We start from the raw sequence: 59,656 nt of genomic DNA on the forward strand, positions 1-59,656 counted from the left end.
CATTATACCAAGTTTATTTTTATTATTTTTATTAGTCTATGTACATTACTGAGAAGTTAATGTATGCAAGTACTTTGAGGTTGTGCACACATGTACTATCACCACAACTCTTATAATAATCCACTGAGTGACATATGAAATCTATGTCCCGAATGACGTCATCTATGTCTCAAGAACCTGTCATAGGTCCCGAAGAACCTATGTAACCCTCGACTCTTGGCATGCCAACTATACCTCTAGCTTTCATGACACATAACATGGGCATTTCATTTATGTTTATCTCATATTACACATTCATATCACATATCTCTTATCACATGCCTTAACTCTTGTATCACATAGCTCATGTCATTTATTACAAAATCACTTATATCATGTAGTACATATAACTCATATACTTTCTTATATGTTCACATAAGTCATATCATATGGCTCATATCTTTTCATATGGTTTATGTTTTATTCTCTTATATTCACATGATTCACATACATTTATATATTAGGCATGTTAACACAAATCATGTGACATGTGAAATACATACAACACATACACTCATATCAAATATACGCTCATGTTCATGACTTCATGCATACTACTATAGGAAAGAGACTCATTGCAAGTCATATTTCCATTAAACACCATATGCTACTAGTATGCATTCACCTGACCCTACTAGTCAATACCGATCTATTATTTCTTCCTTGCTCAATCTTATCTCGTTGATTCATCTAATACTCGCTTCCGATCAATATCTACACAATCAAACATTTGATATGCATATCAAGATTCTAAGTATTATAATTCGATCCTTAATAACTCAAGCTAAACGAAATACTTAATACAACTTCCACTTTGAGTAGTATCGGTACCCCCGTGCATGGTACCGATACTTCCCTAACTATGGTATCGGTACCAAGCTTGGGTATCGATACCCTTTTTGCATTCGAAATCCTTGTTTCAAAAAATGGGTATCGATACTGACCTTATGATATCGATACTCTTGGTATCGAACCCCATGAATGTCTTTGTTAAATTCAAGCTTATAGTATCGATACTGTTCAACCAATATCGATACCCCTATACCAATTATCACTATTTTACTATTGAAGTATTGGTACTTGATGAAGCAATACCGATACTCATAGCCTAGAATTCATTTATTTAACCCGAAAATGTTTCCAAACTCGCTTAATTCTTCTACCATAACTTCCTTTTAGTCATTTAGGCTTAACTACACTTATTTTAACCAACTTATATCACTTTAACATCTTAATATTCAATATCTCACATACATACTTTAATTCAATAATCCAGCCAATAAATCAACTTATGACAAGTCCAATTCAACTTCCAATCCATTTACTCATTCTTTTCAATAATTCACTTAAAAACTCTATTTACTTAATCTCTCATAACATATTCATCTTTTAGTTTCCAAATACCCTTAAGCTTCACTTAACTTCCTAATGCTCCAAAAATCAAAACCAATCCTTAATTAAAAGAAAATCAGATGAAAAATCAAACTCACCTTATCTACAAAGCTCACGCTGGAGAAGAAGAAGAAGAAGAACTCTCTGGATAAATCTTTTCTTTTCCTACTCATTCCACGTGTTTTATATCCCATAAAAGAAAGAAAAAATATTTCTTGTGAAAAGACCAATTTACCCTTTACTTCATCTAATATTTACTAATATCTTTCACAAAATATCCAAATAAGTCTCTAAACTTTTCAATCTTTCAAAATCATACCTCAAAGTTTTAAAACGTTCATTTTAGTCACTAGCCCTGATTTTAAGATGTTACAATGAAATTAGTTTTCAATGATCAAATGGTATTTTATAAATTTATATGATTTAAAAAAAGTTTTTAAAGTTGAAAATGAAATTATTAAATGAAACAAAATTTTAAGCATTTAAGTTCAGCTTTGGTACATTAGGTACTAATATTCAACTTTAGTACATTAGTGTACTAATGTTCAACTTTGGTACATTCGTGTACCAATGTCACATCGCTGGTACTCATGTTATGATTGCACTGAAGTGCATCATATCGCAGTTTCATTTATGATTCGGCACCGTGTTATGCTTAGTACCTTATATTCTCTTACATATACATTGGGCTATAACAATAAGTGTGAAAGTTATGTCAATATATAAAAGAAAATAACATAGAATAGAAAAGGAAGTTAGGAAATATGTTCGAATTAAAAGAACAAAAGTTATTTGTGATATTTGATGATGACTCACGAGGTTTTTGATAAAATCATGAGATGATGATTTTTAAGTTTTCAGAAGGAAGAACGACTTGACTAACCCGGTTGGAAGTTTAATGTTTTTATTTAAATTACACTTTATTGCTTATATTTTATGAAATTTATGGTTTTATATCACTTTAGTTATATTCCTACCTCACTAAGTTTTACTTATCGCGTGATGATTTTCGTACGTAGGTTCAAATAAAATAGAGGTTGTGAAGTGAGGAACTTGCCAACATCTTATGCAAAAATCAAACTTACGAACAATATCAGTAAGACATCCTAACTTTGACTTATTAGTGGCAAGTACATTATATTTGTTGGGTTGCTTTATCAGATTCATTTGAAAAGGGTTTATAATAGTAATTATGGTTATTTTCTTTAGTTTTGTCTAATTTGAGTATTAATATTATTTATGAGTGAATAGTATAAATGTTATATTTTAAATGGTTTAAAATCAAACAGTATTGGGCAGTTGTATTTGGGTATGAAACAACATTGAACTGTCTAATTACTATCTGAAATCAAATTAGTTTTCAATGATCAAACAATATTTTATAAATTTATATGATTAAGGAAAAAATTTAAGTTCAAAAGGAAATTATTAAATGAAACAAAATTTATGAGTGATCGAATAGTTTTTATTTAAATTACAATTTATTTATTATATTTTATGAAATTTATGATTTTATATCACTTTAGTTATATTTTTACCTCACTAAATTTTACTTAGTTCATGATGATTTTCATGCGTAGATTTGAATAAAATAGAGGTCGTGGAGTGAGGAGCTTGCCAACATCTCATGTAAAAATCAAACCTACCGACAATATCAATAAGACATCCTAACTTTGAATTATTTGTTGCATGTACATTATATATGTTAGGTTGCTTTATCAGATTTATTTTAAAAGGGTTTGTAATAATAATTATGGTTATTTTCTTTAGTTTTGTCTAATTTTAGTATTAATCTTATTTATGAGTGAATAGTATAAATGTTATATTTTAAATGATTTAAAATCAAGCAGTATTAGGCAGTTGTATTTGGATATGAAACAACACTAACTGCCTAATTACTGACTGAAATCAAATTAGTTTTCAATGATCAAACATATTTTATAAATTTATATGATTAAGGAAATTATTAAATGAAACAAAAATTTTAAGCATTTAAGTTAAACAAATATTAGTTGAGTTGATGTGACATTTATGGCTCGTATTATGAGACATATATGGGTTATGGGTGTTACAATTTAATTATTCATATGCTCTAAAATCGTCATTTTCTATTTAAAAAATAAAGACTATTTGAGCTTGATGTTAACTTGTTAATTGAAATATGATAAGATCTAATATCATAATTGTTTGAGTTGTATTTTATGAATCAACTCTCTATTTACTTTATGTCATCGAGCTAGTGTTTGAAAGTAATAATGGTGCCAGTAAACGCCACTAAAATATTATTTTATCATATCTCAGTCGACATGTTAACGCCCAACTTAGACGATTATCATTTTTTAACGGAAAATGACGAGTTTGAAATATATTGAGATATATAAATAGTCATGTAACTATTTTATAACTTTTAATAGTTAAGGGATTCAACAAACCTTCACTGTATAATCATTAGACTATTTTGCAACTTTTTATAGTTGAGAGACTCGACAAAATAACACCTTATAGTTGAAGGAACATTTTTATGCTTTACCCTATTTTTAATTTGTTTTTTGTTTAAATTGGTACTTGAAGTTGATAAGTTTTCTAATTTGATATTTTCATACATCTGATATCTCATTCAGTAAATAGTTGAATCATCTTGATTAACCTAAAATTAAAGCTTTTGAATCATGGTCATATAGTCAATGGTGATTAGAGAAAAATTAAAAGAATTTTTAAATGATTTGATCTTTATTTTTTAAAAAATTCTAATTATATGTCAAATATATTTTTTATGAAATTAGATTGTATAAAAAAATAATTCTATATTTTGTATGCAAATATTTCAAGTTAATATTAAATATTTATGAAAAATAATTATGAAAAGTTTAAAGTAATATTTAAGCTAAATTATTACAACTTTACTGTAATTCATCAAAGAACAAAGAGCTTTAAAGAAGAATCCAAACTTGGTAATGCCAATTCAAGCAATGTAGGGGACAACTTCTTCATGGGACCAAATTAAAAGCTCCATAACAAATTTATTTATTTATTTTATCAGATTATTTTCTTTTAAATTATGTCATCAAATAATCGTTAAATCTTATTTCGAATATATTCTAAACTTTGTATAAATTTTATCAATAAAATTAATGATTTAAACTTATTATATTTAAAATTTACACGAAAGCACAAAATATAAAATATAATTTTATAAGAGAGATTCTTTTAGTTTTACATAAATTTATAACCATTAGATAAATAGAAATAAACGACTTATATTAACCCTTATTTTTTTAGTAAATATTTTATCATTTTCTATTGTTAATATTAATAGTTTATTTCTATTCCTCCAATGATCTTAAATATATATAACATAAAATAAGAAATAAAGTATTTAATTATATCATATCGCATTTTATAACGAATATCAATCATGAACTATATAAAACGAAAAAGAAAAAAGAAATAACGATTAGATGTACTTTCAAATTTCAATCTTCACCCCCTAAAATGTAAAAAAAAAAAAAAATAATAGAAGGGGTACAGGCTACAGAGGAGTAAATATGGGTGGACCCAACAATCACATGTAAAGCGTTTTGCATGAAGTCTTATACTAATTAAGTTCCCAATCACGTGCCCATTTAATGTCTGTTATTATTATATTTCTTTTGGATAGATCCATTAGGCATCATCCATACACCCACCTCTGTTTCATGATTTTACACAAAAAATAATAGTAATATTTTTTGTATTAATAAAACATTATTTTTTAAATAATTTTTTTTATCTTAATTCTCAAAAATTGGAAATTAGTATATCATTATAAAGTTTTAAAATTACAATTATTTATGAGAATTTGTTAATCCATATAAACATTTCAAATTGAAGCAAGTAAAGAATAATGTTTGGGAGTTGGGACATTAGAATATTTAATATGATTGGAGAGACATTGTTACCGCCTACTATAAATGTATTGTTTCAGAGGAGTGGTTCTGCTTGACAAAACAAAAGAATCTGATTTCCCTGAACTTCATTATTTTATTATTTAATTCTTCTGCAAATCCATATTTTTATTTGCTTTTTTTAATCCCAGAGAAAATCTTTGATCCATTTATCCAATATTTTAGTGATGATTCAATTCAATCCTTCTGGGATGACTTACTGTACAATCCCCTTGAAATGTGGGCCTAATTTGATTCCCTCTGCCTCACCTAGCTATCTGCAATGGAGGAGTATAGATTCTTGGAATGGGGGAGGTTAGGGTTGAGAGTGGGTGAGATATTTGAAATTTATGTACAAATGGAATATATTATAGCCTATATAAAAAACACGTTTTAATAAAATTTATAACAATTCATATATAGTAATAGATGATGAAGATGAATTTTTGTTTAATGCAGAACCACGTTCATGATAATAATTACTTTTCTGTAATTATATTATAGAGTCTAAACATAATCCTTAAGAATATAGACAGTAAAACGCATCAGTTTTTCAGGAAAAATAAAGGAAAAGCATTGAACAGCCGTCTGCTTGAGTCTATACTAAACTCTATACCAGGTAATGGATTTACTACCACACCTGGATTAACTGATCGAGAATTCTCAATTAGCTACTTACACGTTGATCGGTCAAAACGCACTGTCAGAAGCAGTTCACCAGAGAGATCCAGTAAACTGCACAACAGATTATCTGCATTCACAAATATACGTGCTTAAAAATAAGTCAAGACAAAGAAGTATAATACTTTAATCGAGACAGATAGATAAGCAGAAATTTCAATAATGTAAAAAAAGAAGAATATAAGAGAATTTATGACTTAAATTTCTAACCTTCAACCCTAGTATTTGATTACAAAAGAAATTTGCATAAAAAATTCATAAACATTTTAGACGGGAACAAACGAAACTCGGATTATACAACTCTAACAAGGACAAATGCCATCTATGATTGGATTAAATTTGATCATTTATGAGTTAAAGATATACCAGTACAGGATGTTTATAGGAATGTACTTTGTTAACTTGGACCGGCAGGCATTTGTGAAATTTTAGCAAGATCACTGCTCCTGCTCTTCTCTGACCCACGGAGCCGTAAAAGCAAGGAATTGGTTACAACAAATATAGAGCTCAGGGCCATTAAACCACCTATCAACCCCAATACAAAAGATTGAAGCAGGCTCAGTTATAGTCCATGGAGACCATATATAAAAGTACATTTTTCCTACAATTTTTCAATTTACATACCAGAAAATGAGGGTGTCATGGCAATATCGTAATGGGGGAGTAAAACACCGGCGGCAATGGGGATGGCGACAATATTATATGCTATTGCCCACGATAAATTTTGGTATACTTTTTCCATTGTTGCTTGTGCCAGATCCAGCGCATCTACTACCTGGGAGTGAAGGCTCAAGTCAGATTGTAGTTCTTCTGAGTGGACAAAACATAACTCTTTTATAAACATGGCTTACAAAAGCACAATTGGCTTGGCTAAAACGCTTATAGCATCAGTAAGTTCGTCATGTGAACTAGAGTTACGATATTAAACGGTGAATACCTGGGAGAGTCTGTTTCCAAGAAGTATAATAGAGGCTGCATCAGAGGCTGCAGTTTCTTGTGCTTCAATCTGCAGAGCAATCCCCACATCCGCAAGGGCCAATGATGGTGCATCGTTAATGCCATCCCCTACCTTTTCAGAAAAAGAAAAATATACGCTAAATATATTTTCTAACCACGCCACAGCATTACAATTGCATAGCCTTTGCTTTTGTTAAGGTATCATAAATCTTTCTTTTAAGATACTCGGAGGTGTTTGCTTTTGTTAGGGTCATCCATAAATCTTTAACTTCACTATAAATCTGATTGTATGACACCTAATTGTTGAAGGGAAAAGAAGGAAAACTAATATAGTTATTTTAGTTGCAACAGGAATCCGGCAAAAAACTGCACTTCTTCATCTCAGTCAGAGGACCAGTCGACCAGTTATGAAGGAGTCAAATAATTAACTGAACCAGGTGAATTTTAAGTATGTTTTATATTGTTAATCGAATTCTAAAGGACCAATTGTTCTGGTATAAATAGTTACCATTGCAATGTGATGTCCTGCAGTTTGAAGAGTAGATATAACCCTTGATTTCTGATGAGGTGTCACGGATGCATTAACATTCATCTATTCCAACCGTCTTCGCAACAGTTGCAACTGCCTCTTCCCTGTCTCCTGAAATAAGGATTGTTTTGATACCCTTCTGCTGAAGCCTTACAGGAACAATGCAACAAAACAACCACAAATGATTAAAGGTAAGAAAACAGGAATAACACAAGGAAAATTTTCATCAGCATTTTTTAAGTTGGGAATAGGATACTAATCAAGAAAAAACAAAAGGAAATGAAACATTTCAGTTGATATTCTAGAAGGAAACATAAAGAATAGAGCTTCATCTCCAATCATCAACGGAGAATATCAGTTGGGAATAGCACACTAATCAAGACTAAATATGCCTGCTAAGCCAGGCAACGGAAGAACTCATCAACATGGTTAAGAAAAATGAAATATTACCTACTCACAGCAGCCTTAGCATCAAACCGCAAACTATCAGATATTCCTATAGCACCAACAACACCTTCTCCTTCACACCCAACATAGACGGCTGTTTTTGAATAGTTCGGTGATGAAGATGACTGATGCATTATACCATGTTCTAAATCCATCAAATCAGATGGACTTGCTTTTATCTGGAAACGTTCATTAACCCATTCTAGTTTACCAACAGCAACTAAACGTCCATTACTTCAGCTAAGGTTCCGAAACCTGGTTCAAACTAGTTGTCTCTTGTTTCAGGGAGCGTCAAATGCAACAATTCTGCCCTATTTACAATAGCCTTAGCAATTGGATGTGTTGCTGTTCTCTCTACTGCTGCAGCAATTTGAAGAATTTCTGATTCATCATAAGTAAAGGAAGCCACCGAGGAGACAGTGGGTTTTCCTTCGGTTAGAGTCCCTGTCTGCACATTGTAAAAGAGAGTAATGTAGTGAACTTCTAACGTAGCACATTATATATATATTTAGAGAGAGAGCGCATTATTTTTTAAGGTAAAATTACTTTGTCAAAAGCTACATGGTCTACATTGGCCAAGCGCTCCAGAACATCTGCACCTCTTATAAGCAGTCCTTGTCTTGCTCCTTATGAGGTTCGTTGCCGCAACATATAATTTAGTACAACAGAGTTAGTTGTTGCTTGTAAAATGCAAAGAAGGAAAAATGTTATATAACCAGTATGCTATTACTCAAATTCAACAGAAAATGCATCAAAATCAATATTTTTTTACATGCTAGATAATTACCAAGGGAGATGCCAACGAGGATTGCTGTTGGTGTGGCAAGACCCAGAGCACAAGGGCAGGAAACAACCTGGAAAGCAAAAACCAGCATTACAAACTGGTAGTGCAAATAAAATTTGTTTTGCTGGAATCACTTTCAGTGACAATTCTCTTATAAAATTATTACATGTATTCAAGCAACCATCCTGAAATGCTACCAATTTAAGCAATTCTTACCATATTGAGATTACTGTCATAACAGAACTTTCTTGGCAATCAAATGGATAAAAAATGCAAACAACCAGGCAACTAATATTTAGGCAATAAGCTGGTGAAGAAACACATATAAACATAAGAAAACTCACTAACACATCCACCGCAAGTTTCAAACTCAAAAGCAAGGGATCTCCATCAGGGCCAGCAATATCATTGAGCAAAACATCTGGAAATATGTGCGACCCAGCATAATACCTGGACAGAGAAAGCAACAAAGAGAAAGACATAAGATTAGCCAGTACACAATATGCAGGATGTTAAGAGATAAAAAGAACATCTATAAGCAACTAAAACAAAATCCCACAGGACCAGCACAATCTGGTTTGAGTTGGAAAAAAAAGCATGGAGAAATGGTAACTGAAGAAATTGGTAAGTTAATGCAGAAATTATATTTCTAGAATGGAACGAAGTTTGGGGAAAAGGAATACAATTAACTTGGGGGGAATGATCAGGAGAGGAGAACAAGAAATGAATGCAGATAAACTTGTCAACTGTATCCATGGATAGGATTCCAACTATTTGAATTGCAGATTGAACACCAGTTACACATTTTAGTTTTGGGGAAGTATCTACGAGCTACATACATATATTGTAATAAATATATTAGAATCCGTCTTTTCCATCTATTTTAAGCATCTCATTATAATCACTCTATCTGAAGTTACATTTGAAGAAAAAAACACGTACCAAAAAGCAAAGGTTGCCGCTGATATAGTCATTATGCTGTATACAAATGGCCCAGCTATCGCATCTGCTAGCCTTTGTACAGGTGCTTCTCGTCCTTGAGCATCCTCAACCTGAAAAATTGCTGCACATTTCTTACTCGGGATAAAAGGAAGCAACATATTGTTATTTGATATTACAAACTCTATTGACTAATCCAATAAAAAAGGTTCAATGAGGCACTAACCATGCTTACGATCTTAGAAATAGTTGAGTTGGAGCCAGTGGAAGTTGCTTCTATCCTTAAAGGACCATCCTGAAAAAGAACATTCATAAACATAAATGATGATTGCATGGGTAGTGGGTTCAATATAATATTCTTAAGATATAATTTATAAAATATCCGACTAATACCAACATTTGATCTTTCTCTAAAAACACTCATTCAGCTCTAATCATCCCAAGCAATCCCATGCATTTACTACTAAAGTTATTGCTATCTCTGAAATAAGCAATGGTAAAGTATATCTCATCCTAAAGAAAACGCTAGTGGCATAAGTCAGAGCATTTCTAAATTGTATTCGTCAAATTATCTTACCCAATTTATTGTCCCAGCACAGACCATAAGACCTTTTTCCTTGAATACTGGAAGTGATTCTCCAGTCAGCATGGATTCATCAACCACACTTCTTCCTCCAAGAACTTTTCCCTGTGTAGGGAATTCTAGTTTCAGCATAAGTCCATATATATGTGGTAAATTTAATTATACAGAGATTACAAAGTTTCATCTTGGTCCCATATCATTATCAGTATGTTGTTGGCTTTAACTGAAAATACATAGGGAATGTCTGTATATGGACTAAGCTTATGGATCACATACGATGTACTAAATTTTATCTTATAACATATTCATCACAACTTACATCTACAGGAATTGTTTCTCCAGGCAAAACTAAAACCGAGTCTCCAACTCGAATATCATCTGAGGGGACCTCAATGCAAATAGCGTCAGAGCAAAGTGCAGAATCAGCAGAGCAATCGGTGTCTGATGAAGTAATCACCAGCCTCGACTGAGTGGATACCAATGACTGCAAAAACAATGATCTCATATGTGAAATCAACCAAATGATATTAAGATGAGTGATACAATAAAAGCATGTTATACAACTAATTCTTAGTTTTAAGGATCTATAGTCTGTAAGCCAGGAATCATTGACCACCAAGCATGACAATAAGTATAATAACACCAAAAGAAAGTAATTTGAGACTCACTAAAAGTTCATTCATGTCACTGGATGCCCTAATCCTTGCTCTTTCTTCTAAAGAACGTCCTAGGAGCACAAAACCAAGAAGCATGACCTGTAAGCAAAATACAAGAGCGCTTCAGAAGAAGAAATAATCAACCAAACCAGAACTATCAGACTTCCCATCCGAATGGCTTCAGCATAAAAGAAATAATGAAGAAAAGGAAGCTCATCATGATATTTGGCAGCTATAGGAGAGCCTTGATATAAAAGATAAATACAGGAAAAGAGTAAAAGTAGGGGAAATCACCGGTTCATCAAAGAATGAAGCATCCCATTCAAGTCCAGGGTCAACAAGTGAGACCTATAAGAAAAAGGCAAATATAAGAACCAACAGAACTTAGCCGATCGAGTAGATGATTCTATATTGAGAAAACCAAAGGAAAGTAAGAAAAAATCTCACTGCACTGATGATAAATGCAGCAATTGATCCAAATCCCACAAGAGAATTCATATTGGGCGACCCTTTCTTGAACGCCATTAATCCATCAACTAGCAAGTCTGCAAAACATTTTTTTGAGAACATCGATTGAAATCAACCTTTACTCACTAGTCACAACAGCAGTAAGACACGTTAGCAAGAGTTTTTCTAGTAACCGCCTTAAGACCAAGGAACATGATATTCCTTAAATATGGGTTGTGTTTGGAAACTTCGATTTCAAAAATAGTTTAAAATTGCATGATAAAACATATATAAACGTAACTTTAAGATTTTTTTTTGTGGTATGGATCCAAATGGGTGCCCTCTGCCTCTAAGAATTACTTTTTCAAATCCATGAAATTTTCCATGCCTATTTAGTATTGAATTTGTGAACTTGGCATTCAAGTTTCTAAACCTTTCAAATATATCATATTGAATTTATAGTATGAATTTCTTCATTCTTACAATTATATAGCAAACGAAATACAACTCCATATTTCCAAACATAGAAATTTCTTAAATACCAGCTAAAATGTTAGTTTAGGTGAAGATAATAAGGGATAAAAATAACAAACCTCTTCCAGGACCCAACAAAGCCGTTAAAGCCAGTCCACCTTTAATATAAGAATTATGGAGGACATCCAAAAACGATCCTGAATACATAATTAAATCAAAGGAGTCATTATCACATTTCAAATTTAAATAAGAAATTGCATGAATTGAATTAAATTACCATGGCCGATATGAATCCCCAGGGAATGCAAAATATGTGAAGCATGACCTCCACAACAGAGAGCAACCAAAGTCCAAGCAAACGCCACCCGATTCCTACTCTTCACCAACAATTCATCTTTCTTCTTCAACATTTCTTTCCACTTCCTCACGTTCTCCCCCATTCCGAGCCCCGAAACCCTCCTCTTAGCCGCGAACCCGCAGTCGCTCACGCGCTGAGCTATACTCTCCGCAACACTCTCCACGGTTTCGCTCTCCGTCACCTCCTTCTTCAACTTGATCGCCGCTGTCTCGGTCAATAAGTTGACCACTGCCGATTCGACTCGCTCGTCGGAGGAGATAATTGATTTAACTCGGGACACGCATCCGCCGCACATCATCCCACTGACATCGAGTAGAACTGACGAATCTTTAACCTTTAGCTCCTTCCGTTGGCTAGACGATTCCTCAGGCTGTAATCTGGTCTCCAATGAATTGAACAAGACGAATCCATGAGTTGACCGAGGCTGACAATAGCAAAAACGGCGACATCGTCGTTTGAGCAAATCAAAGCGGTCAACTTTGAGCTTCGCGCCGTTATTGAAAGAGAGCTTGGGCTGAGTTGACAGAGAGAGCCTTAACAGATCCCCCGCCATTGTCATTGCCATTGCGTGTTCGCATAAGGAAGAAGACAACAACAAAAAATGCTACCGGGACAGATTTGAAGTCGACGATGAAACGCCGAGGACCGTAGCTGAATTTTTAAGAAAATTGTATCAAATTGTTTTCCGCCACGTATGCTTGCAATTATATCCGCATGTGTATTTTTGTTGCAATTATTAAGTGAACCTCACATAACCTTTGTGGACGAAATTCTACGCGCCAGCCAGCCAGGTAAGCCCGTCTCCAATTACAATTGTTTAGATAAAATAACTTTTAGTCCCTTAACATTTTGTCTACTTTAACTAGGGGTGAGTATTTAATCTAGTGGAGTCAAAATATTTTGCGTTATTCGAATTGAAGGGTCTTATTTTATAATTCAAACTTTATTTAAAATTTCTTTTAATCGAATCAAATTCATGAAATTCGAGTAAAGTCGAATTGTTTGAATTTCTATTTAAGTTTAATTGTAAATATTTATAATGTTATGATACTAAATAATTATAATTTAAACGGCTTTCTATAACTATATACGAAATACATATATATTTTTATATAAGACATACATATGTCCTACAATATTAAAGAACTCAAACTTGAAAATAAATCTACTAATTATTAAAAAATTTAAGTTATTTAAGTCTTATTTAATTCCTCCAATTTTATTTGACCTTGTTTCGAATCAAATTCATAAAAGTACGTGTTGAGTCAAGACAAGATTTTTTAGCGACAAATTGAGTAAAAAATTCGATATTTCGGGTCAAGCTTTACTCACGCCTAACGTTAACCTCTTGATAACTTTTTTCGTTTAATTCTTGTATTGGTCGATGCACACCGTTCTAGCAATAAAACGAAATACCCAACTCTTAATTTCACACCAATTCAAGTATTTCACCAAAAGATAGACTTTACTTTGAGTATTGGCAGAAACAAGCAAAAAAAAAAAAGAGAGAAAAGAAGCCATAACGCCACTGCCATTGCCACTGTTGTATGTTTAAGTAGGGAGATTTGGGAAAGAAGAAATAAGAAGCAGTGGTCAGTTAAGTAGTTTATTAAATGATATGAAATGCTGGAGTCTCACACCATCTGTAACCATTACGTAGATAGTGGCCACATAATTCCTTCTGTCAATACAAAAACAATCAATAAGTCATATACATACATATGTATCCAAAAGAAACATGGGGCAATGATGGGTGACCATTTACATACAGAGGCAATCATGAGAACATATCAAGCTGTTGCTGCTGCCAATAGTTTGAGCACACGAATTCTCGATCGCATTCACATCATGCAGGTGACAAGCTACTATAAATACGCTTCAAACTGGGACAAGCTACACGAAACCTCCCCATGCTCATTGCGCAAATCTATCAGCCGCAGCATAGAAAACATTAATGAACTGTATTAGTTTTATTCATTTTTTTTCTAGTGTAGATCCTAGTGATTGAAGTACAAAGGATGTTAACCCGAGCTTTCTTGGACGTGTGCAAAAAATTACGGAAAACAAAAATAAAGCCTTCACCTTTGGACAAAAGCGAACATCCAAAGTCTCCAGCATGGCACACTGTGATATAGCACTTTCAACAGCTTCTTCCTCAATGTTGCAGGACTTAAAATGATCAATATGCAAAAGGAAACGTAAAATTAGCATCAAGTAAGAAACTCATGTACGTACATCCACAATCATATATGATTGCGTGACAAATGAAATCAAAACGACTTAGCATGAAGGAAACAGGAATCTGAAAGGGGATTCAGGGCCAGACTGCGTACTCTATGGAGAAGGCAACAACACATTCAGAGTCAGAAAAATTGACAACTTTTATATCAAACTAAAAAAGGAAAAGTTTCGCACTATATTACTTCAGATGAAACTAATGGAACTATTTATGCATGCAGCCTTTGACAAAAGGGATGGTCTCGCAAAAGCCTAGTTAAAACCAAGCATCTTTAAGAATACACTCTGAATAGAAAATCACCGGAACATAGGGGCAAAAAGTGGATCTAAAACATTAAGAACATGTGGTTTCAAAGACTCGGAAATGAGGGCGCATACCTGAAGAAAGAGACTAATCAGTCTAGGACAGCTGAGCTTCAAAACTTCCAAAGAGCAACAATTGCTGAATTCAGATACAGGCACAAAAAATTAAGTGTACTGGATAAAAAAAATAGAAAACATAAATAAGGAGGAACATATATACTCAGATTAAGAAAGGTCAAACTGAAACAAACAAGATCAACTTCCTTTAAGTTGGTTGACAAAGAAAGATTAAGGGATGACATATAGCAACAATGAGCTGCTGGCGGGATCAACACTTTCTTAATATTGGGACAGCCTACGCAGTTCAGGTTCTGCAGTAAACTGTTCCCCTGCTCGACTGGCACATTGATGTTCCAAAAGAAAACATGCTAGATCCTTATGTACACCAAGAAACTCAATCCGGCTAGCAGGAGAACCCAAATTCAGGTCATGCATATTTATACATCCATTCAAGCTCAAATGGGTAAGGCGTGTGCAGTAAGCAAGAAGCTCCTCTATGGCAGATTGGCACAGGGTAACATATGACAAGTCCAAATCCCGGAGTTCTCTTAAAGCACCTTCCTTGTAAAGAGGCTCCAATGATGAGTGAGATAGATATTTGCAAGCTTGTAATTTTAGCACCTAAAAGAAGGAAATGAAAAGTAAGCAAAAGAGCATGGCAGGAGATATGGAAAACATGGAGTATCCAAAACAATGAAAGCTTAAATCAGATAATTAGCAAGAATGCAAGAATTTTCTTAGACTTGCTTTAATGGTACGAGTGCAACAACAAAATGTATGTGATGAGTGAAAATTCTCCACAAAATTAACTAAAGTGGCATTAGCATTTTAGATCAAAACATAGAATCATTAAGAGTACAAACTGATACAAAATTAACGTATTCATCAGGTACTAGTAGTATGATTAACCCAACATGAACAACACTAATAGGCCATGTATGGTCCATCAATTCATGCATATATATCAAGGATTTACAAGTTACCTTCAGCTGCAAACAAGACTCAAAAACAGGCTGCAAATTTGTCAAAAAGGTATATGACAAATCAAGTGTTGTTAAATTCGGAAGCCAGTGCAAAGAGTAAAGACCGTCGGAACCAATAGATGGGCATGACATCAATATTAATGACTTGAACAGATGGCAGGAAGCAGTGGTTGCAAATAAGCAATCATCCTTAAGTTGGCTGCATGTAAAATCGAATACAAGCATCAGCCATGGAGCAGAATATGGGATCGCAAAAAAAGGTAGCAAAATAAACCTGCAAAAAGAAGCATCTAGAGATGTCAATAGAGGACAGTTTATGGAAGCTTCAGATAAGACACCACATCCTTTCAGCTCAAGTGACACCATAAGTGGAGCATCGATCCTGAGGGTGTTCAATTTGGGGCATATTCCGAGATTAATTGACCGAAGAGCCACCTAAAAGCAGGGAAATTCTTGGGCATTAATTTGCTATAAGAGTAAGAAAATGCATGTGTCAAATAGGAAAATTAATTTCAGATAAAAGACTAGAGCCACTCTAAACTTACAGGACAAAATGAAGCTCTTTCCAGATGATCACAACCATCTAAACATATTTTCTCAAGACAAGGACATGCCAGATCCAGGGTAGTAATAGCACGACAACCAACCAGAGATAGATTGACTAAAGATGTACTGGAGAACTGCAATGCTGTCAAGCTCTGGTAAAAATAGAAAAACAAAATTTGTCAGAACGCCAAAATGAAGACTCACGTAATGCAGGAACCAAGGTATCATATTTTATTTTATGGCACCAAAAACAATTAAAGAATATTGATAGGCGATGTTATATGCAGACCCGAACTCGGATAAATATAGTGCTATTTATAGTGACCAGAGAGCTGAGATGAAACCAATCTTACGGATCAATATCATCTCAAGCCTCTTTTACCACCCAGTCTTTGAAATGTATATAAATCATCTTATGTCTCATTTATCACTCAATTTTTTCAAGTTCCAGTAGTAAGCCACTAATCCATAGAGACGCATGAGAACTGAGAAAAACCAATATTCACAAACCTCACAATTATCCAGAACCAATGATTTCAACATAGGGCATCCACCACCATCACTAAAGACGTTGCAAATAGAATCTGTCAAAGACGCACAATCTGTGAGGTGTACTTCTTGCAAACCTTGACACTGCAGTGCCAACATTGTCATGTTTTCCTGCTTCTGCAACGCTAATTTCTGCATTCTCATGGAACCATCACTATAACTCAGACTCTTATCAACAACCAAGACAGAACAAATAGCAACTCAATAGTGCGTTGAAAACATACTTTAAGTGCATTTGAACTGATGTTAATGCGATGGAGTGCGACACAATTGGACACTGTTATGGATGATAGCATGGAACATTGTACATTCAAGTCAGTAAATCTGCATGGAAGAATTTATAAATTATTATAAAATAAATTAAGAGACGAGAAAAAGTAAAAAAAAAGTCCAGCCGAAAGCAGCGAGGCAATCTTTAGATTGGTACTAAAAAGAAAGGGAATTGATGGAATAACAATATACTTTCGACAATGAATCAGTCGAATTTTCTGCAAACGTGGAAGACCAAGTGACACTGATGTCAACAAGTGGCAATTGTTAAGCTCCAACTCCTGCAACAGAAAAAGAATTAGTACAAACAACTAGAAGCTTTTAATAGGTAGACAGCATCTAGGTAGCAGCAATATATACGAGAAAAATGATTCAAACCTCCAACATGTCACTATAGGCTATTGCAGCCATTGAAGCCGAAGTGATACCCTCACAGTTGTCAAGCTTAAGAACAGTTAACATTGGTAGTCTTACAGACTTCACAGAGAGGAAAATGCATCAAAGTATGCCTTAACCATACAGCAGAACTAATTTGAACTAAATCATTTGCAAAAACTGACCTCAAGTGAGATGTTAGGACAATATGATGAATTCAGAACATGGAGATTAGAACAAGTGGAAGCTATTTCTCGCAATGTTTCTTCACTAACACAAGAACAATTTGACATGTCTTAAGACTCTAATTGAGGGCAAGAAGTCACAGCCGAACGAATAGCTGCATCTGTGAGTTTGTGGGATGCACTTATATCAAGCAGCTGTAAAAGGGGGCAATTAAGAGCTGCCTGTACCATATTACTACGTTTTAAAGACAAACTCTTTAATAGTGGGCATCTGCAAAAGATCAGATGTTAGCATAGAGAAATACCGGATTGACATCAATATATAGTTAACAAGCAAATCCAGATTTTGTTTCACCTGATGGATATACGCATAACACGGCATTTAGTTACTTTCAGATCACATAACCGGTCATGGTTGATAGGTATCTCTTGACTGCCATCACCGAGAATAGCATCATTCACATCCAAACTCCTCAACATACTACACTTGGTCAATGCAAGGAAAAAATCATCCCCTAGTTGGCCTTTTCCCAATGTTAAAGCCTCAAGATTTCTACCAATTGGAAATTGTATACAAAAATTAACAGGAGGCTATGCAAAATTCATTTTATTAGAATATAAAATAAGACTACGAAATATTACCTTAATGAATAGACAGCTTTCATAACAAGAAGGTGCATATAAGGAGTGCCACTCAGATTCACTTCAGTAGCATTTGGATATCTTTGACACATGTCATCGACTGCAAAATCAAAATGCAACGTTATTGCAGTTTTGTGTTCAATTTCATTACAACAATGTACTATTTTCTCATGCAAAATAATATAATTGAGAGTCCATATAGTTATCCCATCTAAAACAAGTGTCAATTCTAAGCAATTTCTAAAGTTTGTTTGGAATACAATATTTAAACCAAGTAAAGACTGAGACTCACATTGTTCAAGAGATATATTCCGGTTTTCAAAGTTCAGACACCACCAAAAATCCTCATGAGCACTAGCTGATCGCCATTGCCTACATACCATGGCGGCAACACAAAGATTATGAGGATCCAAGAAGGAGAACGCCTAAAAACAGGAAAAACAAACAAAAGGTTCAATAAGATAAAACAATAAAAACCGAAATAGTGTAATTTATCAATCTGCCTACCATATGCAATAAATCATCAGTTAGATCCATTCGGATTTCATAATCTTCAGCTCTCCTGCCACCATCATCTTCTTCATCGTTCCCATCATTGCCATCAAAAGGATAACCATCACATCCATTATTCAACATTAAATTGTGATAAAATACCCATTGTTAGACGAAATGGATGAGCATTGCTTAATACTATAATCTCTCTCTGCTGAAGAGTAAGAGGTGCTCTCACTGCAATGAAAACTTAGCATATAAGTAGGAAAACAGAATACATTTTTAAATGATTTTGTCTATAGTTGTCCAGTTAACTCACTGATAAACGGTGTAGACTTTAGCTCGCTTATGGTGTGAATCGCGGTGGTCACAATCTTCTACGGCAGTTGAAGCGGAGGCTCTAGTCTCACCAAGGGAAGAAGGCGAGCAGCCAACCGAATGTCGCCACAAAGGATCGACCCAGTTCCCACCGTATCTCATGGCTGTGAAATTTTCTTGAAATGACAGCATTGTCTCGTCTCCCTGCCGTTGACAGTTAAGGTTTCTGTTAAGGGAGACGGTAAGACAGGCGGAGGTTTCTTCGTCGCCGGCTTTTACAATATTACCCTCAATATCGTCGACATTTGCTAAAAAACCTTCCTTCATGGTTCCTTCCAGTTGATTATCGTTTCCTTCGTCGTCGATAAACCAGAGGCAGCACCAAATCTTCATACACCCGGAGGTCAAAACCCCAACCCCTCACTAAACAAAGAAAAACCCCAACTCTCAAGACTCCACATGTATTCCAGAAGAAGGAAAAAAATCCTAAATTTAATTAAGAAGAAGAAGAAGCTACGATCTCTTAGAAACCCTACAAGCTTTTCAAAAAATGATTTTGAAACTTCATTTTTTTAAGAAAACCCAAAGAAGAATCGATTGCTACATAAAAACAAAGAGACAAATCTGTAAAATTTGGGGGGAGAGAGGAACTAGCACGACCGGGTCTGATCGGATCCTTGTGAGCTTATAGTTGAAACAAAAATCACTTCTTTACTCTTTCAGCAAACAATAAAGATTAATAAAAAGGAAAGGTACCCGCGCTATTGTGTAAAATAACCTGAGAATTTGATGCACTGAATATTTGTCTCATAATATAATTTATGGTTTAAATTTATTATTTTAAGTAATGCAATTTATGATTTAAAGTTTAGTGTGTTTGATTTTAAATTTTATAATTAAATTAATGTAAAATACACTACATATTTAACCCAGTTGGAAAAGTAAAGAAAAACTTGTGTTTTGTTATGAAGACCAGACAAAGACCGGTTATTGTCTAAAAAATAACTTTTCTAATATTATTATGTGTAGAATTTAAAGATAAAACACGTGCAACACACAACGTTTAGGTCAACTTCAGATTTTTTGAATATAAATATTTTTGTTTTTTATGTGCCAAACAAATTGAAATACATTTATTAGAATTAATTTTAGGCTTCTTAATAATTTAACATATTTATACTATCTACATTCTTATTCACTAATAAATTAAAGAAGATTAAAAGTTTTTGATCGAGTTTACCCAATTGGAAAATCATACTCCTTTCATTTGAGTTATACTTGGTATGAACTTAGAGAGGTTTCATGTGATTCAGTTTTCAATTTGACTAAAAGAATATTTTTATTGACAAAATATGGACCTAATTAAAAGAATTATTTCAGGTTGGATCATGTCAAAGATTTTTATCATAAATTTAAACTTACCCGATCTGTACTTATCTAAAAAATGTCCTACCAAATTAAGTCAAAACTCATTAAATTCGGATTAAATTATTATCACTGATTTGAATATATTTGTATTTGTGTCTTCTCAAATATTGTATTAGTAACAATATCAATTGCATTAAATTTAATCGATAATTTTAATATAGTCTAAAAATATTAAAACACATATATATTATGTGTAAATTATCTTTAAAATAACTACAATAATTGAATTAATACTAATTAATAAATTATTAGTATTATTATTTTATTTCAACTCTCTTCCCATGCCAAAGCTTCTCAAACTGTATTTATGGTATAAAAAGAATTACACGATTTTTTTTTGGGTATTTTTGCTTTGTTTAATTTAAATGTTTTTTTTTCTTCTGATTAACGTGTTAAAACAACTTTGATAATTAAGCATGCTTATAATAAATAACAACGGCTTCCTGATTAGGAAACATGTGGGTCCCAATAATTCCAAATCGATGATAAAGAAAATAAAAATATCTAACGGTTGACAACACTCAACTCTTTGGTCATTCTGAATGGCCGACCGCCCTCATTCCGAATACGTGAAAACGGGTATCGTTACTTGTTATCCAAATACTCTTTAAAAATGTTACATCAGGTTAGCAATTAGCATTATTCAAAGATAGAGAAATACATTATTTGAATTTAAATAAATAAAAATTATTAAGTATTTAATTAAAAAAATAGAGAGAATAAAAGTCTAATTTCACCGAAATTCAAACTAATAAAGAGTATAAAATATATTAGTCTAAAATTTTTAAAAGAAACAAAAATCACTCTTACTTTTCATATATATTTTTTGAATAATCGTATACTTTTATATTTAATTTCAAATAATAATCAAAATCGGACGAACCCAACTAAATTTGACCATTTATTTATGTCAAATCAAATTATAATTTTTTTTCAAAAAAATATATAATAATAGAATTCGAATTTCAAACTTTGAGATGCCATCAATAATATTTAAACCACTGTACCCTTATGCTGTTGACAAAGGCTCATCTAATCACAAATTAGATGTTTATGATTTATTTAATTACTTGATTAAAGGTTAATAGGTTTGCTAAGAGTAAAAAATAGTATAAAATGAAGATGATGATTATTAGTCAATAAAGGGATATATCGTGTTGAAGATGGGCCCAGAGATTTTAAGAATACAGTAGCTTATAGATAATGGATCATATTTTAAGACAACGAGGATTAGACTTTCATTTGGTAACCCATTTTCACTTTCTCAAGCCCTATAATAAATTATTGTAAGCCTATAACAATGGGCTCAAACATTTTCTTATTAGATCACGTAGGAGCCAGCTATTTTTCTTTTCCGTGTAAATTATACCAGATGTCGCTGAATTATATCTGAATGATTATTTTAATTATTAAAATTTTAAATATAATGATCATTAATTTTTTCAAAACTATAAAAGAAACTTAGGGATAGACGCATGATTTTATGTTAAGTAGTAAATTTATAAAATTTTAGAGAACAAAATTATATTATCAATAAAAAATACAATATCAATTATCCGAGTAAAAAGAATTAAGGACGTGTAGCTTTCTCTAAGCTGGATAGCATTATCCCTGTCGTATTATAGTCACACCGACGACGACATTGATAAGTGATAACTTTTCTTTTTAACACCTTTTCATGTTTAGGTCAAATATTCGAGAAAAAAATCAATTAAAATTTGGCAACACCCTCACTCAAGACAGTTGTAGACAACCATAGGAGAGAAGGGGATAATCGAGTGGACCATGCTCATTCAAAACTTTATTATAACCTTTTAATCATATATATATATATATATATATATATATATAATAACTGATTTATAAATATTTTTTTAAGATCGACATATATATTAATGAAATGAATTTTTAATACAAATTTGACATAAATAAAATTTTAGAGTGAATTATTAATAAAATAAATAAATAATAAAAAAATACAAATTTTAGGATGGACTATACGATGATGCAGCACTTTATATAAAAGAATCATGTTAATGGCTAAAGCTGTGAAGTTCACTATCTATGGAAAACCCTTCTGTAGTTATGCTAAATCATGTTAATTTATCGATAAATTAATAACTCTCTAAATTAATAAATTTCTCCGGTCCCAATATTATTAATTTATAGACTATATATAATATATATATATATCAGTCCAAGGGGAATACTAAAAAACCCTAATCACTTTAAATTCCCTTTTACTCCTTAATTCAAAGACTTTCGTTTTTTAGAGATCTCGATATTTGATAGTTACATAAATTTTAATGATATAGTTACGAATCGGATCGACCTTCTAAATTAAAAGAGCATAAACTTCTCCAACCATGTTTTTCTTATCCATAACAATTAAATTCATGTCTTAAATGTATTAAAAATTTATAGGCAAAAAAAAAGTAACATAAAATAGATCATATATGAGATTAAATTTAACGTGATATAATCTTTATTACGATAATTTACTATCAACGTATAAATCTTAAATAGTATAAATACATATAAATTTTACTTTTTAGTATCTTTTAATTATATATATTTCAATATTCAATGTATAAAAAACTATTTTAATAATTCTATAAAACTCTTATTGATAAAATAAACCTCAATAAATAAATCGCAATAATTATAGAAATCATAAAAAATTACATATCTCTTCACTTAATTTTATCTTGTAATTCTAAAAATTAGTACTTTGTTCCACAAAAAAAATATTTTTCATATAATATTATCTAAATAAACTTAATAATCTTTATACTTCGAACTAAAAAGGTTGGCATAAGATAAGAAAAGTGGCTTTGAATAATGTGTAAAAGGGAATCCTAATCTGGGATGAATTTTATTTTATTGTATTTCTTTTGCATGTAAATTGAATAGATAATCTTTTGTCCATTTGGAGAGAAATCTATCGTGAGGATATTATTCTTTGTTTTTTTTCTCTTCATAAAGTAAACCAATTTACATGTCAAAAAGCACCCCATGCACGTGTCCCATTAGAGGATCCACATTGATGCTATATGTTCCAAGGAAAATAATCTCCAAAACTATTCTGACATGACACAATACTGTCATGTTTTTCTCCCCCACCAAAATCTGCAATATTAGGTTTTCTAGAAGTGCTTACTTGAATTCCAATTGAATGTAATCTTCCTTGATTTCTTTAAGTCAAATATAGTATACACCTATAATTAGAAGCCGTAACCTTGCTTTTTGGTATTTACTTCAATTTCATTAATATATCATTTTAATAGGTGAATGTGTCTTTTATGCATCATTTCTAGGGATGAACCTAGAATAGAAAGTGAAGACAATCATTTTTTCTAATTTAAAATTATCGTGTATTTTAATTTTTTATATATATTTTTATGAAAAATCTATTTTTGTTCTTCTAGAAATTTATAAATTCATCATTTTCTAAAATTTTAGAAATTGACCCCCTAACATAAAGGTTGAAAATTTAAAATCCATTTTTACTCTCTTAAAAATTTATAATTTTTAATATATTTTTATTAAAAATCTATTTTAGAAATGAACCCACATTTAATTCATAGTGTTATAAGAATGATTATTATGATTTTAGTCATTTTATTATAAAGGTTGGAAATTATGGTAGATGTTATATATCTTGGTAAAATATTAGAATCTTTGAGTGTTTATATTGGCAATCCGTTAAATTTTTTGGATGGATGACATATTTCCATGTAGTGTTTGAAATTTTGGATGAATAACATGTGTTAAAATATTAATTTTAAAACTTTGATATAACATTGCAAATTGTGGATCAATAGCATCGTTAAACATTAATTTTGGTGTACTTTTAAATTTTTTGGATCTATGATATATTTTAGTATTAGTATTCATTGTCAACCAAGTTGATCGATTGCTATCACTTCTAATGAAATATTAAATTATTATATATTTGAGTAGTTATCGTAGTAAATTGTTAGTTTTTATATAATTAGTATGACCCTTTTCACCTATGAACATAGTTGTTAATACTAGTGGATAAATATAAATAATATATGGATTATTATCATGTGCATTGACTGTGAAATTATTTATTTACAAATAATAATGAAATTTTGACATTTTTTAAAATTGGATATTTATCAGAGAAACGCTCGTTGTAAGTAATCTTATATCTGTTAGTGTGAAAAATATTAATTTGTTAAATAATTATGAATAAAATAATAATTAATCAAAAGGAAAGTAGGTATAAACTAGAAACGTCCATGCATGACACGACTCCCAACGAACGTATAGGAATGCTCTGCATGGAATTAAACGAGGAAGCCTTCACTTATTGGTCGGTCCATCGTACAACAAATAATGATCTTTTAATTGAACTCTAAAAGCTGCTCCGGGTCCCCTTCCAATTTAAGCTTTAATTTCTCTTTTTTTATAATGAAAATAAATAAATAATAAAATATAAAAAAGAAAAGTAAGGATGAAGAAAAGTAAAACAAAGTAGATTTGATTTGCATGCACTTCCAAAACAATCCCCGAGGTTAAAACAAGATATCAAAAGTATAAAACCTAATGGTTAAGGAAAAGAAATAGATACTAAAGGTAAGGATTTGGCTTAAATAAATAATAATAATTGATAAAGTCGTTTTGCAACAGTTTTTTTTCTTTCAAAAGCGTCCCTTATTGAGAGATATTAAGATTCCAGTTTTGACATTTAAATTTATTTATTTTTTCAATTTAGCCCATATTGTCTTCCAAAAACTTGAATTTGACACCAAATTTGTCAACAACTGAGCACAACCTTGGCAAAGATATCGATAACTGCACACGAATTTGATAAATTCATGGCTAGTTAAATCGGCTTTAACCTTCCAATTCTTTTAAATCTCACTAGAGGAAAATTTTGATAAAATCGTGAACAATTAGGGATAACTCTACTAATTACCATTTCTTTTTGCCTGGTCCCTTGACCAATTTTTCAACATTACCATTTCTCTATTTTGTTTCTTATTATTCCCCTAAACAAGTCTAAGGAGTTGTGTATATCTTCAAGTAAAAATCAGCACGGAGAGACATAGGTAAAGCCATAAAAGCACTTTTATAGGGACTAAAAAGCAATTTTATCATTATATACTAATTTGTGATTTCTCAAATTTGAAAAGGTCTTGAAGGAATTCTGCCATCTTTGTGGTGCCAATGTCTTGCCCCTTATATGTGCCTATGATACAGGCTGTCTTTAGAATAAAGTTTGATCTAACTTAACTTATTGGGGATATTATAATTACCAAACATCGTAAGTTTTGAGTAAAAAGAAAGAAAGAAAAGCTAAACTTATATTGATGAGAGAGTTTTATGTTTTGTTTCAAAAAGAGAATCTTATTTGTTTTACACGACTTTTAGAGCTGTATGCTTCGATTTCCTTGTGTGTTTTTGAAAAGGATTTGACCATTTTTTTAAAATGCAAGTTGAAGTCAAATTATATCCAACGTAAACATCAATCCAGATTATCATCTTCGAATATGTCATTAATTGAACGGTCTACAATGGTTAGCCGAAACCCACAACGACAGAGAGTCTAGAAGCAAATCAAAGCTTAGTTTCTAAAGTCATTCAAGCCCGTGCTTTCAATCTTTGGAGCTTGTTAGTCAAATCAATTCTGCTATCAATCCATCTACGTTGGAAAAAATTGAAATTCAATCCTTCTATGAAAAAAAGTTATAATAATTATTAACTAATGAATTAGAATTTTTAAATTTAAAAGTAGGATGATTTGATTTCTAACTTTTTTAAATAAAATGACAAATTCTGAAACTTTGCTAAAGCACAAGGACTGACGGCATATTTTTACCCATTTTTTTACCTTTACATTAAAAAGGATAAATTTTGTTATATAAATTTGAGAAATTAACAGAAATTACAATTGCCTACTGTTATTGACGGGTACTAGTACCCCTTTTAAAAATTCTCTGTCCAGGTGCAAGGATGGCCTTAGGATCAAAACTGGCCTTTCTCTTAGCAAATCTCGTCCATTGATTCCCAAAATGTCGTTTCCAATCCTCTTTTGAACGGTAGTGAGGGAGGTATAGCTTGAAATCCAAACCCTCGTTGATGCACCAATTAACAATTTCACGATTTTCCCTGACTTTTTCGTTGACCGACGGACCCTTCGGTACGAACCGGAGCAACCCCACGATGTAGAATATCTCGCCTTCCGGCAATGCCACCGATGTTCGACTATCCCATCTGAAGAAAAAAGCAACCATTCATTCATTAGAAAACATAGATAAAAAATAATTAAGTTAATAACTTAATTAAAAAATATAAAATTTCTTATCATTCAATATTAGAAAAAATCGTTTAAAGAGACAAGTGTTGGAACCAAGATTAATAATGGAGTCATTGTTGCTTTGGTGGTGAATAAAATTAATGTTGTCTGTTCTCAAAAGGCGGAGACTGATGAGCCATATATTGAGAGTTTACCTAACCTGGCAAAATCCCATGAGGTATTGCGATGACCAAAATTTCCCCCAACATTATTATTTTGTCAGATTTCATCAAAAAAAAAAATTCACAGTGAAAATATATTTATTATTTTCCGAGAGGGACCCACCAAATATCTTAGTCTTTTCTACGTGTACTCATACGATAACAAAACACATAAAGAAAGTTTTACTGGGCGGCAGATTTAATATATAAACGTTTTTTTTTTAATAAAATAGAGAAAATTATCTAAATTTTTATTATTTAAATTTAAAATATTAATATTTTTTTAAATATTTTTAATAAAGTACCTAATAATAATAAATCGATAAAAATAATATTATTTTGATAATTTTATTAAATTTATTAAAAAAAATAATAAAACCGATAATAGATTTTCTTAATTATATATTAACTACGCCGGTGAGAATTTCCGAATCACCTAACATACGACGTAAACTGTAAACAGATGCAAATACGGTTGATCTGCTACGGTTTAGCTCAGAGTTCGATGGTACTACAACCTTCGGTATGTGCTTGGATAAGGTAAAGTTTCAATTCTAGTTCCTATACTATGCTAAAATTTGAAATTTAATCAATTTCTTTTATAATATCGTTCATTATTCGATATGTAAAAATTCCCTTTCAACATGATAAGTTGGAAAAAAATATTTTTAAATTATGTCAATTTTAAATTAATTGTTTTAAATCCTAAATTTGTGCATATAAGGGACCAAAACCAAAATTTGACAAATAAGCAAGAATACGAAATTGATAGTGGGCCCAAAGGGTCCCACGGTATGACACGTTGGGATTCTGATGAAACCTCGTCATCCCTCACGTGACAGACACGCAGTTTTTGACATGTAATGGGAAAAATGGGTCCACAATAATAAATAATGGGAGGGCAATACTCACTTGCTTCGCAGAAGAGGGTAGATCAAAATGGGCCCACCGATTCCATCTTTCAGTATCTTCTTAAACACCGTCCGATCGAAGTCAACGATGTCCTTCTTGGACACGAATAGGTTTAACCAAGGGTGAGGAATATCCCAGTCACCATTGGCTTTAGCGTGTTCCTCTGCACGTTTCACACGCAGTAAGAACTCCATGTTAACATCCACCCGGATATCAACCGCTCGACAAATCGCAGCCGTCCAAGAAATGTTTACGGCCTGCAAAGGAAGGGAGTCAAGGGCAATTACGTCATTTGTGCAAATTAAAATAAAATTAATGTCATTCGTGAATTTGCAGATTCCAGAAGTTGATGGGGTTATTTTTGTTAATTTGTGGAACTGCGGGACCAAAAACGTCAGCCAAAATCTCAACGATCAGTCCAGATGGACGTAACGTTCCTATTTTAGCCCTGACAAATTCCTGATATCAGGAAAGTGACAGCAACAGCAGAGTGTCATTCTCATATTAAACAGCAAATGGGCAATTTCAAAAGCTTTTTTGTGTCGGAAAATCCAATGAAAGATACATACTGTATAGTCAGTTTCATCCACAAACATGTAATAATTCGGACATTATTAGCCATTAAAACCAATTGAAATTTTGAATTTAGTTTCGTCATTCATAAATGTAAATTAACGATTACGCTAAGAATTGAATTATTTTTTAATATATAAGATTATACTTTGATTAATTAAATAAAAAGGACTAATTGTTTCATTTTCAAAAATAAAATGATGAAATGTATAATTAAACCTTAAAATTTTGCAACACTAGAGTTTTTCAAAGGAATTTATTTATTTATTCTTGTTATAATGAAGGACGAGAATTAGCGCCTGTTGTCCGTCGATAAGTGTACACGTGGAAGAAAACTCTTAGATTATTTTTGACCTTTTTTTTATTGTCTGGCGAAGAATGATTGATGATAGGACCCCACTTTTTTTATATTGGTGTTCAACAGATTTATAAGGGACCTACCAAGCTAAAGCTTAGGTCAAAACTCAGTAGTTAAGTCAACTTCTTTTTTAATCATTAATCGACGGCAAACAATCAAGGTTCTATTTTGTTATGTTATTTCAGTATGCAGGTGATTATTAACTCGAGAAAAAAGAGAAATTACCGCTTCTACGGTTGAAGAGTGGTCATTGTTCCGGTAATGGTAAGCTACTTCAAGGCAGTAGAGGACTGAGCCGGCGGTTTGAGGAAGGTGGCTCGGGTTGAACTCTTGGACTGGGTTCAGCTGTACGGACGGCCAGCCATTGACTGAATCATCGCTGTTGCAGTACGAACCTTCGACGTAATCAAACGACTCGCCTTCTTTCTGACTCACTAGAAACTCAGCGTCCCGAGTGAATTGCTCAAACTCGGAGTACACCAGCCTTATCCATCTCACCTATTCACACAAATTAAATAAATAAATAAACTACCTTAAAATGACCCAAGTTACGTGACGTTTACGTGCCAATCATGCACTAAAAAATAAGTTTATTTGGTTAAAATATAGTGAAGTTATAGGTCAAAATTTGATTTTGATCCTTTTACTATGTTCGAACTTGTAATTTTATCCTTATAGGTCGATATTTTATATTGTCAATAGTCATTTTAAATAGTCAAGGCTATTCTGGTTAAAATTCTGATGCCAGCATTTTAATCGGAGTAAATCTAAAATTAATGTAAGAGGATTAATTATTAGATTTGAAAATAGTTAAGGGGTCAAAATTAGAATTTGACAAAAATACTCACCATGTCTGGAGCTTGCTGAAGCTTTACCCTTGCTCGGGTAATAATACCGAACTGGCCGAGTCCACCGAGGGATCCGAAAAAGAGTTCCGGGTTTTGGGTTTCAGAGCAAACCTTTATTTCTCCTTTCCCCGTTACGACTTCCAATTCCGTAACGTTCGATGTCTGGGGACCATAACGGAACGCTTGTCCACTAACGCCGGCGTTAGACAACGTACCACCCACGGTCAAGCTCAGGTAATCAGTCCACGACCTCGGAGCCAAACTGTACCTCGAAACGCACCGCGTCAAGACGTCTTCCCATAATTCCCCGCCGGAGACGTCGATACAATGGGAGCCATTTACGGTCACCAGTTTGAAATGGTTTTCCGCCGTGGAACGCATGTCCAGCACGTACCCACTGTCGGACATAGCCTGACCGTTGATTGAATGGCCGTTACCCCTCGCCGCCACCGTCAGATGGGGAGTCCTCGCCGCGGCTTTAACCACACGAGCTATGTCCTCTGCTCCCGAAGGTTTGATTAAAACAAGGGCTTGACCGAATTCAGACCGCCGAAATCTTACTTGCTATGCCGGAGAGGTCGCCGTTCTCGATGGTACCTTGTAAGTTGAGGGATTTGATTACGGTGGAAACGTCGTCGTCGAGCTTCGACTCGGCGTCGCTGTCGTGTACGATTCGGCCCAAGCAAGTTATCATCTTTGTAAAAATTGGGTTTTTAGTTTAAAAGAGAGAAAAGGGTTAGTTGCTGTAGTTGATTTCAGTTAGAGAGCACAATGAATCTCTGAGCTCAGGAAGGGATGGTCTTAAATAAGGCTTGAAATTGGATGGATTTTTTGGTTTTAAAAACCAAAATGGTTTTTTAATTAATTAATTAAGGAGGAAAATTGGGTGATGTCTGTTTGAGTTGACGTTGTGATCCTATTGACATAGTGTTTGCCACTCTCATTAAATTTAATAGAATAAATAAATAGTTATATTAAAATAATCATTTTACAATTTTTATTTATTAGATATTCAAATGTTATTTATTAAAATATTAAGTTTATTGTTAATATTTTTTATTTTAAAGTCTCTCGATATTGTCCACTAACACAATTTGATTGATTTTGTACCTCGATACTTGTAAATATCAAGATTAGTATTCCTTAAATTGAAGGTAACTATATACTTAATCACAACTGGATCAATTTTTTTAATTATTAAAAAATATATTATCAACTAAATTAATACTAATTAATTTTATTTATAGTTTAATGCTTTTAGGCAAAGAAGTGAAATAGAAACTGAAAAATAATAAGGGAAAAAGTGTGTTGTGTTTATCTACATTAATCTAACTGTACTTAAAAAAATGATAATAATAAAATAAAAATATTTTGAAATTTAAAAATTCAATGTTAATTATTAAAAAGGTTAATTAAAAATAACTCAATTAGGTCACCCCAAAAAAAACAACTCAATTAAAATTAGGGTTCAAACTATAGCATCTCTCCCTATCCATCCATCTATAAGCCAACGTAGGCAGAAAAAAACTACCTGAATATTAACCTGAGTCGAGTCAATTCTAAATAATTATGATGTTAATAAATAATAGTTTTTTATTTGCCTTTTATTTTCTAATTAATCAATTTGACAAAAATTCAAATATTGTTACTGTAAGAGTTAACTAAAGTATTCTCTTATCTTTTTTAATTTAGGCAATTGAGAGGATTTATTTATTGAAGTCAACTGTGTTTAATTTATATGAATTACTCAGTTTTTTCATTTGTTAATTCATTAGCATGCTATCAATCAATGTTATTAAAACCGGACCGGACCGGCCGGTTCGACCGGTTGAACCGTGAACCGGTGGCCTGTCTGGTCCGGTTAACTCCTAAAATCGGATTAGCACAGAACCGATAAAGAACCGGAAGAACCGGCTGAAAATCGGAAAAACCGGGGTGAACCGGCTGAAAACCGGCAAAACCGGTTTGAACCGCCGGTTCACTTTTTTTCTTTAAAAAAATTAAACCAAACAACGTCGTTTGTTCAACGAGCCGAGTCAAATTCGAGTATTGCTGAGCTCGACTCGAACTCGAAAACTTTAAAAGTAAGCTCAACTCGACTCAAAAACTAACGAGTTAAAAATTATCAACTCGAAATATAATATTAAAACTTGAAATCGAAAAGGCTCGAACTCAAAAAAAAATTTAGAAGTTCAATTGAAGCCTAAAATTTGAACTCAATTGAAGCCTAAAATTTGAGCTCAATTGAAGCGAAAGATAATTCGCTTTGTGCTCATCAAAAGGCTCCATGATTTTGAATGTCAAATTACCTCTATTTTATAGAAGTAAGTTGGGATGCTCTTCTATGTTTCTTAGCCATATGAGATTGTTTTGTTCTCATATTTTTACTCTTTAAACATTTTGGATACTCTTCTATGTTTCTTAGCCATTTGTGATTGTTTTTTTTTAAACAATTAAACCAAATGACATCATTTGTTATGATTTTAAACCCCAATTTTATTTTTTTGATTATTATATATATATTTATTATTTAATATGTTTTACCTTAAATATTATGTTGTAGTTGATTTGAATCATTTTGTTTCACTTGATTTTATGGTTTTTCATTTATACATGTTATGACTTGTGATATTTTTATATATTTTAATATTGTAAACTTAAAAAAATATTACATATATATTAATATTGCTTGAATATATGTAAAATTAAAAAAAATTATTATTTTATATAAAATCCGGTTCAACCGCAGTTGAACCCGATTAAACCAATGAACCAGTAAACCAGTACCTTCACCGGTTCAATGTCCGGTCCGATTTTGAAAACATTGCTATCAATCATACTCATCCTTTGTTTACATTTTCCACGTTTCTCAAATATAAAAATTAAAGCGTGACATAAATTTTGAATGCATAAAAATACTTTAAATTTTTAATTAATCAATCAATTGTTGCTATAAAAATTAAGCACTGAGCTCAAGGGAATGTCATCATGTTAATAATTTACCGTGGTACCGAAATTACAATGACAAATTAAAACACTTCATTACTTGTTAAACTAATATAAATATTAGTAAAAATGTATGATTTACTCTTTTAAAATATAAAATTATAATATGAATCAAATAAAAACGTATAATTTAACTTCAATTTATCAGAAAAAAATTGTGACTTTGTCCTTGTTTAAAGCTTTTATTTTAGAATTATTAGTCAACGAATATATTATATTTATTAATTATTTAAAGGTGTAGCTTTAATAATTCAAAATAGAGTTATCCAAGTCAATGAATTTTATATATTTAATTAAAATAAGTGCAGCACTTGAACTAATACTAAATGAGTACACTGCACACTGCAAGGAACAAGTAAAACAATTTTAATTAGTCAAATATTTTTTCAGTTTTCGAAATTCAACGCCATTGTTTAAGGAAGCATGCGATAATTCTTAAGCTCTCAAATTCGATTAATGGGGTTTTATAAAAACTTGGTCAATTAATTAATTAATTAATTAACAATTTAGGGTTTGGGAAAAGTCAAATTAAATTATTTAAAAAAATTCATTTACTATTTATTATTGAAAGCCGGCTACCAAATCTTTCTTTGAATCCATTTTCTCATTATTTTATTTTAAGCCGGCTGTGAATATTAATCTTAATTATTAAATTATAAATAACTATACTAACTAACTTTTAAGTGAGCCGTAAGCATAACGGAAGAGTTTCCTGACTATTCCATTTACATTAGGCCATTTTGATCATCATTTTAAAAAATCCAACACGTGATTTACGTATCCTTTAAATGTTGAAGGTTAGATATGCAATTTCTTTTAGAATTAAGATCTAATTAATATAATATATAAATATAAATATTAAAGGTTAAATTTATTATTATGTCAATCAAAATTATACACGATTGACGGAAAATATTAACGTTGTGATTTGTGGTTGGGAAATATGAGATTGACGGAAACATCAATCTCGTTTTAAAAAAATTCAAAAACATGATTTATTGATCTTGTAAATGTCGAGGGTTGAATATATAGATTTTTTAGAATCAAGACAAAATTGACATAATGCATAAATATTGAAGTATAGAATTATTACTATATCAGTAAAAACATACGAGGTTGAAGGAAAACATTAGTGTCATGATTAACTGTCCTTAATTACATATTTTTTTGTGATGAAAACGACTAAATTGCTCCTCTTTCTTTGAGAGGGACTAATTTGCCCAATTTCGAAATTAGAAGGGACTTGATAGGTCTTTTACCTCATAGGTCCAATATTTAATCCCGCTATTTTATTTGACATAATTTAGTTTTTCCATTTTTATAGTGTTATTAATAGATCTAATTGGTAACTCAATTAGTTGTTTTCCATTAAAGTGATGACGATTTTTTTTTAAATCATTAATTTTCACGCGACTCTAACTATGGTTGAATAATTTTTATGACATCCTTGTAATAACATAATTAATGATATTATTAAGTTGTATCTACTAATTATAAAAATAAAAGACCAAATATGACAAATTAAAATAGAGTGATTAAATCTTAATTTAAGCATAGAGAAACACTAGAATCACAATTAAACCCACTAAAATCACAATTAAACCCTCTTTCACTTCCAATTTAAACGAATTCGCCGTTTTAAAAAACCTGTAAATAGTATAAAGGGATTAATTAATATTTAATCCGGGCTTCATGAGTTTTAGTTCGATCCGATTTCATAGGGTCACTTTTTTAATTCGGATTCAGGTTGATTTTTGTGAAATATGGGATTAGATTAGGTTCAAGTTTAGAGTGAAAAATATTCAATTTACCCGAGTATAATATATTTTTTCTCTATATTTAGGGGTAATTGTTATATCATCATCTCTATATTTTTCAATTAGATTCTTAATTTAACTAAAAATGAAAAAAATTATATTCAGATTGGGAATGAGTTACCCTAGATTTAAGATCGGATAAAACTTCGCTAAACCCGAGTCGAATTGAGTGTCAAGTTATAGTATACATACTCGAGTCGACGATTCATAAAAAACTTGATATCATACCTAATGGTATTTGTATAAATACTTGTTGCGCAATAATGAATAATTAGTTATTTTTAATAAATAGTTATAAACACCCTTAAATTATTTATTAATTAAGAAATATTTGTGGGTAGCTGGTGAGACAATTAATCAGTCATTTGATTCACCCCACACGTAATGAGTTCCTTCTTTTATAACGATATAAACGACCAAAGTTCATCAACTTGTAAGATTGTATGGCCATTAAATATCTTATGATAAACAAATAAATAAATAATAATTTATTTTTAAATATTTTGGGTGGTGGAGCCTTGGACCGTCGCACAAAATGGGAAAAGCCTCCTTATTATAATAATAATAATATAATAAAATAATATATAATAATAATAATAATAATAATAATTTTGGTTATGGTTAGTATTAAATTAAGGTAACATTATTATCTTAGAAAAATTATAAAGCTTAAAGTCTTTGGCTTTCTTGTTCTTACATGTTTCCCTAACTTACATATAAAAACAATTAGTTAATTTCATATACATAAAGTTGTCGTAGTTGAGGTTGCAAATTCTTAGATGACTATAGTTTAGTTTCGTATGACATTTCATATACGTATATGCCATGACAAGTTTTTCACGTTTCCCAACTTTGAGGGTCAAAGTTTAAAATTGTGTTACAAAGGATTAAATTAAATAATTAATGTTTGGAGGGTAGAAATGCGATTTCCCCATTTAATCAATGGCTACAAAGTAAAAGGCTTAAAACGAAATATTAACTCTTGATAGGGGTTAATGTTGAAATTTTCTCATATATAATTATATTTTATTAGGTAAAATAAGGAACTAATAAAAAAATATAGACATATATTATTGTAATTAATTCTAAATATAAAATGATAATTATACTATTATTTTAGTTGAGGGTTTCCCCCTAAACTTGACCTGCCCTGATCATATACTTAAAAAAATATTCGATCTAATCTAACCCAATTTCTAGATCAAAATTTATCGGGTCCGAATCTTATGCCCATCCAATACCTTAGTCTTTCTATAATTTTGTTGGTTTATCTTTTTTTTTTAACAGTCTAGGGTGATTAAAATGGTAATATCTATTTAGAATATTTATAATATTAACAACACACAAACATTCTACAAGTGTAATTACGAACTTAAGATCTCAATAAAATAACACTCTCTTTAACCAACGAAACCGCTTGATGAGGTTGTTTATTGGTTTAAATTTATATTGTTATTGGTAATGAATTTAATTTTAACCTTTTTATAATATGATATTGTTCGATTCAAAGGTATATCGAGTTTTTGTTAGGGTTAATATTACTTGCATTAAGTGTTTTTTTTTAACCAGTGTCACTTGCATTCCAACAAGCATGTTTATCGCCTTTATTTATAATAGTCTTTCCACATTATTTACTATGCACTTGTTCAAGGCGTCACCGTTTTTTTAATTTGGACCAAAATTCCCTCATGCGTTGCGTGTGTGCGTGGGATTTGCTCAAACAGATTAAGGGTTTATAATTACATTAAGAATTTGACTTTTTCTGCAACTTACCTGTTCATATATCCGATTATTACAACAAAGGATATGCATTATGTCATGCAAGTTGCTTGGAAGCCGAGAAAATCAGCATAAATGATTTTCCTACTGAAATTCAGATTTTTTTACATTAATTACATCAAGCGTTCTCAAACTATAGTTAATTTCATATTTTCAACATTCAAAGATATTGTGGTGTGCGTAACGTGATATTCTGATGCAAAGACTAGGGGCCGCAATGAAATCGTCCTTGAAAACAAGATGATTTTGGTCAAGGTCACCATTGCAAAGGGGGGGCTCATTTCGTCATCCATTAAAATAGCTTCAGAACTGTTGATTTTTGACCACATTTGCTTTGTAGGTTTCGCGGAAGATTAATATTTTAGGGTTGTTTTTTGATTGGATCTGAGAATCTTATGGCATCGCTTCTTGATGAAAACAAATACATGTCCAATGCGGCAAAAACATAATCAAAAGTGTTTTCTTGTAATTAATCTGGAATGAACCGTGCCACACACTTGACTTTGATGGATGAATCTCTCAATTGAGATTTTCTACATACATAAGGCCTATAACTTGAGATCTATTAAAGTGATACCAAGTTGCTTACAACTTGAATCAATCTGTTTTGATCAATTGACAACACATATAATCTTTTAAAAATATTTTTTATCACTGAAATCATTTAATAAGTTAAAAAAAAAACCTAAAACAGTACACAAAATGTTCTCTAAGTTGGGACATATTCTTTCCCCTATTGCAGGATAATCCCAGACTTCAGAATAGCGGAGTTTTGAAAGGATAAATGGCATAGGATTCAACTTGTATATGATGAGGGTCGGTCTGATTTTGTCTTCCCAAAGTGTCGCAAACAAACACTTGATTTGATTCCATGTTGGACCTTTGCATTGTCTGGATGAGGTAAATCATATCTTACCTGAAACTTCAAATAAAGCATTATGGATAATCAATAAGTTTTCTACAACCCTTCGATTGATATGTTGTTGTCATGGAGGAACTAGACAATGTTAGATAGCTTCAAATCTTCGCCACATATATTACAAATTCGATTCTCTTTCTTCGATATTTCTAAATAGTTATAACTATATGGATAGATTGAGAGGACGAGATTAATTTTCTCTTCTAAATTTTTTATAAATTTATCATATTAGAAAATTTTATAAGTTCGTCTCCTAACATAGAATCATACATCTATCCATAATTATAAATTTCATTCTTTTATTTTATAAAAATAAAAAAAATTATTTTATTTTAACGGGTACTTTAGAAAACTAAAAAGTTTTAAAATTTAAAATTAATTTAAAATTTGAATCATAAGTAGAAGGAGGTTTAGTGCAATTAAACTGTATATATTTAAATATGTTAAGAGTGGTATGGTTGGCAGAAAATTCTGAGAAAAATATTCCCATTATCTGGTGAATTGCTGAGAGTGAATTCAATTGTAGGTAAAATTGAATAATAATAATTGTTTATTATACAAGTCCACTTTATTTAAGGTTCATCTTCTATTTCATCTTTAGCAAACATTCTATTCTATGCCCTTGAAATCCCTAACATAATTGTATTGGCATTGAAAACATCAATGGACAAGAGATAAAATAAAATGCTTGGATAAAGAACCCATCTAATCAGGTTCCATATGCTACAATACAATAATTTGAGATATTGTCACTGCCAATTCTCGTTTCCCCTCTATAAAATAACAGAGATATGATTGGTTAAGGTTATTTTTTTTAAAAAAAGCTTAGATTCAAATTTAGGTCCATTTTTAAAAGATAAGATCGGATTGAGTTTAGATTTAAGATAAAAAATCTCTCATTTGATCCGACCTAATATAATGGTGTAATTATCTCTTATACATTTATAAATGATTGCAATAATATTCTTCTCTATTTTTTCAATTAAATTCTTATGTTACTGAATAAAAATAAGAATTATATAAATTTATGTCAAGTTAGATTGGAAAAAAATACTTTAAAAATTAGGTCAAATTCCAAGACAGATAAAACCATTCTAACCTGAGATCGAGTAAGATGACGAATAAAGTGTAATACATGGTCAAGTTTAAATAGACAAAGAACTTATGATTTTGTTGTGGCCCGAAGCCTGGTGATGGTTGACTATATATGTCTTGGTCTATTCTTGATACCCCTTGCTATTGAATATGTTCTGTATAGACGATGCCTAGTTTTGATGAGTCTGTAGGTTTTAGATGTCTTCAATTTTGGACAGTCGAGTAGTTTTATGATTTTATCTTTTATGTTGTAAATTGTGATGGTGTGATTTGAGATTGTCAAACGTACAACTCTATCATTTCTCTTTTTTAAGGCATATTTACCTTTAATTTTTTTATTATTAACAAAACTCGTATGTTGAGAAAAAAATAACAAATAACACTCGTATGTTATCGTTAGCCAACTGATAATTTTTATTTTAGAATTGATCATTTTAATTAAAATAGAAAGATCAAGGACCAAAGTATTTTTAAAGAATAAGAGTCAACGTGATCATTTAGCTAAATATTAAATACTATTTTAATATTAAGTCTGAATTCAAACTTAGAATCTCAAATTGGTAAAATCTCATTCCACTTAGGAAGAAGGTCCACAAGAAACGTACATAGGCAAAAGATAATGGTGTGTTTGTTTCACAATGATTTAGGGTTTGAAGTATGAAGTTTCCACCACTATCATGATTCAGTCCCCGGGGAACAAGTTTGTGTATGATAATGGGGCTCTGTATCTTTCAGCTTTATTCTTTTTATACTTTACAAGGAAAGAATATTCTCATAAATGGAAATGCCATTTCTTTTTTGATTTGATACCAACACATTGTCTTTCACTCACTTGCAGTCAAAGTCATGAAAGAGTTATTGCTGAAAGTTCAAACCTGTAAAAATTGAAAGTAATTTTTCCGACGTCTAATCAAATTCTAGTGCTGGATGAATTGGAACCGTCTGATTGATTCCTGAGTTCTTGATAAGCACGAATTTTCAGAGGGTAAAAGAAATTGCTGCAGTTTTTGATCTGTTGAAAACTAAAAATCAATTGCATAAGCTTTGTTGCTTCAAATTTGGGTTTCATTAACAAGTTCAAGAAAAGGTAGCTAACAGGAAGCTTTGTTTGTTATGGATATTGTTATTACAATTGGGGGCGTCGCCTCTATGCTCTATAACGTGATTCCGTCCCTGCATGAATGTTTACACGGTGATACATACTCTCTCTGACAAGAAAGTGGTAAGATCGAGATGTTTAAAACTCTCTACAACTATTGTGTTGATGTGATTAGGGATGAGTACGAGACTCGAATCTAATAGATTTTGATTTGATCTGATAACTCAAATCTAATGAATTTTAATTTGATTTGATTTGATTTTAAAGATTTGAATCGTTGATGTGATTAGGGATGAGTATAAGACTCGAATCTAATAAATTTTGATTTGATATAATTTTATAGATTCATATTTTACTTTATTCAAGCCGTATCAGATCAAGTATTTTAATGTGATAAGGTTGGACAAGGTTTAGGATGAAAATTCTTCAACCCAACGCAAATCAAACGATATAATAGTGTAATTATCTTCTATATATTTAGCAATGTTTTTAAAATCGGACCGGATTTTGAATAGGTGAAGGTACTGGTTCACTGGTTCAACCGGTTTGAACCGGATTTTATATAAAATAATATTTTTTTAAAATTTTACATAATATTCAAAGCAATATTAATATATGTAATACTTTTTTTTAAGTTTACAATATTAAAAGGTATAAAAATATCACAAGTCATAACATATATAAGTTAAAAACCATAAAATCAAGTGAAACAAACTAATTCAAATCAACTACAACATAATATTTAAGGTAAAACATATTAAATAATAAATATAATTATATAACTATAATCAAAAAATAAATTTGGGGCTGAAAAAAATCATAACAAACAATGTCGTTTGATTTAATTTAAAAAAAACAATCCCACATGATTAAAAAACATAGAAGAGCATCCCAAAAGTCTAAAGAGTAAAAATATGAGAACAAAACAATCCCACATGGCTAAGAAAAATAGAAGAGCATCCCAACTGACTTCTATAAATAATAAAGGTAATTTGACATTCAAAATTATGGAGCCTTTTGGTGAGCACAGAGCGAACTATTCTTTCGCTTCAATTGAGCTCGAATTTTAGACTTCAATCGAGCTTATATTTTTTTTTTGAGTTTGAGCTTTTTCGAGTTCAAGTTTCAATATTATATTTCGAGTTCGAGTTGAACTTGGCAATTTTTAGCTCTTGAGTTTTTGAGTCGAGTTAAGCTTACTTTTAAAGTTTTTGAGTTCGAGTTGAGCTCAGCAATACTCGAGTTCGACTCGGATTGTTTAACAAATGACGTTGTTTGGTTTAATTTTTTTTAAAAAAGAAAAAAAAAGAACTGACAGTTCACACTGGTTTTGCCGTTTTTCAACCGGTTCACACCGATTTTACCGGTTTTTAACCGGTTCATTGCAAAACTGATTTTGGAAGTTAATCGGACTGGACATGCCACTGGTTCATGGTTCAACCAGTTTCACCGGCCGGTCCGATTTTGATAACCATGATATTTAGATATATTTGTAATTATATTTTATATTTATATATTTGTGTTGAGTTAGGTCGAATATAAATTTTTACTCTAGTACGAATCAACTTACCTCAGTGGTTAAAGGAATCATTATTATTCCTAGAGGTCACGGGTTTAAACACCAGATACTGCAAGTGTGTTTGAGTGTTCTTCGTCAAATGAATGAGAGTACTCGAAATATATATTACATTGTAATTACCTTTAACTTAATAATAAAAAAACTTGTACTCTAAAATTAGATCAAATGAAATCTCCTTGTGTCGCATTAAATGATGTGTAGAGAATATAATATTCGAACCAGGTTCAAATACGTAAAATACATAATCTTATAACTAGACCTTTGTTATCGGCTAAAAATAGAAGATGAACTAATGGATATTCTTTGCTATGTTTAACGGTAGATATCGGGCGAAACTTGAAGATCATTTCTTAGAGCAAATTTTTGATGATTTCGTTACCAAAGAATGGATGTTTACCGACGGTAAAAAATTCAGGATAAAACACTGAAAATTCATCGGTTTCTATATAACGAATTGATAAGGACAAATTCTCTCATTAATCACTAAACTCTAATTTATATATCGATTCAATCATTGAATTTTAAAACATTTTAATTTTAGAATTTAAAATTCAAAAAATTAATTTTTTGTTATTGGATAAACCTTTAATGATGTTACAGCAAAATAATTTCTTCCCCATTTTTTTAAATTGTTAACTCCTTTAATCGTTGTTATCAATCAATCATCGAATGTCATCGGTCATCATTTGTGACAAAATAATATTAAAGTATTTGTATTTATTTCTCATTTCTTCTCATCAAATTGATTTTTGATAAAATCTACTACAAAAATCCATTTGTAGGTTCGATGAAACAAGTTTTAAGGTATATTGTTCTTCTCCTCGAAAATACTTCTCACCATTTAAATTTTCAAACAAACATCTCAAATCTTTAAAAAATGATAATTTTTTGTATAATTTTATGAGTTTTAAAGAAATTTTAAGAAAATATAAACTGATAAAATGATAAAGAACAATGAAACGAATATATTGATGTTTGGAGCGACCATAAGTTTTTTTTGTCTGTATGTACTTGCGTGCTCTCTTGGCCTTCGGCCGAACTGGTCATAAGCTTCTTTATCACATTGAAGAACATCTCAAATTTAGTCTTCTTCCCTGTAAACGTAGGGATGAAGTTCAGCCATATAGATATTAATTCAAGCTATCATGAACTCCACTCATTCGTTGATTTGATGGAGGAAACTCCACTCAAATTTAGTATGTATTCAAGTCAGAGCTGGCAATTAATGGTGCATTTTGGCATTTACATGGTCAACTTGTTGCGACTTCTTTTGGCCTTTTCCTTTCTCCTAACACCCAGGAAAAAGAGATTTATACATCATTTTCTTTAACATGATTGTCTCTGTCTCAAGGACAAAACAACACAAGAAAAACTATTACCTATTTGTTGGTTCTTTGAAGACAAAATGTGAAGTGATTAGTGATTTTGGAACTTGCCGTTTTCAAATAACATGCAAACTCAAGAGTACGAGATGAACAAATGCAGTCCTGCTCCAATTTTGAGATGTGTAAAATGAACGCATGCAACCTGACCAACAACACATCATAATGATGTGAGAAAAGATATGCAACCTCAATCAAAAGTTCCGTAAATGGTATAATTATAATTACGATTATCAAGAGTATGTTGGAAATATATGTAAACGAGATGGTAGTGTTAATGTTCAATATTGGAGTTATGATGGACTTCATGATCGTAGGATTCAGATCTCTCGACCATGCAATTTAATTAGGTAAGTCGTACTCTTAGAACTAAAGCACCACCAGGACCATAGTTTAACACTTAATTCGGAAGACAAATTACTAAGGGTTGTTTGTTTGCCTCTTAATAGAACCATTCAGCGCGTTTGTTTCACACCTCTGAATGATTCAGTGCTGACTGATTCAACAAAACAATGCTGAATGATTCAGCAAAACAATGCCGAATGATTCAGCACAGAAGTACATTCTGAATCATTCAGAGTCAGTTATCAAACAACATGTCACATTTAGAGTCAAACCATTCAGAGCCTCTGGATCATTCAACATTTGAATTATTCAGCGCTTAATCATTCTGAAGTAAACAAACAACCCCTAAATCTTAACATGCATAAACATACCAGAAGTTGAATGATTTCAAATACATGAACCCCATGCTTATGAGAGGTTCCTCGTGGAATTGAAATTGTAAATTTTATGGCTCTTTACTGTTGAAAATTCAAAGGGTAGGTGTGGACACCCGTTTTTGTCTGGGGTTCTCATAATACTAATTAGTTATTATTACCAAGTTTTGCATATGTTTATTTATTTATACTATTATTAGTTTATTAGTTGTATGGGTGTGTTTAATTATATAGTGATTGTCTATTTATCTATGTGGTTATGCGTGTGATCATATATATATATATACATAAATAAATATGGTACATGGATTCACTAAGTAATCATTTATTTTACAGGCCAAAATTGTTAAAATCAATTACAGCAAGTCCAATTGATGAAGAGCCCGTTGACCCAATAAATGAAACTGAACCAAAGTGGGAGCCCAAGAATTGTGGCCCGTTTGAGGAAACCCTAGATCCATTAGGGTTTCCTTTCACCATCTCTATGCGCAGCTGAGCCCTCACGTTGGATCTGAATTCACAATCCAACGGCTCACAGCTCTCCGTGAATACCGAGCCATCGTGCAGATCAACCGGGAGGAACTCCCAGAACTATCGACCACCCCCGTGACCAGCTTGCGCCCGTGACCTGCAAACGCACCAAACAAGAAGCAGAGCAGAAGGCACAGAAAAAAAGAGAAAATATCTACTAGAAATAACCAGAAAGAAAACGGCTGGAAGGGGGGGATTTGAAGAGGGGAAAGCAGAAAACACGCATCAGGGAGAGAACCCGAGAGTGGACCATTACGAATCAGATACGAAACCAAAAATAACAAAAAGAGAAATCCACAACCAGAGAAATCCACAACCAGAGTCTAAAATCCCATTAGCAAATCAAATAATGAAACAACCATAGACGGAAGAGAAAACCTTTACCTTCCTGGAGCCATCACCATCGTTTGAAAAGCCAAATCCCGTTGAGTCACTAAGGGTAAGTCGTCGTTTCCTCTTCTGATTAGTCGTTTGGTTTCATCTGGCGTGAGATTTGGTTTTGGGGGTATGTTGAGCATAGGGCTTCGGGTTTCTGGGTAGGTTTGTCTTAGGGTTTCGTCTTCCTATTAGAGCCCTTGAGGGTTAAAATCCACAGCGGTTGTGTGGTTCAATGGTGAGAGAGAGAGGGCTATTTTGAGAGGTGTAGGTTGAGGTTTGGTGAAAGGTTGAGGTTCGTGTCTGTATAGCTCTTCATCGGAGCTCTAGGCGGTGGCTGTGGAGGCCACGGTGGTAGGGGTCTCGTAGGATTACTGGAGAGTGAACCGAGTGGGGTTTCAGGGATTTTGGTCTAGGTCTCAGCCTTGGTGGCCGTCGGGAGTGGTGGCTAGCGGACTGTGAGGCTAGGATCCTAGGAAGGGAAGCAGTGAGGGTATTGGAGGAGTTGGTTCCTCGTCGGAGCCCGGGGGAGAACCCGCGGTGGCCGTGAGTTTGCATTTAGGGTTGAGGGAAAGAAAACGAAGAAAGAAGAAAGGGTTGAGAGAAAAAAGACGGCTGGGGGGGGGCTTTGGTCGTTTAGGCTGAGAAGATAATGAAATTAGGGTTAGAAACTTACCCTAATATCACATATATTCGGTGACCAAAACGGCGCCGTTAGGAACACATGCCTAGGAGAGGTTTAACCACGCCGCAGCCCCCTCTGGTTCTCGGATATTTCGTTTTAACCCTTGCTTCAATATTCTGTAAATTTCCAATTTGGTTCTCTAGCTTTATGTTTATTACACTTCAGTCAGGCTGTGTGGTTTTAAATGTATTATTACTTTATGTATTCGGCTTTTAAATTTCAGAATGTTCATTTTAGTCCACGAATAGAAATCTTATGCTTTTGATTTGGTTTTCATATTTATGTGCGTATGATTTTAGTCCTAACCATTAGTGTATTTATTTTTACCGTTTTAGACATTTGGCTTTCAATTTGTTTCATATTTCTTTTTAGTCCTATGTTTTGTTGTATTTAAATCTTTGTTGTCTTAAACATTTGACATTCGCATTTTTACATGTTGTATTTTAGTCCTGAGTGTGTTTAGTTTTATTTTGTTTTTAGTCCTTGTAATAAGAATAGTTTCACTTCAGTTCTTAGTATTCAATATGGTATAATATTTATAATTTGTATTTTATTCATAATTAGGATATTAAAGTTTAATTTAAATATAATTATTTTCTGAAATTTATAATTTGTTATGCTATGTTTTTGTTGGCTGTGTTTAGGTCACCTTTGTTCATTAAGTATAGCTGTGTATAGAGTATATATTTTTTTTTTTTTAAATTATAAAATATGTATATAACTTTTATTGAAATATCATATCGCAGAATAATGTTGTGTATATTATTTGTTAATTAGGTGATCATTTTGTTTAATTAAATTTTGCATGTTAACCTCATATGCATATCTCTACCATATGACATAATTGGATTAAGGGTAATACCCTTTTAATTTAAAACCGTCAGAATGGCTTTTTTTAACTTACAGAAAAGTTGTTTTTGACAATTTTAAATTACAAGTGTATCCCATCAGTGACACTTAAAATTTTGATTCATCACTTTAAAACTTGGGAGTGAGAGAAAAAGAAATGTTCGGTTTTTTAAATCTGTTGAGAAAAGGTCGTTAGAACTGACCTAAAGATCTGGTCTCAATATTTTTAAATAATCGAATATTCTTTATCTTTCTAATGGATTGGTAATGTTAATTTAACTCATTTCGTCGCTTTCAAATGTTATAAAATTCACGTTCTTGTTGTTTAAAGGGATCAAAAATTAAATTAAAGTTGAACTTCTAAAGTTCGTTGCAAAGACATTAATTAATCGACTAGGTACCGATTTAGGGCGTTGTGGGGGTGCTAATCCTTCCCCACACGTAACCGACTCCCGAACTTGGATTCTGGTGACGTAGACCGTAAATTTGTCGTTTTAATTAAAATTAATTTTTATTTAAAATGACAACGTTTTTGGGTGCCCAATCACACCCTAATCAAAGATTGGTGGCGACTCCTCGAACCTACATTTTTATTTATTTAAAAGGAATCCCAAATTTTTCGAAACGAGAGGTTTTCTAAAATTGCATTGTTTTTAATTAAAATTCAATCGTGAAGAGAACAATTAAAAATGACGCGGTTTTCCAAATCTCCCCCCTCACTCGTTTAAAAATCGTTTCGACAGCTTGGCGACTCTGCTGGGGACAACTTAGAGAGTCAGGCCGATCGTCGATTAATTAATTGTCTTTGCAAACGAAATTTATAAGTTCGCTTTAATTTGGTCTTTGATCCCTTGTTTGTTTGAATTGTTTTATTTACATCTTAATTCGTAATTTGGTTAATGAATAAATAGTTGTACTAATGTGCGCTCTACATGTTTCAGTTTTTTTGACCTTCGTTTTAGTCTATTGTTTTTCTTGGATCGAGGCAAAGGATTATGGGTTTCCCCTCACTGTCGTTACAACCATTTCGATATTTAGAGCCTTCTTACTGTGCTCTGTCCCGTTAGGTAGGGGTGAAAGCTACGCTTACGTGAGAAAAATTATTTTTCTCCGCATGGGCTTTAGCTAGTAACCTCTGGGGTACATGCCTTATGTTTACGAGTGAAACATTGAGTTTTCTCGCATGGACATAGGGAAATGTATCCTCTCGAAATTGAACTTGATCCGTTTTAAGCCTATAATGGGCGAGGATCGAGGGTCTGGCAAGCCCAAGGGGGCACCAGCAAAAGACAATTCGAGGACCCTTTTAGAAATACTGAAACTCTGCCTATCTTATGTTGAATCTCTGTCCACAGACACAAAGGGGAAACTCATTCTAACTTTTCCCTCGAATTTATTTTTTTGCAAAAAGTATGCGAACTAGAGATCATGTGGTTAGGTTTATTTTTCAAACATGCATGTGAATTAGATACCATGCGGTTAGGATTTTTTATGAGTAACAAAACATGTGGGTAAATATCATGTCGGGTAGGATCTACTAAAACATGATTCGGTAGACGCCATGTTGGGTAGATACCATGTGAATTAGGTTTAGGATGTATATATTTTCTATCTTCATGTTGTTTGTTTATTCTTTGACTATTCATTGTATATACTAACACAGTTTTATTTTTGTTTGTGTTTTATTTATTACCGCTGCATTGCATCATCCTTCATGAAGAAAGGTGTTGATTCACAAGGTGGTCATAAAAGTAGAAGGCGGTCATAAAATGGACAAGAGCTTTCATAACAAGGAAGTGGATAACGCAGAAGTGAGGTCGTGGTCCGAGGAAACTCAGAGGAAGAAAGGCGACAGTTTGACTGAAGATTACATATCAGTACTACCAGAGGTTGCTCCGGTCAGTCTAAAGCAAAACGATTTGCAAGAGTTACGCGAAATTTGGGAAAGTTGGAATTCTGAGGTGAAATACTCTTTCTGGCAAAAGTATGGTGACATCGCCCTTCTGTTGTACGTGAAAGTAAACGAACCCCTAATCAAAGCTCTCGTCCAGTTTTGGAATCCCGCATATAGCTGCTTCACTTTCAACAAGGAAGACATGACTCCCACGTTAGAAGAATACACCTCCTTGTTTCATTGCGAGACGATACACTTGGACCGTATCTACTCAAAAGCCTCACGGACCCAATCCTTTAAGAGCAAGCTCGCAAGGATCACTGGGATGGGAGAGAAGTGGGTTGCTGATCGAATCCAAAAGAAGGGAGAGTCCGATTGCTTCCCTTGGTCATGCCTCAAGGAGCTTATCGTCAAGCATAGCGATATCGAGAAGAGCATAGAGATGTTCGCCTTGGGAATTTATGGTTTGATGATTTTCCCGAAAGTTCTTTATCACGTGGAAGCCGCAGTGGTCGATTTATTCGAGCGTTTGGAAAGGAAGGTAAACCCTGTTCCTGCGGTTTTGGCTGAAACATTCAGAGCACTTAGCAGTTGCAGAAGAGCTGAGAGTAGCCGCTTCACCGGGTGTGTCCAGTTGCTTACTGTTTGGATACGCAGTCACTTCTGGAAAATTGACCGAGAGTATAGTCGACGGTTTTCTACGGCCTATTCACCCTTAAAAGATTTCCTCACTAAAGAGTGGCCAGAGCATCTCACCAGGAAAGATTGGGTTTCACTCTTCAGAAATTTACAAGAACATGATATAGTGTGGCGCGTCCCCTGGTTAGCTTTTGTGGATGTGCTGTACAAATGCGGGGATTCCGATTGGGTAACCCTATTAGGGTTATGGGGTGGAGTAGGTTATGCGCCACTGATGGTACTAAGGCAATTTGGGGCACGCCAATTCATCCCAGCTACATCCGGTCTGAAGGCATCTGAATTTGTGTACTGTGGAGATCACTACAAGAAGACTGCTCGTGCAATGTCAGAGGCATGGAAGTCAACCTTTAGAACTGATTTCATAGCAGCTGAGGTCATGCTGACCCCAGACTACGTGGCATGGAGGGCGGCGCGAAAGAATGATATCCTTCCGTTGGCGGATCGTGACCAAACAATTCCTTTGGAAGCACAGTTTAAATACGTACCGTCTAAGTTGGAGATACTAAAGAGTGAATTCGAAGCGGAAATCGCCAGGAAGGAAGCAGAGTGTGAGGCCCTTAGACAAAAGAATTTCATGTTGGACATCGATAGGGGGTTCTATAATACACAGTTTGAGCTTATGCGCAAGAGAAAGGATGAAGTGGAGGCCAATCTCACTAGTTTACAGAGCGATTACCAAAAATGAGTCGAGCACGGGCAATTGCTGGCCTCGGGAGAACTTCAGAGCAGTGGCGGTTAGAGCTCCGGGCTGAGAGGGATCGTCGAGTTAGAGACGTCAGAGCCGAGAGAGAGCACCGAGTCAGAGAATTAGAGACAGAGAAGAAGAAAAGAAATCAAGAACTTGAGTCCGAGAGAAGGTCCTGGGTTAGGGCACTGAAGAGCGAAAGGACAGAGGCTAAAGAGTTAAGACAAAGGTACACCTTGAGCAAGAAGCGAGAAGAAGAATTGCATGCTAATATTGAAGAACTCAGAATGAAGGCAAATAACATGCAACTTGAACTTGAGGTTAGAAAGCAAAGAATCGACGAGCTCGAAACTGAGAAGAGGCAAAGCAAAGAAGAGCTAAAATTAGAAAGGCAACATCGGGAGAATGTGCTCCAAGGCAAACAGGATGAAGTATTCCTCTGGATACAGAGGTGCGGAGCAAAGAACGAACGGATAGAGCTACTCAATCAAGAGATGCACGAGATGGAATCAAGGCATGAGGAAGAGCTAGCTCGAGCCAAGGCAAAGAATGAAGAGTACAGTGCCTACGTTATGCAGCTTGAAAGTTCCTTATCTGCAGAAAACAGTCAGCGTTGCCAAGTGGATCAAAGGGTTAGCCTCGAGGAGAACGCTGCTTTGCAAAGGAAGATTCATGATTTAGAGGCTGCCTTACGAAGCTGCCAGACACAAATCGCTGGTCTCGAGCGCACCGTCCAAGGCACCAGACTGCAATGGCAAAACTCAAACGATCACTTTAGAGACTGGAAGACAAACGTGAATCACGTGATCCGAGAGACTATGAATCAGTTAAGTGGCGTTGCGAGGCAGTTGGGAGAGATGGACCTCCAAGCAAAAGTCATCCAGAGCTATACCAATCCAGCATCAGGTGTAGGAGAGAGGGTCGATTGGCTTGTCAGTCAGATAGTAGAGCTGAACATGAGAGCTAGGCCATTTCTGTAATGGACTTTTCTTGTAAAGATGATGCTTTTGTCCTAAATGAAAGTTGTTCTAAGACTGATCGCGTCTTATGAATCAATGCCTTTCTGCATGCATTTGCATTTTATGTGTAATTTAAGTTTTGTGTTGCATTTTTTATCACACTTTACATAATTTGCATTCATCCTCAAAGCATTAAAATTAACAATAAGGGATACATTACAGAATACTGGGAAATTTCAAGCATCACTATAACACAAGGAAAGCCATGGATGACAAGATTGCTCAAATAGAAAGAACTCAATTGCAGTTGCAAGATGATCTGAGAAAAATGCAAGAAGATATGCTTAAGGCTCAAGAGGATATGTTGTCCAAGTTGGCAAATATGCTGGGAGGGAGAAATCCAGAGCACGGAAAGGCCCATGAGCAAACAAGTGAAGAACCACTTTACCCCCCAGGGTTTACCCCGGTACAGTCTCCGAATATCCAAGGAACATCTGTCCATACCAAAGTACACATAAATCCTGACGGCATGGCAGCGAATCCGCAACCTGGATCTTGTTCGCATCCTGAAGAAAGCCCATATCACCAGGTCCCGGACCTTGATGAAGAAGCAAAAAAGAGCGAAAACAAGTTGTTGCAGGAGCAATATAAGCAGCTAGCAAATGAAGTACAAGCTATGAAAGAAGATACCAGCTTGTATGGTCTCGACGCTAAGGAACTGAGTTTAGTTCCTGACCTGGTCCTACCTCCCAAGTTCAAAACTCCTGACTTCGAGAAATACGACGGTACCCAATGCCCTTCTGCCCATATCACAATGTTCTGCAGGAAAATGACTGGTTACGTAGGGGACGACCAGCTGTTGATCCACTGTTTCCAGGAAAGCTTAGTAGGCTCAGCATTGCGATGGTATAATCAACTAAGGAGAGTTGATGTCAGGACGTGGAAAGACCTGGCCAAATCTTTTCTTGACCAGTATAAGCATGTGAAGGACGTCAGGCCTAACAGAATGGTGCTGCAAGCAATGGAGAAAAAGCATAGTGAAAGTTTCAGACAATATGCTCAGAGGTGGAGAGAGGTAGCAGTACAAGTCCACCCACCGTTGGTAGAGGAGGAAACGAACCTACTTTTTGTTAATACCTTGAAGGCTCCATTTTTCTCACATTTTGTTGGTAATCCTTCTCGAAGTTTTGCTGATATAGTTACGGCGGGAGAAATGATTGAAATGGCGATTAAAAACGGGAAGCTTGAGGGAGGAGATTCCAGCAAGAAACAACCGATGAGGAAGAAGGAAAACGAAGTCAACAAAATAAGGCAGTATGATTCCCATAATATCACAGTGTCCCGACCACAGGGAACGGTAGCATCACCCCAAATTGACAATAGGCAAGGGGCAAGAGATCTAAGGAGAGAGAGGCCTCAATTTGATCCGATTCCCATGACTTATAAGGAGTTATTCCACGAATTATATGATCGACATGTAGTCTCACCTTATCATGTGGACCCTATACAACCCCCGTATCCCAAGTGGTATGATGCTAGTGCTAAGTGCGAATACCATGCAGGGGTTTCCGGACATTCTATTGAAAATTGTCCCGCTTTCAAAAAGGTCGTCCAAGCTCTGAGAAGAAGAAACGTCATCAACTTTGGTGACAGTGAACAGCCAAACATAGCCCAGAATCCATTGCCAAACCATGCAGGAGCCGGGATTAATGCAGTCACTAAAGAGAAAGGAAAAACGACTGTAAAAAATGTTAGGGAGGTGATGTCACCCATGTCTTGGGTGTGGTGCCAAATGGTCAAGGTAGGACTGTTAAAGACTAATCTGCCACGTGAACATTTCAATAACGAAGAGAGGTGCCACTACCATAACTGCACAAAACACAGTATACAACAGTGTTCTGATTTCTTAGGGCTGGTACAAGAGATAATGGATAGTAAGGAAATCGAGTTCTTCAAAGAAGGGGCTGAGAAAGAAGAAGCGGAAGTTTACGCCTCTGAGGGATCATCCAAAGAGGTCTATAGTGCTAGTTGTCCCCTCGTCATTACTCCCAAGAATCGAGTGGCTGAGAAGGTAGCTCCAAAGGTGATTATTACACCTCCCTCTCCGTTCCTGTACAAAGACAATAAACAGGTACCCTGGAGATATACTTGTCGAATAGGAGAGGTGACAAAGCAACAGGAAGAGGTAGATGAAGTGGGACACATGACCAGGAGTGGTAGATGTTATCACAAAGAACCTGAGAAAAAGATTGCTGTCGAGAAAGGAAAAAGTATCGATGTGAAGATAAGAGAAGATGAACCCATCGTCAATGAGCCAGTAACGGAGAATGAAGCGATGGAATTTTTAAAATTTTTGAAACATAGTGAATACAGTATTGTTGAGCAATTGCACAAGCTGCCTGCCCGTATTTCTGTCCTATCACTTCTTCTGAGTTCGGAGGCTCATCGCAACGCCCTGTTAAAAGTTTTAAACCAAACATTTGTCCCGAAGGAGATACCCACAGAAAAGCTGGACCGACTAGTTGCCAACATCCAGGCTGATAATTTTTTATCTTTTTCTGAGGACGAGATCCCTTCTGGGATGATTGGCAATCATAAGGCCCTACACATCACAGTTAGGTGCAAAGGGCATGTTCTATCCAGAGTACTGATAGATAACGGTTCGGCGTTAAATGTGATGCCCTTGGTGACCTTGAAAAAATTGCCAGTGGACAGCACCCTGATGAGAAGCTGTCAAAGTGTGGTTCGAGCTTTTGATGGAACGAAGAGAGAAGTTCTAGGCAAGATTGATATCCCTTTGACTATTGGCCCGGCGATATACGAAGTGGAGTTTCTTGTGATGGACATCATGCCTACATACAACTGTTTATTGGGAAGGCCCTGGATTCATCAGGCCGGTGCGGTTCCGTCAACGTTGCACCAAAAGATAAAATTTGCAATGGATGGGAGGCTTATATGCATTCATGCTGAGGAAGACATTATTGCTTCGGTTTCTACTACTGCTCCATACGTTGAAGTGGAAGAGCAAGCTGTTGAATGTTCTTTCAGATCGTTGGAATACGTCAATGCCATGTTTGTGGCAGAAGGAAAGAAGATCCCGAAGCCTAGATTGTCAAACTGCACCAAAATGGGGCTTAAGCTGACTCTTGGAAGAGGAGCAACAACTGGCAAAGGGCTTGGACGTCGGTTGCAAGGACTGGTGAGCCCAATCTACCCTGTGACTAAAAGAGACAGGTTCGGTTTAGGGTATCAGCCAACTTTAAAAGAAAAAATGAGAAGCATCAAGAAGATTCAGGAATTGAGAAAGGCGAGATTGACTGGTGAGGACCCAAGTTGGGAACCCATGACATTCCCGCCATTGAGCAGCATTTTCGTATCAGGAGGATATATGTTTCAAGGGACTTTGGAAAGCAGTAAAGGGATAGTTGAGAATGCCTTGGAGGATTTGGGCATTAATGTCATAACCAATGAGGAGTTCAAAGAAATGAGAGCTATGGGCATTTACCCTGCGCCACTGGGCTTTGTGTTGAACAACTGGACTGCGGAGGAATTGCCTGTAGTTTACAAATCTTTTGCAGAGTAATACACTAGAACTCTTCCCTATTGTTCATACCCTGGGACAGTAGGTGATTTGATGTAAAGGGTTAAGTTGTGTGTTTTTACTTGCTTTCAATAAAAGATGTGTTTTGTTAATTCCCGAATGGCAAACACTTCCTCATGCATTTTTGTTTGAATATACACATATATTATTTCTTTCTATTTGTTTATATGGGAAAAGATTCTCCCATATGTATATATGTATATATGTATATATCTTCTTTTTCGTTATCCTTTCAGGAACTCAGATATCAATAATACGAATGCTAATGACTCTGACCCGGAGATTGATTTCGAGATGCCCATATGTTAAGGGGAAATCGAAGGTTGTGATGAGGATGAGGGATGTGAACCACCCTCAGAATTACTAAAGATGGTGGAACAGGAAGATGAGCAGATCCTGCCTCACGAAGAGCTTACAGAGATCTTGAACCTGGGTACAGATGAGGATAGAAAGGAAATAAAGATTGGTACCACCCTGTCTACTGAAGGGAGGCAAAGCTTGATAGAATTACTTCAAGAGTTCAAGGATGTATTTGCTTGGTCATACGAGGACATGCCAGGGCTGGATACAGAATTGGTTGTCCATAAGTTACCAATAAAGCCTGATTGTAAGCCCGTACAACAGAAACTGAGAAGAATGAGACCCGAGATGCTGCTCAAGATTAAAGAAGAAGTGAAGAAACAATTTGATGCTGGGTTTCTCACAGTGGCCAAATATCCTGAGTGGGTAGCAAATATTGTCCCAGTACCAAAGAAGGATGGGAAAGTACGAATGTGTGTCGACTATAGAGATCTGAATAGAGCTAGTCCAAAGGATAATTTTCCTTTGCCACATATAGACACGTTAGTGGACAATACTGCTGGAAATTCCTTATTCTCATTTATGGATGGTTTCTCCGGCTATAATCAAATTAAAATGTACCCTGAAGACATGGAGAAAACAACGTTTATCACTATGTGGGGGACGTTTTGCTATAAAGTCATGCCATTTGGATTAAAGAATGCAGGGGCAACCTATCAGAGGGCCATGGTGACGTTGTTTCATGACATGATGCATAAAGAAATTGAAGTCTATGTCGATGATATGATTGTCAAAGCCAAGACGGAGGAGGAACATGTCGAGAGTTTGAGGAAGCTCTTTCAAAGATTAAAGAAGTGCCAACTAAAACTTAACCCAAATAAGTGTACTTTTGGGGTGACATCGGGAAAACTGTTGGGATTCGTAGTGAGCCGAAAGGGAATCGAAATAGATCCCGATAAAGTAAAAGCCATTCAAGATTTGCCAGCCCCAAGAACACAGAAAGAGGTTCGAGGATTTTTGGGGAGATTAAATTACATCGCTCGGTTTATCTCACAGCTGACCGAAAGATGTGATCCCATATTCCGCCTTCTTCGTAAGAATGATTCAGGAGAATGGAGTGAAGATTTCCGAGAGGCTTTTGAGGCAGTAAAGAGATATCTTTCGAATACTCCGATCCTAGCGCCACCTATCCCAGGAAAGCCTTTAATTCTTTACTTGTCCGTTTATGACAATTCAATGGGATGTGTGTTGGGGCAACATGATCAAACTGAGAAGAGGGAGAGGGCTATCTATTATCTCAGTAAGAATTTCACCGAGTGTGAGGCCAGATACTCACCAATTGAAAAATTGTGTTGCGCTTTAGTGTGGGCTACCAGAAGACTTAGACAGTATATGTTGTATCATACTACCTGGCTCATATCTAAGATGGACCCTTTAAAGTATCTGATGGGGGTACCTGCATTGTCTGGAAGGTTAGCCCGTTGGCAAATCCTGTTGTCCGAATTTGATATCCAGTATGTAAGCCAGAAAGCAGTTAAAGGGAGCGCCATAGCAGAATTCATTGCGAGTAGGGCTTCAGAAGAATATGAACAGTTGAATTTCGATTTCCCGGATGAGGATTTAATGGCTATCTCGGAGGAAGAAACAATTGCTCTTGCCGGTAAATACTGGAAGATGAACTTTGATGGTGCTTCAAACGCCTTGGGGCGTGGGATTGGGGCAATCTTGGTCTCACCAAGTGAAGAGCATTATCCTTTTACCAGTCGGCTCAATTTTGATTGTACAAACAATATGGCTGAATATGAGGCTTGTGTTATGGGTCTTAGAGCAGCTATTGAACTCAAAGCAAAAATGTTGAAGGTATATGGGGATTCAGCTTTGGTAATTTACCAACTCAGAGGTGAATGGGAAACCAAAGATCCCAAACTTGTGGAATATCGTAAATTAGTTCTGGGACTTATTGAAGAATTTGAAGAAGTGACTTTCAATTACCTCCCCAGAGAAGAAAATCAAATGGCAGATGCCTTGGCTACTTTGGCAGCGGCCTTTAAGATGAACGAGCATTCAAATATGATGCCTATTGAGATGAAGGCTTATGAATATCCAGCCCACTGCTTTGACATTGAAGAAGAAGATGATGAAGGGCCTTGGTACTATGATATCCTCCAGTATATAAGATATCAAAGTTACCCCGAACAGGCAACTGAGAATGACAAAAGGACCATTAGAAGAATGGCAGCAGGGTATGTGCTTAATGGTGAGATCTTATATAAGAAAAGCATGGATCAGGTCTTATTAAGGTGTGTGGACAATAAAGAAGCGAAAATGATTCTTGAAGAAGTACATGAAGGAATATGTGGCACCCATGCTAATGGGCATGTAATGGCCAGACAGATTATGAGATTTGGGTATTATTGGTCAACTATGGAGACTGATTGCATCAATTATGCCCGAAAGTGTCACAAGTGTCAGATTTATGGGGATAGAATGCACACCCCTCCTCATCCGTTGCATGTGATGACAGCTCCGTGGCCGTTTTCTATGTGGGGCATGGATGTTATTGGGCAAATTTTTCCAAAAGCGTCAAATGGTCATCGCTTCATTCTGGTAGCAATAGATTACTTCACCAAGTGGGTAGAAGCAGCTTCCTATGCAAGTGTTACCCAGTCAACGATATGTAGGTTCTTGAAGAAAGAAATCATCTGCCGATATGGCTTACCAGAGAGAATTATCTCTGACAATGCGTTGAACTTAAACAACAAGATGATGAAATCTGTATGTGAGCAATTCAAAATAAAGCATCATAATTCCACGGTTTATCGCCCAAAGATGAATGGGGCAGTGGAGGCGGCTAATAAGAATATTAAGAGGCTTATAGAGAAGATGACTGAAACTTATAAAGATTGGCATGAGAAGTTGCCATTTGCTCTGTTTGCCTATCGGACTTCTGTACGAACGTCTACTGGGGCAACTCCGTTTTCTCTAGTTTATGGGATGGAAGCTGTCCTCCCTATTGAAGTGGAAATTCCCTCGCTCCGGGTTTTATCAGAGGTGAAGCTAAATGAGGCAGAATGGGTACAGGCCAGATATGACCAATTGAATCTGATTGAAGAAAAGAGATTGAAGGCTATTTGTCACGGTCAGATATACCAGAAGCGGATGATACGAGCACATGATAAGAAGGTTCGCCCTCGAGAAATCCACGAAGGAGATTTGGCTCTCAGGAGGATATTGCCCATTCAAAAAGATTTCCGAGGGAAATGGATGCCCAAATGGGAAGGACCCTATGTTGTCAAGAAAGTTTTTTCTGGGGGAGCTCTGGTCTTAACTGAGATGGATGGGTCTGAATTACCTCATCCAGTGAATTCTGACGCAGTTAAGAAGTATTTTGCTTGAAGAAAAAAGAAGAAGAAAAAATGAGTGAAAATGAAAAAAAATAAAAAAATAAAAAAATGAAAAAATGGAAAAAAGAAGGGTTCAAGATGAAAACTCGAAAAGGGCGTCTTGAAACCAAAGGAGGTCTCGAGTCGAAAACCCGCAAAGGGCGACTTAAGTTTTAAATTCAGAGTTCGTGCATGGTGGATAATCTGAATTGTTTTTGGAAGTAGGAAGAGCTCCTGACATGGGTAACGACGATGGCCATTGGGGTTGAGACCAAAGATCAATGAGTCTCGATGAGGACAACCAGAGGAGGAATTGAATGCACGTGAGATTCAATATTGGTTTATGGCATCCAATAATGGGAGATTTTGGGGCTCAGAAAGAGTTTCGCACTCTTAGGTGTCATCACCATTTTGGAGGTCCTTTTGACAGAAGCTACACTCGAGTCATTCTGACGGCGTGCCAGTTCAAAAGCATTTGTGTTATTGATATTTGAAGACACCTATCCTTTTGTTCTTTTCCGATTAAAAGTTTGTCATGTAGTTGCCTAAAAATTCTTCGCCATTTATAAAAATAAAGAGATATTTTCCCTTCTTAATTTCCCTTTTACAAGCATCTAATCTTGAGAAAGTTAAAACGCATAGCTTAACTGGTGGTACATGAGATCATTTTGTATTATTATGCAAAAGGTTCTGGAAATGCATGTATTCTGAAGCTAGCAATGGTTTTACCCATAAGCTTGTATGGTTGGGAAAAGATAAAACTTTGGAATTCATAGAAAGTCACAGCCATTAATAGATGACCCAAGGATGTTGTCATTTATCAAGAAGATTGGTCAGGGGTACTGGCAGGCCTCAAGAAAGAAAGAAGTCAAAGTCTTGTCAAGCCAAAAGTTATAGTATTGAGAGTATCAACTGGGGTGAACTGGTGAAATGCTCTATGCCCAAAGCGAAACCGAGTTCCACTGAAATCAAAGGGGATAGTATTCTTTCGAAGAAGAAAGTGGATTAAATTGCATACATTTTAGGCATGAATAGGATCATGACATTGCATGATGACTTAAATATTTACAGGTTTCCCAACGATTGTTGAAGATTGTTCGAGTCTCATACTCTCTGAAGAAATAGGGAGCAGACACGATTGTTGAAGATTGTGGGTCTTATACTCTCTGAAGAAATAGGAGGCAGACGCGATCGTTGAAGATTGTGGGTCTTATACTCTCTAAAGAAATAGGGAGCATACACGTTTGAAGATTTTCGAGTTCTATACTCCCTAAAGAAAGAGGGAGCGAACCTGTTAGAAGATGTTCGAGTTCCATACTCCCTAGATAAAGAGGGAACGAACCCGTAAGAAGAAGATGTTCGAGTTCTATACTCCCTAGAGAAAGAGGGAGCGAACCCATTTGCAGAAGATTATTCGAGTTCCATACTCCCTAGATAAAGAGGGAACGAACCTGTTTGAAGAAGATATTCGAGTTCTATACTTCCTGAAAGAAAGAGGGAGCGAACCGTTTGAAGATGTTCGAGTTCTATACTTCCTGAAAGAAAGAGGGAGCGAACCCGTAAGAAGAAGATGTTTGAGTTCTATACTCCCTAGAGAAAGAGGGAGCGAACTCGTTTGCAAATGATTGCTCAAGTTCTATACTCCATGAAGGAAGAGGGAACGAACCCGTTGACAGAAGGTTTTTCAAGTCTCACCTACCCTGGAGAAGGAGTGGAGCAAATCCCTTATCAAGTTTCAAAGCAAAGACGAAATTAGACAAAAACGCGTTGTCTTCTTTATCTTTGCCCTATTCTTGTTAACACAAGAATGAGCAAAGAGGGGCAGCTGTGGACACCCGTTTTTGTCTGGGGTTCTCATAATACTAATTAGTTATTATTACCAAGTTTTGCATATGTTTATTTATTTATACTATTATTAGTTTATTAGTTGTATGGGTGTGTTTAATTATATAGTGATTGTCTATTTATCTATGTGGTTATGCGTGTGATCATATATATATATATACATAAATAAATATGGTACATGGATTCACTAAGTAATCATTTTATTTTACAGGCCAAAATTGTTAAAATCAATTACAGCAAGTCCAATTGATGAAGAGCCCGTTGACCCAATAAATGAAACTGAACCAAAGTGGGAGCCCAAGAATTGTGGCCCGTTTGAGGAAACCCTAGATCCATTAGGGTTTCCTTTCACCATCTCTATGCGCAGCTGAGCCCTCACCGTTGGATCTGAATTCACAATCCAACGGCTCACAGCTCTCCGTGAATACCGAGCCATCGTGCAGATCAACCGGGAGGAACTCCCAGAACTATCGACCACCCCCGTGACCAGCTTGCGCCCGTGACCTGCAAACGCACCAAACAAGAAGCAGAGCAGAAGGCACAGAAAAAAAAGAGAAAATATCTACTAGAAATAACCAGAAAGAAAACGGCTGGAAGGGGGGGATTTGAAGAGGGGAAAGCAGAAAACACGCATCAGGGAGAGAACCCGAGAGTGGACCATTACGAATCAGATACGA

General features: G+C 34.3%; 3 pseudogenes; all 3 read right to left on the bottom strand.

Moving 5' to 3' along the window:
- Nucleotides 1-5,921: 5,921 nt before the first annotated feature.
- On the bottom strand, nt 5,922-12,831 carry LOC120192435 (annotated as a pseudogene).
- Nucleotides 12,832-13,738: 907 nt separating this feature from the next.
- Nucleotides 13,739-19,944, bottom strand: LOC120192444 (annotated as a pseudogene).
- A 6,522-nt stretch (nt 19,945-26,466) lies between these two features.
- Nucleotides 26,467-30,537, bottom strand: LOC120192453 (annotated as a pseudogene).
- Nucleotides 30,538-59,656: the final 29,119 nt, after the last annotated feature.

Source organism: Hibiscus syriacus, unplaced genomic scaffold (assembly GCF_006381635.1).
Source record: "Hibiscus syriacus cultivar Baekdansim isolate YM2019G1 unplaced genomic scaffold, ASM638163v2 tig00116975_pilon, whole genome shotgun sequence".
NCBI lineage: Eukaryota > Viridiplantae > Streptophyta > Magnoliopsida > Malvales > Malvaceae > Hibiscus > Hibiscus syriacus.